This window comes from Aythya ferina (assembly GCF_964211825.1).
Source record: "Aythya ferina genome assembly, contig: HAP1_SCAFFOLD_29, whole genome shotgun sequence".
Lineage (NCBI taxonomy): Eukaryota > Metazoa > Chordata > Aves > Anseriformes > Anatidae > Aythya > Aythya ferina.
The window spans coordinates 4,078,111-4,148,449 of NW_028181463.1; the positions used below are offsets into that span (position 1 = coordinate 4,078,111).

The following is a 70,339-nucleotide window of genomic DNA, read 5'->3' on the forward strand; positions in this document are numbered from 1 at the left end:
TGCTGGTGAGGACACGTTTGTGGCAGCAGCCGGAGTGGGCAGCAGCTGTGCGCAGGCCAGGGGAGGCCAGGAAGTGCATGGCAAGAGTGTTCCTGCCAACAGAGCCAAGGCCGGGGCCGAGGCCAAGGGCAGAGACAGGCCCAGGGCAGGGGGCTGCAAGGGCCATGCTGAGCTCCCTGCCCCTGCAGCAGCCGCCCTGGCCTTCAGCAGACGTGCTGACAGGCTGCAGGGAGGGGACGAATGCCCTGGGCCCCCTTCCTGCTCTGCCCAGGCCAGCAAGGGCCCAGAGCGGCCTCCTCTCCCCTGCCCCTGCAGCTCTGGGCTCCCTTCGTGCAGCCCTGGCTCTGCAGCACCAAGCCCTGCTGGGAGCCCTCCCCTGCATGCTGCCACCGCTCCCTGACGCTGCTGTTGCCCTCTGCCGGGCACTGCCCAGCCCAGCCCAGCCCCTGCCCACCTCTCCCCAGCTCCCTACCCTTACCTGCTCACCCTTTTGGCCCTTTCAACTGAAGGCCTCTGAGACCTTCGCACTGTGACCCAGCTGTGTGCCCTGACATTGCAGAGCTCCCATCAGTAAATCCATCCTTTGACTTAGCTTTACTGTGAAGATCCACTCACTGCCCACCCAACAAAAGGCACACAGTGTCCCAGGATAACCCTTAGGATATTCTGGTGGCTCCCAATACATCCTTGATGCCACCAGTCCTGTCAAGTTTCAAACCCAGGAAGCTGCTTCTTGACTGGTCATGTTCTCCAGGGGCACTGGGCATCCACCAGTGATGACTCAGTCCAGCCCTGACTCCCTCACCCAAAACCTGGTTCCCCCATGCCCCTGTGTCCAGGTGGAACCCCAGTACAAGACCACGCCCTTCAGTCTGGTACTCCCTGATTATCTTCTGCAATCCAGTTTGGGAGCCCTGAGCACTGAGCAACTTCCTTTTACTATCAAGATACTACAACAAAGGCCAGGTGTCATTTAGGGATAAACACATTCAGAGATAGCCTCTGGCTCATGCAGAGAACTGGTTATCTGGAAAAGAGGAATGAAAGCACACATTTAACAGCAAGCAGAATTTTAAAGAATGCTCTACCCAAAGGTCAGAAATTGTCTGAGATTAACTTGAATAAAACTAGAAAAGTGAGATACCAATTTATTGCTAAATAAATATAATCAGTTTCTTCAGTGTGGCTTTCAGCTCCTGGTTCCTCATGCTGTAGATGAGGGGGTTCAGTGCTGGAGGCAGCACCGAGTACAGAAATGACACCACCAGGTCCAGGGATGGAGAGGAAATGGAGGGCGGCTTTAGGTAGGCAAACATGACAGTGCTGATAAACAGGGAGATCACAGCCAGGTGAGGGAGGCACGTGGAAAAGGCTTTGTGCCGGCCCTGCTCAGAGGGCATCCTCAGCACTGCCCTGAAGATCTGCACATAGGACAACACAATGAAAACAAAACAACCAAAGACTAAAGAAAGAGTAAACACAAGTGTCCCAGCTTCCCTGCGGTAGGCATCTGAGCAGGAGAGCTTGAGGATGTGGGGGATTTCACAGAAGAACTGGTCCACAGCATTGTCATGGCAGAGGGGCAGGGAAAATGTAGTGGCCGTGTGCAGGACAGCATTGAGAAAGCCACTGCCCCAGGCAGCTGCTGCCATCTGGGCACAAGCTCTGCTGCCCACAAGGCTCCTGTAGTGCAGGGGCTTGCAGATGGCAATGTAGCGGTCGTAGGCCATGATGGTGAGAAGGGAATACTCTGATGACATCAAAAATACAAAGAGAAAGACCTGTGCAGCACATCCTTGATAGGAGATGGCCCTGGTGTCCCAGAGGGCATTGGCCATGGCTTTGGGCAGAGTGGTGGAGATGCAGCCCAGGTCAAGGAGGGCGAGGTTTAGGAGGAAGAAGTACATGGGGGTGTGGAGGTGGTGGTTGCAGGCTATGGCGCTGAGGATGAGGCCGTTGCCCAGGAGGGCAGCCAGGTAGATGCCCAGGAAGAGCGCGAAGTGCAGGAGCTGCAGCTCGCGCGTGTCTGCGAATGCCAGCAGGAGGAACTCGCTCACTGAGCTGATGTTGGGCATTTGCTTTGGACATGGAGACTGCAAAATGAGAAACAAATATACATATATAGAGTCTTATGATTAAAGTCTTTGACTAAAATTCAGTAAATTCCCAGTGAAAGCCTTACATTCCCTGTTTCCAAGAGCACCTTTGTCTATCTCCCTGTCTGGAGCCCTGCTTTGTGTTTGCTGAGTGTCCTGTACACAGCAGCCACCTCTGCCCATCAGCCCCCAGTGGGACACATGCTCCACTGCACTGACAAATGTCATTGCTGTGGGGGCAAAGCTCAGCCAGAGGGCACATCCAGGAGGGCTGCTCTGTCCATCCCCTGGTGCCCAGCTGCTGGCTGCTTGCAGCACTCAGCTGGGGGATGGATGCACACAGAGGTTGTGTTGAAAAACCACATCCCCTTGTCTGCAGGTCCTAAAGAAGAGCTCAGAAAAACCCTGGTGCAGTGTGTAAGCAGAGTGAAAAGAAGGGATATTCTCACGTTCATCACTAACCTGTTTGTGTCTCAGTTCAATGCAATAGGAAGCTCAGTCACCAGTGCAAATCCAGCTACCCCATTAACATAGAGCCTGCCCCACAATCAGAGCAGGAAGAGGCAGGCAGAGAGTGCAGAAAGTGCCTTCTCTTTTCAGGCAGCCCCTGCATTGCCCTTCCTTTGCCCAAGCCCCTGGGCTCCCAGGCAGGCTGAGTGCAGGGACCCTGCTCTGCACCACAGCCCTGGGCAGCCCTTCCTGCACCCCTGGCTTCTCCTTCCTCCAGGACCTGCAGCTGCATTGCCCTCCAGCCAGAGACTTACCGGGTTCAGGGCTGGGAAGTGTTCTCCCCCAGTGAGCTCTGTGCATCCTGCCACTTCTGCCTGCCTTTAAGCACTCTGTCTCTGCAGGCAGTGCCCCCAGCCCTGCTGCGCTGTGCAGAGGAGCTGCTCCTGGGCACAGCTGTCTCTCTGCACCACGGCCCTCTTGCCACGAGCTCTCTCTGTCCCATGAGCCTGGCCCAGCTCAGCAGCACAGCACTAGCCCAAGGCACTGCAATCACCCCTCTGGGGGCTTTGCTGATGAGCCCACGAACCTCAGGCACTCAGAGACAATTGAAGACATCTCTCCAGAAGTCCAAGTCAGAGGCAACTTTCCTGCAGTGTGCCCCTGAGGGTCAGCACTGACACAGCCTCCCTTGGAGCTCGTTAGAGCAGAACCCTGGAGGCAGTGAGGACAAGGAGACAAAGGCTATGTGAAGGTGACACTGATGTGTAGGAAACACGGATGTGTTTCACCAAGCAGAAGGGTCAGGCCTTGTCCCTTGGCCCATAGGAAATGAGATCCTTTCCCTTGACAGGTTGCTCAGGGCTCTTTGTTGGGCAGTAGGAGATGGGGATGTGCATGGTCAAGTGAGGAGAATGGTACGACCCCTGCCTTCTACATGGGTTGGCGAGGAGTTAATTAGGCTCCGTTGCTTTGATTGTTAGCAGTCTCCTTATAAGGTTCAGTGGCAGAGACAACAGACATAGCCATGAACACAAATATCTCATAAGGCAGCTCTGTAGGAAGCTGGCCTGGTTCCTGGTGAGCAGGCACCACTGCTCGTATGGCATCCCTCGTGGTGCCTAAGACCCTCCTCAACCTGCGCACTGCTCACTCAGCAGGGTCCCAGTCTGCCCCCATGTGTGGGGTTCCTCTTCCTCTGCTGCATGACTGGGCTCTTCTTCTTGTAAATGTCAAGAGGTTTCTCAAGGCAAAATCCTTCAGTTTCTAAAGATTCCCCCACACTGATGCTCTATTCTGTCAGCCATTCATGGCTGCAAGCAGACAGTTCAACCTTTGTGTCATTTTGCTATCTCTGAGAAGACAGCAGCATCAGGAGCTGCAGGAAAGTTTGGATAATACAGGAGTAACCAATTGAATGGAATTGCAGCACAGAGTCACAGAAGGTAGGGGATGGAAGGCTGCCAGGTTCCACCTCTTCTGTGCTTCCTTCTCATGCATGCCGCCAGTTTGTCTGAAGCAGTGTCCAAAATGTTTGGGGCTCTGCAGGTGAAAATTGGAAGGGCCAAAGACAAGGTGGAGCTCAATCTGTATATAACTCTCAAAGACAAACACTGCTGAAAGAAATACTTTAAAAAAGGAGGATTAAGGAGAATCATCATCCTTTATTGGATGTGGGGGAAATCTGGTAAGGATCTCGAGATAAGGTAAAGGCTGAGGTACTTAATTCATTCTTTACCTCTGACTCTACCAGCAAGACCAGTTGTTGCTCTGGACATTTCTTCCTCCTCATGGACAGTGCCAACATTCCAGGGCACGCTTCGTGGGTTTTTCTCCTCCCCTTCTCTTTCCTACTACCAAAGTAAACTCCATCAGGGTGGAAACCAATCCCGAAGTAGGCATCCCAACCCAGCAGGCTCCTTGTGGCCTCTCAGCCAACCAGACACAAGTCACCTCAGCAGCAGCTTCCAAGCCAGGGGCCTGCTGCTGGCCTTGCAGCTTCTTGGCTAGACATAGCCAAGCCTTGTGCCTGCTGCTGCCCACTCATGGACTCAAGCAGAAGGGACAGGACAACCCATGTTGGGGCCTTCTTTCTGCCTGGGTCCTCCTGGCTCTGGAGGCAGAGGGGATCCCCCAGTCAGCATGCCATGCAGCTGCCTTGTGCTGGCCTAGCAGGGCCACTGGCAGGTGTGAGCCCAAAAGTGCAGATCCCAGGGAGAAGCCAAGGCTGACCTGCCACCTCCAGACACAAGTGACCTCACAGTCCCTTTGCGTGACACGTTCCTGGTGCTGCCCTATCAAGTGCAGAGACAGAAGTGACCTCACATTCACTGCCACAGTCACATTCCTCCTGTTGTGGCTGGAGATGCTGAGGCAGAGCTGAGCTCATCAAAGCATTCCCAGTTATTTCCTCCTTGTGTCCCACAAACTGATCAGATCCATGGCCCCTCACATTCAGCTTTGAATGCCATTTGACTACACAGCAACCTCAGTTCCTGCCTTGCCCCAAGGTGCCAAGCGTCTTAAGGTAAGGTTTAGGAGGGGTGTTGAAGCTGAGAAGGTTAATGCACAAGTACAGGGACTTTCAATGTTATTTGTGCATGTATGGTATTAGGGACTACGGCTCACCTATCTGAATTAAAGATTAAGGAATAATTAGTTTTTTGTGTTACCGAGTGTTTGGTATTCTGTTTAAGGTGTGACATCTGTGGTTAGGGTATTGTCAAGTTTTGTGGTCTAGGGTTTGTTTAGCTCTGTTAAGAAGAATGAAGTGATCTTTAATGTCCCTTTGAACCAAAACCATTCTATGATTCTGTGATCCCATGTTTCTATGATTATCTGTGACACTGCTACTGTTGTCCATACAAAGCCCATAAAGGCTCTCCTCAGAGATTTTAACCAAGATTTTTGGTTAGTCCAGCTGGCATCCTCTTACAAGTAGTGTCCCCCAGGGGTCAGTACTAGGACCTATCTTGTTTAAGGTCTTTATTGATGACCTAGATCAGTAAGTCTACAGATGACACCCAGTTGGGAGATAGTATTGATCTGCCTGAAGATCAGGGTCGCGCACTTTGGCCACAATAACTTCATGCAACGCTATAGGCTTAGGGCAGAGTGGCTAGAAGACTGTGAAAAGGAAAAGGATCTGGGAGTGTTGATGAACGCTCGGCTGAACATGAGCCAGCCGTATGCCCAGGTGGCCAAATAGGCCAAGGGCATCCTGGCTTGTATTAGAAATAGTGCAGCCAGCAGGAGCAGGGAGGTGATCATCCCCCTGTATTCGGCTCTAGTGAGGCCACACCTCGAGCACTGTGTTCAGTTTTGGACCCTTGTTACAAGAAGGATATCGAGGCCCTGGAACATATCCAGAGAAGGGCAACCAAACTGTTGAGGGTTCTGGAGCACAGGTGTTATGAGGAGTGGCTGAGGGAACTGGGATTGTTTAGTGTGCAGAAGGGGAGGCTCAGGGGAGACTTTATTGCACTCTACAACTTCCTGAAGAGAGGTTGTGATGTAAAGCGGGGATCAGCCTCTTCTCTCAGATAACTAATGATAGGACTTGAGGAAATGGCCACAAGTTGTGCCTGGGGATGTTTAGATTAGGTATCACGAAAAACTTCTTCTCTCAAAGAGTAGTCGGGAACTGGAATGGTCTGCTCAGGGAGGTGGTGGACTCACTGACCATCACAGTGTTCAAGAAGAACCAGGACAAGGTGCTAGGAGCTATGGCTCAGTAGCTTAGTGGGTAGTATTAGTGATAGGAAGGTTGGACTAAATGATCTTGTAGGTCCTTTCCAAATTTGTGTTTTTATGATTTCTATGACTCTATCATAGGACAAGGGGGATGGCTTTAATCTTCAAGAGGGTAGATTTAGATTCGATAGTCAGAAGAAATTCTTGACTTAAAGGTGAGGCACTGGCACTTGTGCAGTGGGTCGAGAGGTCACCCAGAGGGAGTTTGGATGAGCCCATGCCCTTGTGTTTGAAGGAACAACTGGTGAGAGTGGAGAGGCAGCAGTGAAATCATGGGAACACCAGAGTGAGAGCAAGGTGGGGAAGAGAAGTGTCTGTCTGCAGCCTTCAGGGAAGTGTGGGACAGCATAGGAAAGTGTGCAGAGGAGAAGAAAGAGGGCTCTGACAAGAATGGAAGGCTGCAGCAGCACTGACATCTTTGTCCCCTTGGCCATGGCTTATGAGAAGACGTGTTATACTCATGGCATTTGGACCATGAATTCTGCTTTCAATCCTGTGCAAACACCAGGAGGTGTCATATCACTGCCCTTCACATGATATTGTGGGCATCACCCCCTACCCCACAGACCCCAGGAAGAATGAGACGTGGGGATGCTGGGGGTGAAGGATCTCCCCTCCCAGTGGCTGCGGTCAGGCCTTGGCCCTTCTGATTCACCAAAATAAACAATGATTTTCTCAGCACAGTACCTTTGTCTCTCTGTAATCATGGCTTCCAGTTACCTGCCCTAACAATTCCCACAGGAGGCTTTGTGAGTAACTGAATAAAATAGCCAACAGAGTACTGCGTATTCTAATACTACAGAATAGTGTAGCCAACAGAGGTGAGACAGGTACTCTGATATAATGACAGCCATCAGAAAGCTGATCCCAGTTAGCCCAGTTAGATGACTGCTATGGAGAGGTCAGGAGTAGCCTGGCCAGGAGAAATGTGAGATTTGCGGGAGGGAAGAGGAAGGGAAGAGGAGCTCGGAAGCTTACCTTTGTAGAGGTAAGAGGGTTCATGTAATGTTGATGCTGCTGTAACACTGACTTCAGTCTTGTAACGCCTTTAAACAATAACAATAATCCCTCAACCTAAACGTTAGTCCAACATGCTGACAGGAATCCACTATTGGAAAGCAGAATTCAAAATATCACCTCAAGAAAAACTCAGCCCGTAGCCCCTTTTTCTTACATTTCCTCTCTTGCTCACCCTTATCCCTGCCCTTAACACTAACATTAAATGCTCTATTTATCCCTAGACTTCTTCCCAGACCTAAACAAAACCCTAAGCCATAATGCTTGCCCATACACTAACCAGAGACCTGACACCACAAACAGAACACCAAACCTTCCAACTAAAACTTTGTTTACTCTCTAAACCAGAAAGGTAAACCCCAGTCTGTAGGGGACAACAGAGAGGTGAGCTCTACCTCAGGATCTCCTGCCCCAGCAGCAGGAATGTGACTGTGGCAGGGACTCTGAGGTCACTTCTGTCTCTGCACTTGATAGGGCAGCAGCAGGAACCTGTCACGGAAAGGGACTGTGAGGTCACTTGTGTCTGGAGGTGGCAGGTCACCCTTGACATAAACCTGGGAGCTGCACTTTTGGGCTGACATCTGGCAGTGGCCCTGCTAGGCCAGCAGAAGGCACCTGCTTGGCATGCTGACTGGGGGATCCCCTCTGCCTCCAGACCCAGGAGGACCCAGGCAGAAAGGAGGCCCCAACATGGGTTGTCCTGTCCCTTCTGCTTGAGTCCATGACTGGGCAGCAGCAGGCACAAGGCTTGGCTGTGTCTAGCCAAGAAGCTGCAAGGCCAGCAGCAGGCCCCTGGCTTGGAAGCTGCTGCTGAGGTGACTTGTGTGTGCTTGGCTGAGAGGCCGCAAGGAGCCTGCTGGGTTGGGATGCCTACTTCAGGAGTGGTTTCCACTCTGATGGAGCTTCCTTTGGCTGTAGGAAAGAGCAGAAGAAAAAACTTCCACATAGTGCACCTTGGAAGTTAAGCATTGGCCACAAGGAGGAAGAAATGTCCCTCAAAGGGTTTTGCTGTGGTGCCAGAGGTCACCCTCTGATTAGACTGTTGCTTTGTGTTTCAGGGAACATCTGGTGAGGGCTGACGAGACATGGGTGAAAGCAAGGGATGAAAGCAAGGTGGTGAACAGAGATGGATGTCTCCAGACTTCACGGAAATAGGTCAGACTATGGCACATGATAGGAAAGCCTGTAGAGGGGAAGGCAGAGGGTGCTGGTAGAAATGGCAGGCCCAACAGCCCTGAAATTTCTGTCCTCTTGGCTAGAGTTTATGAGGAAATATATTTTATTCATTGTGATGAGGCCTCATTGATTCCTTTCAACCCTGTGCAGCAGCTCAGAGGTGTCATACCACTGTTCTTCTCATGACATCACACTGCCCACCACATCCCACAGAACCCCAGGAAAAGCCTTGAGCCAGATGTGGGGGTGCAGGATCTCCTCTCACAGTTCTAGGGGTCAGGCATTTGCTCTTCTTCACAAAAACCAACCAAGATTTTTCTCAGCACAGTGCTTTGCCTGTCTGTAACCATGGCCTCCAATTATCTGCCCTAGCAAGGCCCTGGGGAGGCTTTGTTAGTAACAGCCCTCAGTGGGGCCCATTAATACTCCAAGTCACTTCAGCTTTTCCTTCTGACTATTTTTTCTAGCAGTTGCATCATTCACCTCTCAGTACCTGAGCTTCATAGACTGAGCACCTAAATACACCATGGAACTCATTAAAATGAAGAAACTCCTAACATCTCTTTGATAGTTGTCTTCAAGCCTTCACGCCTTGTGAAGAGCTTGCAAGATGTAATTAAGGAAGAAGATTTCAAAGAACAACCAATAAAAATATTTTCAGTTTTCAAAGGCTGAATTTTGCTGCATTTCAGTTTTGAGCCTCATTCTCCTGTTGCTATTCATCCAGGGTGACTTCTTTAGAGACCTTCATCGGGATGTTAGAAATGGCTCATTTTTCAAAATAGGATTAAATAAAAAAAATAGGATTTATTAAAAGAATAGAGGTAAGCAAACAGCGCTGGGTGCACTGAGAGTCTCCGCTCCACCAGGACGCACACCAGCCACATCAAGCAGCTGATTTTTATGCTCCTAGACTAATACATATTCATTACTACTTCTAAAAAAATAGGTTATTACAATTAGCTTTCGGGGTCCAGTCCCTCCTACTGGAGCATGCGCATCAGTCTCCGGTGGTCCCTCTTGGGTTCTCTAGGGGTCTTTCATGCTGAAGGCTCGTAGTCTTCCTCTCCAAGTTTTTTTTCTCGTCCTTCCCCTTTGTACTTCCTTGGCACTGTGTCAAGTTTATACAGCATCCCCTACAGGTCTTGTCTCCTAGCTGTCCTTCAGCTTCTTTTTTTCTTCTTCTTAATCTCTTGGCCACCTGGCCAGATATCAGAGGCCTACATAGTATCCCATAACAGTCACCAGTTGTTATCAGTTGTTCTGAAACCCCCAGACATCAAAGACTTCATACAAACAGAAATAGCTTTCTTATTGACACTTCACCAGTAATTAAAACATTCTTCCCCAGCCATTCACAGACACATCTATAGCAGTGTTAAGTTAATCTCGAAGAAGACAGGAAAAAAAAAGCTGTAACTGTTAGAAATAGAAGTCCGGAATAACAAAAGCAAACAGGTTCATAAATTTAAGAAGTGATAAATTGACTAGAATGAGGGGGAGACTGGGACACACTGCATCTGTGGTTCAAGAATTAAATTACCAGTGCAGGGCCCAGAGGCAGACAGGACTGTTCTATATGGATACAAATTGTTAAAACATTCTTAACATCTGGAATCGTGTCCTGAATGTTATGGGGCTGTGCAGGTCAAAATTAGAAGGGCCAAAGCCCAGCTGGACCTCAATCCATCTATTATTGTCAAAGACAATAAAATAAATAAATAAATAATATTACTACTTTAAATGAAGGAGGATTAGGGAGAATCATAATCCTTTATTGGGTTCTGGGGGGAAAACCTGGTTAAAAGGGATGAGTTAAAGGCTTAGACACTTAATGCCTTCTTTGCCTCTTTACTAGCAGCAAGACCAGTTGTTCCCCTGGACATTTCTTCCTCCTCATGGCCAGTGCCAACATTCCAATGCACACTTTGTGGCATTTTTTTCTCTGCTGCTCTTTCCTACTACCAAAGGAAGCTCCATCAGGGTGGAAACCACTCCTGAAGTAGGCATCCCAACCCAGAAGGCTCCTTGCGGCCTCTCAGCCAACCAGACACAAGTCACCTCAGCAGCAGCTTCCAAGCCAGGGGCCTGCTGCTGGCCTTGCAGCTTCTTGTGGAGACACAGCCAAGCCTTGTGCCTGCTGCTGCCCACTCATGGACTCAAGCAGAAGGGACAGGACAACCCATGTTGGGGCCTTCTTTCTGTCTGGGTCCTCCTGGCTCTGGAGGCAGAGGGGATCCCCCAGTCAGCATGCCAAGCAGGTGCTTTGTGCTGGCCTAGCAGGGCCACTGCCAGATGTCAGCCCAAAAGTGCAGCTCCCAGGGAGAAGTCAAGGGTGACCTGACACCTCCAGACACAAAGTGACCTCACAGTCCCTTTGCGTGACACATTCCTGCTGCTGCCATATCAAGTGCAGAGACAGAAGTGACCTCACAGTCCCTGCCACAGTCACATTGCTCCTGCTGGGGCAGGAGATCCTGAGGCAGAGCTGAACTTTCTCTCACCCCCTAGGTACCTGTTTTTCTCTTTCTGGGTCAGAGAATAAGCAAAGTTTTAATGGGAGTATGTGTTATCCTGCTAGTGGTGTCAGGTCTTTGGTTAAGACATAGACAAGGTCTGTGGTTTTAGGTCTGCCAAGGAATCTAGGGTTAAATAGAGCATTTTAATGTTAGTGTTAAGGGAAGGCATTGGGTTTAGTAAGAGAAAAAAATTAATAATAATAAAAAAAAAGATTCCTTTCAGAGTACTGTAGTAGCATTTAGGTTTAGGGATTGAAATTACTGTTTCAAGTAAGGAAAGGGACATATGTGACTTTTTTAAGTCAGTGTTACTGCAGCATCCACACTACGTAAACCCTCTTCCTTCTATGAAATCATAAGTTGCTGCTGGCCAAGCTCTTCTTCCCACAGAATCACAGAATCATAGAATTGTCTAGGTTGGAAGAGACCTCAAGATCATCGAGTCCAACCTCTGACCTAACACTAACAAGTCCTCCACTAAACCATATCACTAAGTTCAACATCTAAATATCTTTTAAAGATCTCCAGGGATGGTGACTCCACTACTTCCTTGGGCAGCCCATTCCAATGCGTAACAACCCTCTCAGTAAAGAAGTTCTTCCTAATATCCAACCAAAACCACCCCTGGTGCAAATCTAGCCTGTTCCCCCTCGTTCTGTCACCAGGCACGTGGGAGAATAGACCAACCCCCACCTCACTACAGCCTCCTTTGAGGTACCTGTAGAGAGCAAAATGGACACCCCTGAGCCTCCTTTTCTCCAGGCTGAACAAGCCCAGCTCCCTCAGCCGCAACTTGTAGGACTCCAGACCCCTCACCAGCTTTGTGTTTTCTCTGGACTTGCTGGAGCACCTCAATGTCATTCTTGTTGCGAGGGGCCCAAAACTGAACACAGTACTCGAGGTGCGGCCTCACCAGAGACGAGTACAGGGGGACAATCACTTCCCTAACCCTGCTGGCCACACTGTTTCTGATACAAGCCAGGATGCCGTTGGCCTTCATAGCCACCTGAGCACACTGCTGGCCCATATTCAGCCGACTATCAACCATCACTCCCAGGTCCTTCTCTGCCTAGCAGCTCTCCAACCATTCCTCTCGCAGCCTGTAGCTCTGCTTGGGGTTATTGTGCCCCAGGTGCAGGACCCTGCACTTGGCCTTGTTGAACTTCATACAGTTGGCCTCAGCCCATCGGTGCAGCCTATCCAGATCCTCCTGCAGAGCTTTCCTACCCTCGAGCAGATCGACACATGCACCTACCCTGGTGTCATCTGCAAATTTAGTGAGGGTGCACTCGATCCCCTCATCCAGATCATTGATAAAGATATTAAAGAGGACTGGCCTTAGTACTGAGTACTCATGCTAAATCCAAAACACAGCTTCATATCAGCTACTAGGAGGAAAATTATCTGGATCCTAGCCAACTCCAGGACACCCACAGACTAAGGGCATGATATCCCTCTGCGTATATCAACAGAGAAAAGGTGCTGGTGATTAATTGGAAAGTACTGGAGCTGAGCATGGTGCAGATGGTATGGAATATAGGGTGGATATTGTCCATGTGTTGTCTGGGATAGACTTAATTTCCTTCTTATTAGATGATACAGTGTTGTATTTTGTATATAGGACACAGTTCCAGATAAAGTAACAGTATGCATGAGAAGGAAGAACAGAAAAGTGGAATCTGGCAGCCTTCTATCCCCCACCCTTCACTGATTCTGTGCTGTAATTCCATTCAACTAGTTCCTGCTGTATAATCCAAACTGTCCTGCAAACTCCTGCTACTGTTATCTTGTGAGAAACAGCATAGTCAGGGTGAGCCGTCTGCCTGCAGACATTAACAGCTGACAGAATGGAGCTTCTGTGCAGGGGAACCTTGAGAAACTGCAGGATTTTGCCTACACAAACCTCCTGACATTTACACGGAGAAGAGCCCAATCCTGAACCAGAGGAAGAGGAACCCCATACATGGAGGCAGATTGGGACTCTGCTGAGTGAGCAGTGCCCAGGAGGAGGAGGGCCTGGGCACCACGAGGGATGCCATATGAGCAGTGGTGCCTGCTCAGCAGGAATCAGGCCAGCTTCCTACAGAGCTCCCTTCTGAGGAGCAGGAACACCAAGAAGATCTGAGTTATCAGACTCAGCTCAGATCAAATGTGACACTACCCACAGAAGGGTCTGCATCTGGCAGTGGAAGATTAGGAAGTCCGGGAGTCTCTCAGACAGCCTGCTGTGGAGAGGAGTAATGGCTGTGGCAAGGCTGTAAGACCCATCAGGACTCAGGTCTTTCTGTCCATGGCTATGGCTGTTGTCTCTGCCACTGAGGCCTAGGAGGAGACGGCTGATCGTTAAAGCACCAGGGCCTCATTGCCTTCTCGCCCCCACCCATGAAGCAGGCAGGACACGTGCCATTCTCCTGCACTTGGCCATGCACATCCCCATCTCCTACTGCACCACAAAGAGCCCTGAGCAAGGTGTGAATGGAAAGGATCTCCCTTCCCAGAGGACAGGGGTCAAGGCCTGGCCCTTCTGCTTGGTGACACACATCCACTTTTCCTACACATCAGTGTCACCTTCACATTGCCTTTGTCTCCTTGTCCTCACTGCCTCCAGGGTTCTGCTCTAATGAGCTCCACGGGAGGCTATGTCAGTGCTGGCCCTCAGGGGAACACTGCAGGAAACTTGCCTCTGACTTGCACTTCTGGAGAGATGTCTTCAATTGTCTCTGAGTGCCTGAGGTTCGTGGGCTCATCAGCAAAGCCCCCAGAGGGGTGATTGCAGTGCCTTGGGCGGGTGCTGTGCTGCTGAGATGGGCCAGGCTCGTGGGACAAAGAAAACACATTTGAGATAGTCCCACAAAGCACAGAGACAGCTGTGCCCAGGAGCAGCTCCTCTGCACAACGCAGCAGGGCTGGGGGCTCTGACTGCAGCTGGCATGGGGAGAGCAGAGAAGGAGAGAGGGCTTGGAGGCAGTTGGCAGGGGAAGGATGCTGAGAGCTGCCTGCAGGAGAAACCTGCACAGCCCTTGACAAGGTGAGTGTCTGGCTGCAGGGCCATGCAGCTGCAGGTCCTGGAAGGGTCTCGTGCTGGGTCTTGTTTCTGGGAGGGCAGTGGGCAGTGCAGTAGGCTTTGAGCGTCCTGTTGGGTTGCAGTGCGAGGTGAGGAAATCCAGCAGAAGCCCTTTGGAGTGTCATAACCTAGCTACCCTTAGTAAGCCAAGAGTGTGATGGCCAAGCCTCTATCAGACACTGCAGGGGATGCAGATTGGATATTGGGACACCCCAGATTGCGAATATCCAGCTCTGTCTGTGGGGCATCCTCCTGGGCTGCGTGCTGCTCTCCAGAAGGATGCAGGGCGGCTGGAGTGAAGCCTCGGCACCTCTGGCTAGGAGGGAAGAGCTGAGAACTTGCTTACAACCCACTGACAAGGTGAGGCTTCTGTCCAGCTGCACTGGGACTGGGACTTCTCTGCTCTCAACTGTCTTCAGTTTCTTCTCAGGGAAACACCTGTGTGGGATGTTCCGGAATGACACAGAGGGGTTACACAGGGCAGCTGAGAACGGCAGTGTTCAGCAGTGGCATCTGAAGCTCTGTTCTGCATTGAGATGCATTGTTTGAAACAACACTGCAAATTCCATTGACCTGATCAGTGAACTGAACTAGAGTTTCCCCCATGTTCCTGCTTCAAGGATGTGCTGCACAGGTACTCCTGTTTCCCTCCTTGGTTGGAGCAGAGTTTTTTCTTCTCACCGTCATGGCCTACGACCGCTACGTTGCTATCTGCAAGCCCCTGCACTACGGGAGCGTCCTGGGCAGCAGAGCTTGAGCCCAGATGGCAGCAGCTGCCTGGGGCAGTGGCTTTCTCAATGCTGTCCTGCACACATCCAACACATTTTCCCTGCCCTTCTGCCAAGGCAATGTTGTGAACCAGTTCTTCTGTGAAATCCCCCACATCCTCAAGCTCTCCTGCTCAGATGCCTACCTCAGGGAAGTTGGGACTCTTGTGTTTAGTTTTTCTTTAGCATTTGGTTGTTTTGCTTTCATTGTGTTGTCCTATGTGCAGATCTTCAGGGCAGTGCTGAGGATACCCTCTTCTCAGGGCCGGCACAAAGTCTTTTCCACGTGCCTCCCTCACCTGGTCATGGTCGTCCTGATGGTCAGCATTGGCATGTTTGCCTACCTGAAGCCCCCCTCCATCTCTTCCCCATCTCTGGACCTGGTGTTGGCATTTCTGTACTCAGTGGTACCTCCAGCAGTGAACCCCCTCATCTACAGCATGAGGAATAAGGAGCTCAAGGAGGCACTGAGGATGTTATTGTAATATTCAGTATTTCAATGAGGAACTGATCTTCTGCATGTGACTCCCTGAAGTATACCTGGACAAGGCAGAAACACCTTTGTTCACATATTTCAAAAACTGTTCATTCTTTTCAATATTATTTCCATATGCTAAATATTTCTTTATATTTTTATTTTATAAATTTAATATATTTTTCTTCTTCTGTGTCCTTTTACCTTTTCTTCTAAGCCAAAGACTTCATGTAGAGGTGCTGCTAAGCTCTTTGTAACTAACTAAAAAAAGGAACCAGCAGGTAGGCAGTTTCTGTGGATCTCAATTCTCATCCACTCTTCTCAGGTACAGCAGTGGTTGTGGGATGAAGATCCCTGCTGCAACGTGGTGGAAAACCCTGGTGTTGTTTGGGGCTGCCCTTTTCTGCCCTGGCAGGCACTCCTTGCCTGCAGCCTTTGAGTCAGGGTTGCCACTTTCTTTGACCCACGAACACTGACAGCAGCAGGACATGGGCGTTTTGGTGCTGGTCTCACTTCTCTTCCACACTGCTGTCTTGTAGCACCACTGAATCAGAACTGGCCTTCCAGCCAGTGCCCCTATGAGTACGGCTTTCAAAAGTGAGGTGGAGGAAGCACTGAGGAAGCAGCCTGATCTGATGTGAAAGTTCTCCCTGCTCAGAGCAGATCTTGGCACTGGAAACCTCCAGAGCTCCCTTCTGACTCTAATCCTGAAGGAAAGAAGGGCAGGACAGGGAGATAGGGGGAGGAAATAGTGCGGTGGGTTGAGGTATTGCTGACATATGTAATCCTTGCTCCACATTGTCCTCAGGGTTACATCATGAATGAGTTCATCCCCAAAAGATCCTCTGCCCCATGAGCACCCGGTGTCCAGCTGGTTTGGAGATATTGCAGAGACGTTCTTCTGATGCTTGTGTAACCAGATTGGTGATGGCAGGAAAAGACTGTTCCTTCACCAGTGATCAACTTTCTTCTTCATGTTAGGCCACAACTGAACATCCCTCACAATTCTTAGAGTGTTTGCTTTATGTCAGTGATGAACTGCATTAGGTCTCCTTGATTAGTCTGAGGCACAATGCAAAACTTTTTCCCTTCTGCCACTCCAGCACAAAACCTCTGAATATTTTTTTCCACATTGACCTGATGGGGCATTTCACATTTTTTACTTTCATATCCCTGATGGAAGGGGATGATTCCCAAACTAGGATACGCAGATGGGTTCTGCTTCAGCCGTTTGAACTGTCCTCTTCCTGAGTATTTCAGTTTGAGTTTTGCCAAAACTCCTGCACTGTAATGCATCCCTTGTCTGGCATCGCCCTGTCCCCTGTACTGTGGGATGACTGTGCTGTGGTGGGACGTGTTTCCAGTGGTTCGTCTACCAGACACCGTAAAGAATACTATAAGCAGGACTAGAGGGGTTCTGCTTCCAGCCAGGGGGAGGCGGGGAAGAAAGGAACAATCGGGTTTACTGGACTGGGTATAGTTACTGGCCTGGTACATCACACCCACAAATGTATCAGGCTCTACTGATACATCAGTACTCACCGGTGCACAGAGTACCCTAATGCCATCAAGCTAGAAAGAGGTAGAACCCACCTGTATTTCTGGAGTGACAGGGGGAACCCAATACATAACTGTACTGGAGGCTGAGGTGAGTCTAACTGGGAAGGAATGGCAAAAGCACCCCATTGGGACTGGCCCAGAGGCTATGTGCATCCTTTGTATAGACTGCTTCAGGAGAGGGAATTCAGAGTTCCAAGAGGGCACCACCGGTGGGGCTTTGGCAGAGCTGCCTTGGAAACAAAGGACATGAAACTGTTGTCTACCTTGCTTGGCCTCCCACAGAACCCTTCTGTTGTGGGTTTGCTGAGGGTTGAAAAACAGCAGGTGCCAATGGCTACCATGGTGACACACCTGAGGCAGCGTCACGCTAACCGAGACTCCCTGATTGCCATCCATGAGCTGGGTCATCGACTGGAGAGCCAAGGTGTAGATGTAGAGCTTGGGAGCGTGCATATGTGATGGACTTGTCAGCACTAAGGTAAAGTTGCCTGACCTGGGTGACACGTCCCAGAGTAGTGTCAGGCATAACAGAATTCTTTTCGCCTTCTGCATCTACAGCACAGAAAGTATGACTTTGCCCTACTCTATTGACTGGCAGGTATTTTCACATTACTCAATTTAGGTTTCCGTGTCTGGAAGGGGACAATTTCCCAAAAGAGGCCAATCTCATGGGTACAGCTACAGCCAACGAAGATATATTTTCTTTAGTTTGCATCTTGAGTTTTCCACTGAAGACCCAAGAGAGAGCATAGATGTCCAGTTGTCTGCAAAGATTCTAGCAGAATTTCTCAGGTTCCAATGGCCATTTCAATTTTTTGTTATTTTATTTTATTTTATTTTATTTTATTTTATTTTATTTTATTTTATTATTTTATTTCATTTTTTTCCCTAGGAACTCGTGACTTCTCTTAGAAAGGGTTTCATGTGCTAGGCTGGGCTGCAGTTACAGGGACAAAGACTACTGCTGGCAGCAGATGTCAGACCTCTAGACTCTACTTTTCCTCCCGATGAAGGTTTCCAAAGAAGACACCATAGAAAAATAGCAGAAGAAGAAAGATGTTCAAAACTGAAATGTAGCAAAATTCAGGATTTATAAACAGAAAATATTTTCATTAGTTGCTTTTTGAAATCTTCTTCCTTAACTACATCATGCAAGCTCTGCAATTAGCTGCACAAGCCGTGAAGACTTTCTAAAACTATGGAAGAGATGTTAGGAGTTTCTGCATTTTAATGAGGTCCATAGTGTATTTTGGCACTGATGCTATGGAGCTCAGGTACTATAGAAGAGAGTGATGTAACCGCTTGAGCAAGTAAAATCAGGAGGAAAAGTTGAAGCGACTTGGAGTATGAATGGGCCCGACTGAGGGCTGTTACTAAGAAAGCCTCCTCAGGGATATGTTAGGGTAGATAATTAGAGGCCATGATTGCAGACAGGCAAAGTCCTGTGCTGAGAAAACTCTTGGTTGATTTTAGTGAAGCAGAAGAGCCAAGGCCTGACCCCAGCCACTGGGAGAGGAGATCCTGCATCCCCATGTCTGCCTCAAGGCTGTTCCTGGGATCTGTGGGATGTGGTGGGCAGTGGGATGCCATGAGAAGAACAGTGGTATGACACCTCTGAGCTGCTGCTCAGAGTTGAAAGAAATCAATGAAGCCTCATTAGAATTAATATAACATATCTCCCAACAAACTCTAGCCAAGGGGACAAAAACCTCAGGGCTCTTGGGGCCTTCCCTTTTTACCAGCACCCTCTGCCTTCTCCTCTGCAGGCTTTCCTACGCTGTCCCACACTTTGCCCTATTTCCTTCAAGTCTACAGACACCCATCTCTGTCCACAACCTTGCTCTCATCCTTTGTTTCACCCACGTCTCGCCAACTCTCACCAGGTACTCCTTGAAAGACAAAGCCCAGGTCTGATCAGACACAAGCCACCTCAGCAGCAGCTTCCAAGCCAGGGGCCTGCTGCTGGCCTTGCAGCTTCTTGGCTACACATAGTCAAGCCTTGTGCCTTCTGCTGCGCAGTCATGGACTCAAGCAGGAGGGACAGGACAACCCATCTGGGGGCCTTCTTTCTGTCTGGGTCCTCCTGGGTCTGGAGGCAGAGGGGATCCCCCAGTCAGCATGCCAAGCAGGTGCCTTCTGCTGGCCTAGCAGGACCACTGCCAGATGTCAGCCCAAAAGTGCAGCTCCCAGGAAGAAGTCAATGCTGACCTGCCACCTCCAGACAGAAATGACCTCCCAGTCCCTTTCTGTGACACGTTCCTGCTGCTGCCCTATCAAGTGCAGAGACAGAATTAACCTCACAGTCACTGCCACAGTCACATTGCTCCTGCTGGGGCAGGAGATGCTGAGGCAGAGCTGAGCCCTTCAGAGCACTCCCATCCATCTCCTCTTTGTGGCCCACAAGCTGATCAGACCCATGACCCCTCACATCCATCTTTGCATGCCATGTGACTGCAGAGTAACCTCACAGTTCTTGGCCTGCACTAAGGGCCACACCCAGTATGGTGCCTAAAGGTAAGGGTTAGGAGAGGGGCTGAAGGTGAGGAAGTCAATGCACAGGAACAGGGGAATCAGCTGTTAGGTGCTCATGCATCAGGGGACTAGGGCTCACCTTTCTGGGTTTGAATTTAAAGAAAGATTTTTTGGGAGGGATTGGTGTTCTGCTTTGCGTATCAGGTCTGTGGTTAAAGTGCGGACAAGCTTAGTGATTTAGGGTTTGTTTAGTTTTTCCAATAATTCTAGGCCTAAAAAGAGCATTTAAATCTATCGTTAAGGGTAGGGATCAAGGTAAGCAAGAGAGTAAGGGTAAGGGAAAGAGGCTATGGACTGAGTTTTGGCTTCAGTGCACAATTAGATGTCAGGCATAGGAGTAGTTGATTCCTGTTTGGGTGTGGAGTAACATTTAAATGTAGGAATTAAGTTTGCTCTTTGAAGCTGGGGAATAGCCTCATATAAGTGTTTTAAGTCACGGTTACAGCAGCTTCCGCATAGCCTGAACCAACTTACCTTTTACAAAATCTTTAGTTTCTGCTGGATAGTCCTATTCCCTCCTCCTAATCTCACATTTCTCCTGACCAGGGCTTCTCCTGACCACACTATATCAGTCATATTCTTAGGGACAACTTTCTGGTGGCTTTCATGATCTCAGAGTATCTGTCACAGCTCTGTTGGGTACTCTATTCCTGAGAAACGTGGCACTTAATACATGATGGAAAAGGACATAAAAGTCCATCAGAGCACCATGAACATGTGCCCAGCAGCTCGGCACCATCACAAAAGTGCGCTTCCTGCCTACAACTTTTCTTTCCAGAATGGCTCCTATGGCTCCAGGGTAACTTTTCCCAGGCACTCACTTCTCCTGGTCACACCACTCTTGCCCGCAGGCCCCATGTGTCTCTCCAACCCTCCCCTCTGCCCCTGCAGTAGTGGCACCTCACTGCAGCAGGTTGGTGCATCTCCAGGCTCAGGGGTGTTTCCTGAGGGCCTGCCCCATGTGGGGAGTGGTGGGGAGGAAGAGAGCAAGGTCATCTCCTGGGGCATGGCTGAGCACAGCCCAGCCATCCTCCACCACGGGCAGGTCCCTGCCCCCAGGCTGAGGCACACATGCAAGGTACACATTTCTCCATCATCCCAGCTTCACGCAGGGACCTTCAGCCCTGTCCCAGTCACAAGATTTGGCTACTTCTCCACCCACAGACATATCCTGCTTTCCATTTGGGGACTCAGGCAGGACTTTAAGGATCTGCTAAAGCCATGGATTTCCTTGGTTCTCACAGCCTTATCACAAGTCTTTCTCCTGGCCCTCCCCACTGCCCAGCACTGCCTCTCAGGTGGCACTCAGTGACCCTTCAGAAGGGCCTTTGGGCTTCCTCAATTCTCCTGGTGCTTATTAGCACCTTCCTGGCTCCTTCCCGAGCTTAGAGGGAGTCTTCTTGTCCATCAGGGGCCCTGTACTGGCTGTGGCTGGGACGGAGTTACTCTCTGCAAAGCAGCCCCTTGTGGTACTGTGTTTTGGTTGTGTGACCAGTGATGGTCACCCACAGTTGTGGTTGCTGTTTTTGAGCATTTCTTGCACAGCATCAGGGCCTTCTGTGGCTCACAATTTGTGAGTTTTATTTGGTTTTGCTATTCTGTCCCCAGTTCCTCTAGAAGAAGGGAAAGCAGGTGGCCGATAGGTGTTTATCTGCTGGATGCATGGAGCAAGAAGGTGCCAATGGTGCCAGGAGATGGAGGTCCGTGAAGCTGCAGGAGCCCTGCTCTCTTGCCTGGCAGATCCCCAGCACACAGTGCCTGTGCTCCGCAGGGCCAGCCCCGCTCCCCAGGCCAGCACAAGAGGCCTGGCCCAGCCACAGAGCAGCCTGCCCCGAGCAGGGGCCTGCACAAAGAGCTTTCCCTTTGCCCTTTCCCCATCAGTGCAGGCCCAGCAATGCTGCCCTGCTCTTCCCCAGGGCCATCCCTGCTCCCAGGGAGCCTTGCCCAGGGCAGTGTGTCTGTGCTGGCCTGGCTGGCCATTGCTGCTTCCCTCCCTGTGCTCCCTGCAGGGCCCCAAGATGGTGGTGCTTCTGTGAGAGGCAGCGGCTGTGGTGCCCTGGGATCCCTGGGGGTCTCCCCCCCTGCCCATGCTGCTCAGGGTGGGCAGCACACCTACGTCCATGGGGATCTCTGTTTCTGGGCCCATTTCCATCTGTCCTGATGGCTCAGCAGCACAGGGCAGTGCTGGGCAGGGCCATGGGGTGTCTCTGAGGGTACAAAGGGCAGGCGAGTGCTGCACCAGACCTGGTCCATGAGGCCTCAAGAAGGTTATCCTCAATTACTCTACACTCTTAGAGGTCTCTGCCACTGGCTCTTCACCACCTCTGATGGCATTGCAGAGACCTCCTTTAGCCCATGGACTCCTCAGATTCCCCTTTTCCTTCTTTGCATGGTCACACATTTTATGAGGTTCTAATCACTACCCACTGAGCACATTGTCCCTGCAGATCCCCTGACATCTCCTGGAAGCTCCAGATTCCTCTCCAGGCTGGAATCTGCTGCCTGCCCCGCTGCAGGGGGTGCAGTCCCATGCAGATAAGTTTAAGATCAGTTGTTATCTCCTTAGGCAAGTTCTGTCATAATGGAAGCTCTTGGTCCTGCCCTTGGTTCCTCAGGGACCACCCTGGAACTTTCAGCCTGTGTCCTTCACTCCATGAAGAACCCCCAGAGCAGGGAACAGCCCCTTGGTGTCTAGGCTCCTGGGTTTGCCTTCAGCAGCCGCTTTTGTTACTGTGGTGCTAGCAGGGAGGCAGCTGTGACCCAGGGCTGCACAGTGCCTGCTGCTGCCTGCAGCCACAGGGATGCCACTGTAGAGACAACAGGACTGTCACCAAGGTACATGAGATATCAGGGCTTACCCAGAAAAAAGGAAGCACAATGTGGAAGCCAAAAGAGAGCAGCCACATCCTGCTGCTGGCCATGGTCATGGCTCCAGGGAAGCAGCAGCCCCGACCCGAAGGCAGCAGAGAGGCAGAGCCCAGCGGGCAGTGAGGGGCAGCCCCGAGGGCCACCGGGGCTGCTCCTGCATGTGGCAGCTGGGCTCTTGGCCCTGAGCCCCTCCTGAATGGTGGCGGTGCTGAGACCAGCTGCAGAGGAGATGGGAAGAGAGAGGACCTGAGCGCAATGAACTTCTTATGACTTCCTTAATGGGTGTATTTATACAGGAAACTGCCATGTTTCCTGTAAATGAGTAACAAAATGATTAACAAGTAGGAGGATAAGAAATATATTATTTATATCAGAAACAATATCTTCTGAATATAATAAGAGACCAATATGAAGAAAAAGAAAAATCAAAAGCCTTAGGCCCCAAACCAGGCCTAAACTGAAGTCCTCAAAGCTTGCCCTTATTCTAAACCCTGAGCAGGATCCTTAGACACAACACCAAACAATTCCTTGAAGCCCTTGCCATTCCTTTAACCCTGGCATGTGACCTCTAATTCCTAAACATTAACCTGAACACCTAACTCCCAAAGCCCTCCACCATGCACACAGCACATCTCAGCCTCAACCCCACTCCTACCCCTACCTTATATGGTTTATATGCTTGGGGTAGGGCACGACTGTGAGGTCCTGCAGAAGTCCAATGGCATTGGAAGAGGCATGTGAGGTGACAGGTATGTGATCAGATCTCAGGCCACAAGGAGGAGCTAGACAGGAATGATGTGATGGGATCAGGTGTGCCTCAGGATCTGTTGGGCCTGCAGGAGGCACATGGCTGTGAAGGAGGCTGGGAGGTCACTTCTGTCTCTGGAGGTGACAGACCTGCAGGAGGAATGTGGCGCAGATAGAGACCGTAAAGGCCAGAAGCATGCAGTTGGCCTTCTGGGCTACAAGCACAGAATGTACTGTCTCACTGTTGATCTCACAGTCTGTCATAAATAAAGATATTAAACAGCACCAGTCCCAGGACAGACCCCTGAGGTACAACACTTGTCACCAGCCTCCATAGGACATAGAGCCATTGAGCACCACGCTCTGGGTGTGACCGTCAAGCTAACTCCTTATCCACTGAATGGTGCACCCATCAAATGCGTCTCTCTCCAATTTAGAGACTAGGATGTCATGTGGGACAGTGTCAATGGTCTTACTGAAGTCCAAGTAGATGACATAGGTTGGTCTTCTGTTGTTGTCTGATGTGATCACTCCATTGTAGAAAGCCATCACATTGGTCAGGCATGATTTACTCTTTGGTGAAGCCATGCTGGCTGTGTGAGATCACCTCTTTGTCTTGCATGTGCCTTGACATCGATTCCAGGAGGATCTTCTCCATGATCTTGCCAGCCACAGGGGTGAGGCTCACCATTCGGTAGTCCCATGAGTTCTCATTTCTACCCTTTTTAAAAATGGGAGTGATGTTTTCCTTTTTCCAGCCAGCAGGGAGTTCACCTAACTGCAAGAACTCTTCAAATATGATGGAGAAAGGCTTGACAACTACATCAGGCAGTTCCCTCAGGACCCTGGGTTGCATGTCATCAAGCGCCATAGACTTGCACGTGTTTAGTTCCTTCAGGTGGACTCAAACCTGCTCTTCACTTACAGCGGGTGGGACTTGGCCCCTCAGCTTCCATCTCTGGGTTCAGAGAAATGAAAAACTTGGGAAGCCCGACTGGCAGGGAAGACTGCGGCAAAGACGCTGTTGAGTACCTCAGCCTTCTCCATGTCTGTCATTACCAGTTCACCCTTCTCATCTGTCAGATGGGGTACACTCTCCTTGGCCTCTCATATCTGAGCAATGTATCTATGGAATCTCTTCCTGTTATTCTTTGCATCCCTTGCCAAGCTCAGTTCCATTCATGCATTGCTTTCCTTTTCCCATCCCTCCACATCCAAAAGAGAAACATGCTTGAGGGCTTGGGAAAAGTAACCCTGAATCGACAGAAGCCATTTGAGAAAAAAAAAAACATGTAGGTCGGAAGCATGACTTTGTGTAGGTGCAGAGCTGATGGGCACATTGTGCAGGATGCTCCTAAAGATCTTTGTGTCCTTTTCCCTCCTGACTACAATGCCACTTCCTTCTCAGGAATGAAGGAGCCAACAGAGGTGAGACAGATACACTGAGATGGTAAATGTCATCAGAAAGCTGATCTCAAGAAGATATGGGGAGGTCAGAAGCAGCCTGGACAAGAGGCATATGAGATTATGGGGTGGTAAGAGGAGCATGGCCAGCAGAAATTAATGATTTCATAGAGGTAAAAGCATTCCTGCAATGCCGATATTGCAGTAACAGTGACATAAAAAAGTCACATATGGCCCTTACCTAACTGGAAACAGTGATTTTAATCCCTGAACCTAAATGCTACTACAACACTCTGAAAGAACCAATTTTCTCTCTTGATAACCGTAATCCCTTCCCTTAACACTAACATGAAAATGCTCTATTTAACCCTAGACTCCTTGGCAGATGTAAAACACCCGTAAACCACAGAGCTTCTCCATACCATAACCACAGACCTGACAGCACAAGCAGAACACCAAACACTCCCACTAAAATTTTGCTTAATGTCTAACCCAGAAAGTGAAAAAGAAATACCGAGGGGGCTAGAGATAGTTCAGCTCTACCTCAGGATCTCATGGCCAACAGGAGCAATGTGACTGTGGCAGTGACTGTGAGGTCACTTCTGTCTCTGCACTTGATAGGGCAGCAGCAGGAACGTGTCACAGAAAGGGACTGGGAGGTCACTTGTGTCTGGAGGTGGCAGGTCAGCCTTGACTTCTCCCTGGGAGCTGCACTTTTGGGCTGACAGCTGGCAGTGGCCCTGCTAGGCCAGCACAAGGCACCTGCTTGGCATGCTGACTGGGGGATCCCCTCTGCCTCCAGACCCAGGAGGACCCAGGCAGAAAGAAGGCCAAAACATGGGTAGTCCTGTCCCTTCTGCTTGAGTCCATGAGTGGACAGCAGCAGGCACAAGGCTTGGCTGTGTGTAGCCAAGAAGCTGCAAGGCCAGCAGCAGGTCAATGGCTTGGGAGCTGCTTCTGAGGTGACTTGTGTCTGGTTGGCTGAGAGGCTGCAAGGAACATATTGGGCTGGGATGCCTACTTCAGGAGTGCTTTCCACCCTGGTGGAGCTTTCTTTGGTAGTAGGAAAGAGCAGGAGAGAAAAAACTGCCACAAAGTGTGCATTGGAACGATGGCACTGGCCATGAAGAGGAAGAAATATCCAAGGGAACAGCAGGTCTTGCTGCTAGTAACAGAGGCAAAAAAGGCATTAAGTGTCTCAGCCTTTACCTCATCCCTTGTCACCAGGTTTTCCCCCCAAAATCCAATAAAGCATTATGATTCTCCCTAATCCTCCTTCATTTAAAGTATTTATTTAAATTTTTATCTTTTATTTGTTTGTTTGTTTCTTTTGTCTTTTACAGTAATAGATGGATTGAGCTCCAGCTGGGCTTTGGCCCTTCTAATTTTCACCTGCACAGCCCCATAACATTCAGGACACAGCTCTAGACAAACTGACAGCATGCATGAGAAGGAAGTACAGAAGAGGTGGAACATGGCAGCCTTCCATCCCCTACTCTCCTGTGATTCTATGGTGCAATTCCATTTAGCTGGTTACTCCTGAATTATCCAAATTTCTGTGCAACTCTTGCTGCTGCTGCTGTCTGGTCAGAGAGAACACAATCACAGGAAGGTTGAACTGTCTGTCTGCAGCCATGAATGGCTGACAGAATGAAGCATCAGTGACATGGAACATTGAGAAATTGAAGGATTTTGCCTATAGAAATCTCTTGTTGTTTACAAGGAGATGAGCCTTGTCCTTCATCAAAAGAGGAATAACCCCAGGCGTCATGGCAGACTGGGATGCTGCTGAGTGAGCAGTGCACAGGAGGAGGAGGGCCTGGGCACCACGAGAGATGCCATACAGCAGTGGTGCCTGCTCACCAGGAACCAGGCCAGCTTCCTTCAGAGCTGCCTTATGAGGAACATGGCCACCAAGAAGATCTGAGTTATCACACTCACCTCAGATCTGCTGTGACACCACACGGACAAGGGTCTGTAGCCAGCAGTGAATGATGTGCAGGTATGGGAGTCCTTTTAAAAGCCAGGTTTAGACAGGATAGAGGGCTGTGGAAAGGCTGAAAGTCCCAACAGGACCCAGGTCTTTGTGTCCATGGCTATGGCTGTTGTCTCTGCCACTGAGGCCTATGAAGAGACAGCTGATCATTAAAGCACCAGGGCCTCATTGCCTCCTCACCCCCACCCATAAAGCAAGCAGGGGTCGTACCATTCTCCTGCACTTGGCCATGCACATCCCCATCTCCTACTGCCCCACAAAGAGCCCTGAGCAACCTGTAAAGGAAAGGATCTCCCTTCAAAGGACTTGGGGTCAAGGCCTGGCCCTTGTGCTTGGTGACACACATCCAGTTTTCCTACACATCAGTAGGAAATGGGTTTTCTAACTGAAACCAGGACACAGTGTCACTTTCACATTGCCTTTGTCTCCTTGTCCTCACTGCCTCCAGGGTTCTGCTCTAACGAGCTCCAAGAGAGGCTGTGTCAGTGCTGGCCCTCAGGGGGACACTGCAGGAAACTTGCCTCTGACTTGGACTTCTGGAGAGCTGTCTTCAATTGTCTCTGAGTGTCTGAGGTTCATGGGCTCATTAGCAAAGCCCCCAGAGGGGTGATTGCAGTGCCTTGGGCTGGTGCTGTGCTGCTGAGCTGGGCCGGGCTCGTGGGACAGAAAGAGCTGCTGGCAAGAGGGCCGTGGTGCAGAGAGACAGCTGTGCCCAGGAGCAGCTCCTCTGCACAGCGCAGCAGGGCTGGGGGCACTGCCTGCAGAGACAGAGTGCTTAAAGGCAGGCAGAAGTGGCAGGATGCACAGAGCTCACTGGGGGAGAACACTTCCCAGCCCTGCACCCGGTAAGTCTCTGTCTGGAGGGCAACGCAGCTCCAATTCCTGGAGGAAGGAGATGCTGGGGTGCAGGCAGTGCTACCCAGGGCTGTGGTGCAGAGCAGGGTCCCTGCTGTGCCCCAGGGGCTGTGTGCCAGGGCAGGGCCTCTTCTGTTTGCCACACTCAGCACTCAGCCTGCCCAGGGAGCCCAGGGGCTTGGGCAGAGGAAGGGCAGGACAGGGGATGCCTGCAAAGAGAAGGCACTTTCTGCACTCTCTGCCTGTCTCTTCCTGCTTTGATTGTGGGGCAGGCTCTCTGTTAACAGAGTGGTTGGATTTGCACAGGTGACTTAGCTTCCTATTGCCTTGAACCGAGACATAGGTTAGTGATGAACCTGAGAATATCCCTTCCCTTCTCTGCTTACAGACTGCACCAGGACTTTTCGGAGCTGTTCTTTAGGACCTGAAGACAGGGAGATGTCCCCGGAGCTGTCCCCATCCCCAGGAGGTTTCTGCAGGGCAGAGCTGGGCACACAGCAGGTGGGATGGGGGCTGTGAGCATGGACGGGAGGAGACGTAGGGACAGCAAAAGAGCTGCTGGCAGAACAGCTGCAGGCAGCAGGGACATGGGCAGGCAGTGAGAGGGAGCTGCTCCCTCCCTGCCATCCCCTGCAGTGCAGGCGCCTTCCTCGCAGCAGCCCCTGGTCTCCTCTCTTCCCCTCACAGCTTCTGTCACGGCATGTATAACCTGGGGGGCTGAGAATATGGGGTGTCTGAACCCTAAATCTCTGCGTCAGTAGACACATTTGCTGCAGACCCCCTCTACCTTCCTCTGCGGAAGAAGGCACAGAATCAGAGAATCATAAAATATCCTGAGTTGGAAGGGACCCACAGGGATCATCGAGTCCAACTCCTGGCTCCACACAGGTCTTGCCCCCAGGCTCCTACCATATGACCAGGAGCACATTCCAAATGCTTCTTAAACTCCAGAGCTCTTGTCCCTCTGCTGTCTGTGCAGGGTAGATGGCACAGGGCTGTGAGGACAGGCTCTACCTCACCAACACCACAGCCTCTGCACTGGGTTGGGTCCGCCCTGCCTGCCCATGCCTGCTTCTCTCCCTTGCCCAGAGTGCCAGCTGGTGGTGCCTGATTCTGACAGGGAGTGCTGTGCACGAAGGGTGAAGCAGGAGGAGATGCTCCCTGTTTTCTCCAGCCAGACACGCATGATCCACCTGCTGGTTTTGTCTCCTGGGTATTGAACAGGGAAGATGCACACAGAGTCACACAGCCAAACACCCCGCAGTCAGCAGAGGGAGCCACTGCCCAGGAACCTTCCCTCTTGGAACCTCGAATGGAGCAGAGTAGGCTCATTGGGAGCTGCTGGGCAGAGGAGGCTGCAGTGTACAGGACATTCAGCAAGCACAGAGCAGGGCTCCAGACAGGGAGACAGACAAAGGTCCTCTTGAAACAGGTAATTTAAGGCTTTCACTGTGAATTAACTGAATTATGCTAACAGACATTACTCGTGACACTCTATTTATATTTTTTTCTCATTTGGCAGTGTCCATGTCCAAAGTCAGCAAATGCCCAACATCAGCTCAGTGAGCGAGTTCCTCCTGCTGGCATTCGCAGACACGCGCGAGCTGCAGCTCCTGCACTTCGCGCTCTTCCTGGGCATCTACCTGGCTGCCCTCCTGGGCAACGGCCTCATCCTCAGCGCCGTAGCCTGCCACCACCACCTCCACACCCCCATGTACTTCTTCCTCCTCAACCTCGCCCTCCTCGACCTGGGCTGCATCTCCACCACTCTGCCCAAAGCCATGGCCAATGCCCTCTGGGACACCAGGGCAATCTCCTATCAAGGGTGTGCTGCTCAGGTCTTCTTTTCGGTCTTCTTGTTTTGTTCAGAGTACTATCTCCTCACTGTCATGGCCTATGACCGCTACGTAGCCATCTGCAAGCCCCTGCACTACGGGAGCCTCGTGGGCAGCAGAGCTTGTGCCCAGATGGCAGCAGCTGCCTGGGGCAGTGGCTTTCTCAATGCTGTCCTGCACACGGCCAACACATTTTCCCTGCCCCTCTGCCACAGCAATGTTGTGGACCAGTTCTTCTGTGAAATCCCCCACATCCTCAAGCTCTCCTGTTCAGATGCCTACCTCAGGGAAGTCGGGGCACTTGCATTTAATGTTTCTTTAGGCTTTGGTTGTTTTGTTTTCATTGTGTTGTCCTATGTGCAGATCTTCAGGGCAGTGCTGAGGATGCCCTCTGAGCAGGGACGACACAAAGCCTTTTCCACGTGCCTCCCTCACCTGGTCGTGGTCTCCCTGTTTGTCAGCACTGTCATGTTTGCCTACCTGAAGCCGCCCTCCATCTCCTCTCCATCCTTGGACATGGTGATGGCAGTTCTGTACTCGGTGCTGCCTCCAGCACTGAACCCCCTCATCTACAGCATGAGGAACCAGGAGCTGAAAGCCACACTGAAAAAACTGATTCTATTTACTTAGCAATAAATTGGCTATCTCACTTTTCTGGTTTTACTAACGTTAATCTCAGGCAGTTTGTGAGCTTTGTGAATGGAGCCAAGTCCAGTTGGAGGCCAGTCACTAGTGGCGTCCCCCAGGGCTCGGTACTGGGGCCAGTCCTCTTTAATATCTTCATCGATGATCTGGACGAGGGCATCGAGTGCACCCTCAGTAAGTTCGCAGATGACACCAAGTTAGGTGCGTGTGTCGATCTGCTCGAGGGTAGGAAAGCTCTGCAGGAGGATCTGGATAGGCTGCACCGATGGGCTGAGGTCAACTGCATGAAGTTTAACAAGGCCAAGTGCCGTGTCCTGCACCTGGGGCGCAATAACCCCAAGCAGAGCTACAGGCTGGGAGAGGAATGGTTGAAGAGCTGCCAGGCAGAGAAGGACCTGGGAGTGATGGTGGATAGTCGGCTGAATATGAGCCAGCAGTGTGCTCAGGTGGCCAAGAAGGCCAACGGCATCCTGGCTTGTATCAGGAACAGTGTGACCAGCAGGGCTAGGGAGGTGATCGTCCCCCTGTACTCAGCTCTGGTGAGGCCGCACCTTGAGTACTGTGTTCAGTTTTGGGCCCCTCGCTACAAGAAGGACATCGAGGTGCTCGAGAGAGTCCAGAGAAGGGCAACGAAGCTGGTGAGGGGCCTGGAGAACAAGTCCTATGAGGAGCGACTGAGGGAGCTGGGCTTGTTCAGCCTGGAGAAGAGGAGGCTCAGGGGCGACCTTATCGCTCTCTATGGGTACCTCAAGGGAGGCTGTAGCGAGGTGGGGGTTGGTTTGTTCTCCCACGTGCCTGGTGACAGGACGAGGGGGAATGGGCTTAAGTTGCGCCAGGGGAGTTTTAGGTTAGATGTTAGGAAGAACTTCTTCACTGAAAGGGTTGTGAGGCACTGGAACAGGCTGCCCAGGGAAGTGGTGGAGTCACCATCCCTGGAAGTCTTCAAAAGACGCTTAGATGTAGAGCTTAGGGATATGGTTTAGTGGAGGGCTGTTAGCATTAGGTTGGAGGTTGGACTCGATGACCTTGAGGTCTCTTCCAACCTAGAAAATTCTGTGATTCTGTGATTCTGATTGAGTCCATGACTGGCCAGCAGGAGGCACAAGGCTTGGCTGTGTCTAGCCAAGAAGCTGCAAGGCCAGCAGCAGGCCCATGGCTTGGAAGCTGCTGCTGAGGTGACTTGTGTCTGGTTGGCTGAGAGGCCGCAAGGAGCCTGCTGGGTTGGGATGCCTACTTCAAGAGTGGTTTCCTACCAGATGGAGCTTTCTGCGGTAGCAAAGAAGAGCAGTAGAGAAAAAAATGCCACAAAGTGTTCCAGGAAGGCTGGCACTGGTCACAAGGAGGGAGAAATGTCCCTCAAAGGGTCATGCTGTGGTGCCAGAGGTCACCCTCTGATCAGACCCTGGCTTTGTGTTTCAAGGAACAGCTGGGGAGGGCTGATGAGACATGGGTGAAAGCAAGGCATGAAAGCAAGATGCTGAACTGAGATGGGTGTCTGCAGACTTCAAGAAAATAGGGCAATGTGTGGGACAGCAATGGAAAGCCTGCAGAGGATAAGGCAGAGGGTGCTGGTAAAGAGGGAAGGCCCAACAGCTGTGAAGGTTTTTCCCCTTGGCAGTAGCTTAGGAGGAGATATGTTGTACTCACTGCAATGGGGCCTCATTGATTCCTTGCAACCCTGTGCAGCAGCTCAGAGGTGTCATACCACTGTTCTTCTCATGGCATCACACTGCCCACCACAGCCCACAGACCCCAGGAAAAGCCTTGAGCCAGATGTGGGGGTGCAGGATCTCCCCTTCCAGTGGCTGGGGTCAGGCCTTGGCTCTTCTGCTTCACTAAAACCAACAAAGACATTTCTCAGCACAGTGCTTTGCCTGTCTGCAAGCATGGCCTCCGATTATCTGCCCTAACAAGGCCCTGGGGAGGCTTTGTTAGTAACAGCCCTCAGTGGGGCCCATTAATACCCCAAGTCACTTCAGCTTTTCCTTCTGACTTTACTTTCTCTAGCAGTTGCATCGTTCTCCTCTCAGTACCTGAGCTTCATAGACTCAGCACCACAATACACCATGGAACTCATTAAAATGCAGAAATTCCAAACATCTCCTCCATAGTTTTCTTCAAACCTTCACGCCTTTTGCAGCTAACTGCAGAGCTTGCATAACATAGTTCAGGGAAAAGATTTCACAAAGCAAATAATAAATATATTTTCTTGTTTCAAAGGCTGAATTTTGTTGCATTTCCATTTGAAGCATCATTCTCCTATTGCTACTGATCCAGGGTCACTTCTTTGGAGACCTCCATAGGGAGGAAAAGCAGAGTCTCGTGGTCTGACACTTCCACTGCAAGTAGTGGTCTTTGTCCCTGTAACTGCAGCACAGTTCAGCACATGAAACCCTTTCTAAAACAAGTCACATTTTTTGGGGGGCGGGATAAAATATTATAAAATAAAATAAAATAATATAAAATAAATTAAAATAAAACAAAATAAAATAAAATATAAAATAAAATATAAAATAAAATAAAATAAAATAAAATAAAATAAAATAAAATAAAATAAAATAAAATAAAATAAAATAAAATAAAATAAAATAAAATAAAATAAAATTGAAATGACCATTGGAACCAGAGAAATTCAAATTAAATATTAGTAGGTACCTGGTCATCCATGGTCTCTCTTGGGTCTTCTGTAGAAAACTCAGGATGAAAAGTAAAGACATTTACTTTTTGTACCCTAGTCTGTTGTCCAGTCAATAGAGTAGGGCAGTCCTACTTCCTGTGCTGTAGATGCAGAAGGCAAAAAGAATTGCATTGTGCCTTACACTACCCAAGTACGTGTAACCCAGGACAAATCTTACAAGGAGCAGCTGAGGGAGCTGGGATTGTTCAGCCTGGAGAAGAGGAGGCTCAGGGGTGACCTTTTTGCTCTCTACAGCTACCTCAAAGGAGGCTGTAGCGAGGTGGGGGTTGGTCTGCTCTCTCACGTGCCCAGTGACCGGATGAGGGGGAAAGGGCTAAAGTCGTGCCAGGGGAGGTTTAGGTTGGAAATTAGGAAAAACTTCTTTTCTGAGAGGGTTGTTAGGCATTGGAATGGGCTGCCCAGGGAAGTGGTGGAGTCACCATCCCTGGAGGTCTTTAAAAGGTGTTTAGATGTAGTGCTTAGTGATATGGTTTAGTAGAGGACTGCTTAGTGTTAGGTCAGAGGTTGGACCAGGTGATCTTGGAGGTCTCTTCCAACCTAGATGATTCTGTGATTCTGTGATCGTCTAGTCAAACCTTATTCTATGGACAGGGACAATTTCCATTAGATTAGGTTGTCCAAAGTCACTTGCCAACTGGCCTTGAACAAGGGCTCACCTTTCTGGGTTTGAGTTTAAGCAACGGTTTGTTGGGAGGATTTGGTGTTCTGCATAGGGTGTCAGGTCTGTGGCTGGGGTATGGAGAAGCTTCGTGGTTTATGGTTTTCTTTAGGTCTACCAAGAAGTCGTCTAGGGTTAAATAAAGTGTTTCAATGCTATTGTTAATGGAAGGGATTAGGATGAGCAAGAGAGTAAAGGTAAGGAAAGGGGCTATGGGCTGAGTTCTGCTTGAAGGGATGCTCTGAGGTCAGGTATTACTGCAGTGGATTTCTGTCAAGGTGCTGGAGCAACATTCAGGTTTTGGGATTAGGGTTACCGGTCAAAAAAGTGTAAGGGTTTTACGTGACTGTTTTAAGCCAGTTTTAAAGCACCATCAATATTGCATGAAACCTCTTACCTCTACAAAATCGTTAATTTCTGCTTCCCAAGCTCCTCTTCCCTCCCCTAAATCTCACTTCCCTCTTGGCCAGGCTTCTCCTGTCATCCTCATATTGGTTATCTTATTGGGATCAGTTTTCTGATGGCTTTCATGATCTCAGAGTATCTGTCTCACTCTGCTGGCTATTCTGTTCCTGAGACAGAAGTGGTGTTGTAGTCGGTAGGGAAAAGGGCACAAAGTTCCGTAGGAGCATCCTGCACATGCCCATCCACTCCGCACCTCCACAAAAGTGTAAATCCTATGAAGAAGCGTTGGTTCCAGAATGACTCCTATGGATCCAGGGTAACATTTTGCAGGCCTTCGTGCAGGATTTACCTCCTCTCAGGCATCTTGGAGGTAGTAGCCACCCCTAAGGAGAAAACTAAAAACACCTATGAGGTATGAGTTTAGTCAAAATTTAAGATCTCTGACATGACAACCAGAGGTGCTGCTCTGCAGAGCGAGGGGGCTGTGGTGCCCGGGGCACGGGGGCACTCTGCAGGGCCATGCTGGGCAGGCTGGGAGGCAGACCCAGCTCATGGGGTCACTGCCATTGCCCCAGGGCTGCAAGAATCACTTGCTATGCTCCTTTGCTGAGTCTGTTGCGTGCCCTGGGGCTGCAGAGCTCACACCAGACTGAGCACTTGAGCTCTGCTTAGTCCACATGGGACAGGCTCACACTCTGCGGGCTCCATTCACTGCTGTCTCCTGGGCTCACGCTGGCCTGACAGAGTAGGCCAGTGAGTAATTTTTTGCAGGCCTGGGTCAATGGCAGTGATATTTCCTTGTTTCTCACAGCCTTCTCACATGTCTTTCTCATAGCCCTTCCCACTGCCAAGCACTGCCTCCCAGGTGGGAATAAGTCAACCTTCAGAAGGGCCTTTGGGCTTCCTCAGTCATCCTGCTGCTTATTAGGACCTTCCTGACTCCCCACAGAGCTCAGAGGGAGCCTTCTTGTCCTCTGTGTGGCCCTGCACTGGCTCTGTCTGGGACAGAGTTAGCCTCTGCAGAGCAGCCCCTGTGGTGCTGTGTTTTCAATATGTGACCGTACTGGGTATGGCTGGGATGGAGTTAACTTTTCCTGTAGAAACCCACCCAGTGCTGTGCTCTGCTTGAGTAGCTAGAACAGCACTGGTATCATGGTTCTGTTTTGTCTACTGTTGAGCAATGCTGTCACAGCATCAGGAATCCCTCTAATCCCCCCTCCTCAAAGAGCCAGCAGGCTGCAGGTGCGCAAGAGACAGGGAAGGGACATCAGCAGGGCAGCTGACCTAAACCAGCCACAGAGATATTCCATACCATATGTTGTCACACTCAGCAATAAAAGGTGGAAAATGGAAGGAGAAGGGAGAGGTGGGCTCCCATTATGAAAATGTCTGTCCTCCTGAAAATCAGCTGCATCTATTGAGGCCTTGTTTCAAGGAAGTGGTAAAGCATCACTGTCACAAATAGATTTTGCTATTTTTTTTTTTTTTATATATATATATATATATATATATTTAAATAGTTTCTTTGCTAGTTCCAAGGAGATGGGAATACACTGCAGCTGAGACCTATGAATTTCTGTTCGCTTCTTTATTGTCTATAGCTACACAGAAAGCCTGGCTTTAGATATACATGAGATGATTAGGAAAAATAAAGAGATAAATGAACAGGTAGGAGGCTAACAATGACATTAATTAAATCGACTCCACAACTTGAAGATCATATTTATCAAGAAAAATAAAACCAAATTACTTTCTTAACTGTTTCTGAGATAAACTCGGAATGTAAAGGAACATTACAGTTTCTTAAGAAATATGTATTCAAACAATTTCCTCAGTGCACCCTTGAGCTCCTGGTTCCTCATGCTGTAGATGAGGGGGTTCACTGCTGGAGGTAACATGGAGTACAGAAAAGATACTGCAAGATCCAGGGATGGGGAGGAGAATGAGGGGGGCTTCAGGTAGGCAAACATGATAGTGCTGACAAACAGGGAGACCACGGCCAGGTGAGGGAGACACATGGAAAAGGCTTTGTGCCTGCCCTGCTCAGAGGGCATCCTCAGCACTGCCCTGAAGATCTGCACATAGGACACCACAATAAAAAGAAAGCAACCAACAACTAAACAAGAGCTAAATGCAGTAAATCCAACTTCCCTGAGGTAGGCATCTGAGCAGGAGAGCTTGAGGATGTGGGGGATTTCACAGAAGAACTGGTCCAAAGCATTGCCATGGCAGAGGGACAGGGTAAATGTAGTGGCTGTGTGCAGGAGAGCATTGAGAAAGCCACTGCCCCAGGCAGCTGCTGCCATCTGGGCACAAGCTCTGCTGCCCACGAGGCTCCCGTAGTGCAGGGGCTTGCAGATGGCAACGTAGCGGTCATAGGCCATGACGGTAAGAAGGGAAAACTCTGCTGTGATAAAGAAGACAAAGAGAAAGACCTGTGCAGCACAGCCTTGATAGGAGATGGCCCTGGTGTCCCAGAGAGAATTGGCCATGGCTTTGGGCAGAGTGGTGGAGATGCAGCCCAGGTCCAGGAGGGCGAGGTTGAGGAGGAAGAAGTACATGGGGGTGTGGAGGCGGTGGTGGCAGGCTACGGCGCTGAGGATGAGGCCGTTGCCCAGGAGGGCAGCCAGGTAGATGCCCAGGAAGAGCGCGAAGTGCAGGAGCTGCAGCTCGCGCGTGTCTGCGAATGCCAGCAGGAGGAACTCTGTGATGGAGCTGATGTTGGGCATTTTCTGACATTGAACACTGTTGTCTGTAGAGAAGGAGAAGGCAGAAAAAGTTTAGAAGACAATTCTCTGAGGAAAACCTACTGCAAGCCTTAGACCACTCTCATCTGAAGCCTCTCTCTTGCAAAAAGAGCTTTCTGTAGCTCTATCGCTTGAGTCCCAGGTGATGTTGGGTGAGACTGGCACTGCAAGCATGCCTTACTGGGGACTTTAGAGGTGTCCTTCCTTCTGTGAAGCAGTCAGAAAGCAGGAACAAGGGGGAAACTCAAGTTCAGTCCACTTATGAGATCCATGAACTTTGCAGGGTTGTTGCAAAAAACACCTCCAACCACACTGTAGAGCGAGTCAGATTTTATTATGCTTAGTAAAACAATCACACTCTTGTGTTTCCAAAGAAGGAGAGACAGCTTAAAGCAAAGAAGCCCCAACCCCAGTGCAGATGGACAGAATCCTCACCTTATCTCCAGGTACATGAGCAGGATCTCAGCTTTTCCCTCTTCTCCAAGAGTGCAGAGGCCTCATTCCAGCTGCCCACAGACAGCCATCCAGCAGCACAGACATGGTTTTAGTACAGAGGGGTCTTCTCCTTGAGGTACCTGGATAACACAAGGATGCCACGAGAGAGCTGCATCCTGCGGGAAAGAAGCATGCAGCCTAGCACAATGCCCCATGGACAGAGCTGGATATTCAAAATCTGGGGTGTCCCAATACCCAATCTGCATCCCCTGCAGTGTCTGGAGGAGACTTGGACACCCAACTCTTGGCTAAAAAGGGCAGCTGGGTTATGACACTCCAAGGGGCTTCTGCCAGACTTTCTCACCTCACACTGCAACCCAGCAGGACTCTCAAAGCCTACTGCATTGCCCACTGCCCTCCCAGAAACAAGACCCAGCAGGAGGAGACCCTTCCAGGACCTACAGCTGCATGGCCCTGCAGCCAGGCACTTACCTTGTCAAGGGCTGTGCAGGTTTCTCCTGCAGGCAGCTCTCAGCATCCTCCCACTGCCAAGTGCCTTCAGCCCCTCTCTCATTCCCTCCTCTCTGTGTGCCAGCTGCGGTCAGAGCCCCCAGCCCTGCTGCGCTGTGTAGAGGAGCTGCTCCTGGGCACAGCTGTCTCTCTGCAACAGGAACACTTTTGAAATGAGTTTTCTCTGTCCCACGAGCCCAGCCCAGCTCAGCAGCACAGCATCAGCCCAAGGCACTGCAATGATCATCCTGGGGGCTTTGCTGATGAGCCCACAAACCTCAGGCACTCAGAGACAATTGAAGACATCTCTCCAGAAGTCCAAGTCAGAGGCAAGTTTCCTGCAGTGTCCCCCTGAGGGCCAGCACTGACACAGCCTCCCTTGGAGCTCGTTAGAGCAGAACCCTGGAGGCAGTGAGGACAAGGAGACAAAGGCAATGTGAAGGTGACACTGATGTGGAGGAAAAGTGGATGTGTGTCACCAAGCTCAAGGGCCAGGACTTGACATCCATCCCATTTTAAGGGGGATCCTTTCCCTTGACAGGTTGCTCAGGGCTCTTTGTGGGGCAGTAGGAGATGGGGATGTGCATGGCCAAGTGCAGGAGAATGGTACGACCCCTGCCTGCTTCATGGGTGGGGGCGAAGAGGCAATGAGGCCCTGGTGCTTTACCAATCAGCTGTCTCCTCATAGGCGTCAGTAGCAGAGACAACAGCCATAGCCATGGGCACAAAGACCTGGGTCCTGCTGGGACTTTGAGCCTTGCCATAGCCCTTGCTCCTCTCCAAACCAGGATGGCCTAGAGAATCCCAGACCTGTACCTCTTCACTGGTTAGTTGAAGACACTTGTCCTTGTGGTGTCATACCGGATCTGATATGAGCATGATAACTCAGATCTTTTTGGTGGCCGTGCTCCTCATGAGGCAGCTTTGTAGAAAGCTGGTCTGCTTCCTCGTGAGGAGGCACCTCTGCTCATATGGCATCCCTTGTGGTGCCCAGGCCCTCCTCGTCCTGTGTACTCTGCAGTGTCCCAGTCTGCTCTGATATGTGGCGTTACTCTCCCTCTCGTTCAGGACTGGGCTCTTCTCCTTGTAAATGTCTAGAGGTTTCTTTAGACAAAATCCTGTAGTTTCTCAAGCTCCCACCACACTGATGCTCTGTTCTGTCAGATGTTCCTGTCCGCAGGCAGACAGTTCAGCCTTCATGTGATTGTGCTGTCTCTGACAAGACAGCAGTATTGGGAGGTACAGGGGACACTGAATCACAGAGAATTGTCTGGGTTGGAGGAGACCTCAAGATAATCGAGTCCAACCTCTGACCTAACACTAACAAGTCCTCCACTAAACCAATGTTTGGATAATACAGGAGTAACTGGCTAAATGGAATTGCAGCACAGTCACAGAAAGGTAGTGGGTGGAAGTCTTCCAGATTCTACTTTTTCTGTTCTTCATTCTCATGCATGCTGTCAGTTTCTCAGGAGCTGTGTCCTAAATGTTATGGGGCTGTGCAGGACAAAGTTAGAAAGGCCAAAGCCCAGCTGGAGCTTAATCAATCCATTCCTGTCAAAGACAATAAACACTGCTTATATAAATACTTTAAATTAAAGAGGATTAAGAATCGTCATAAATTACTGGATGTGGGGGGAAACCTGGTGCCAAGAGATGAGGTAAAGGCTGAGGTACTTAATGCCTTCTTTGCCTCTGTTACTAGCAGCAAGACCAGTTGTTCCCGTGGTCACTTCTTCCTCCTCATGGCCAGTGCCCAACTTTTAGGGTTGTTTGTGTCTTTTTTTTTTTTTTTTCTCTCCTGCTCTTTCCTACTGCCAAAGCAGGCTCCATCAGGGTAGAAACCACTCCTGAAGTAGGCATCCCAACCCAGCAGGCTCCTTGCGGCCTCTCAGCCAACCAGACACAAGTCACCTCAGCAGCACCTTCCAAGGCATGGACTTGCTGCTGGCCTTTCAGCTTCTTGGCTACACACAGCCAAGCCTTGTGCCTGCTGCTGCCCAGTCATGGACTCAAGCAGAAGGGACAGGACAACCCATCTTGGGGTCTTCTTTCTGCCTGGGTCCTCCTGGCTCTGGAGGCAGAGGGGATCCCCCAGTCAGCATGCCAGGCAGGTGCCTTCTGCTGGCCTAGCAGGGCCACTGCCAGATGTCAGCCCAAAAGTGCAGCTCCCAGGGAGAAGTCAAGGCTGACCTGCCACCTCCAGACACAAGTGACCTCACAGACCCTTTCTGGGACACGTTCCTGCTGCTGCCCTATCAAGTGCAGAGACAGAAGTGACCTCACAGTCACTGCCACAGTCACATTCCTCCTGCTGGGCCATGAGATCCTCAGGCATAGCTGACTGCTTTCTATTTCCCAAGGGACTAAGGCTCAACTTTCTGGGTTAGAGAGTAAACAAATGTTTACTGGGAAGGTTTGGTGTTCTTCTGTGTTTAGGGTATGGGCAGGCTCTGTAGTTTAGGTCATTTTTAGGTCTGCCTAGAAGCCTAGGGTTAAATAGAGTATTTTAATGCTAATATTAAGGAAAGGGATTAGGGTGATTAAAAGAGTAAATGTAATGGAAGGGGGCTATGGGGTGAGTTTTGCTTCAAGGGATACTTTGTGTTCAAGCTTTGGAGAAATGAATTCCTGTCAGAGTGTTGGAACAGCATTTAGATTTCGGGATTAAAACTACTGGTTAAAATAGTGTAAGGGCCATACATGACTGTACAAGTCAGTGTTGCTTCATAATCTACATTACATGATTCCTCTTACCTCTACAAAATCATTAATTGGCCATGCTCCTCTTGCCACCTGAAAATGTCACATCTCTCATGTCCAGGTTGCTCCTGACCTCCCCATATCTTACTGGGATCAGCTTTCTGATGACATCCATGACATAGGCAGTATATGTCTCACCTCTGTGGGCTACTCTGTTCTTCAGAGAGAAGTGGCATTGTAGTCAGGAGGGAAAAGGGCCTAAAGGAGCATCCTGCCTAGTATGCCCATCAGCTCTGCCTCTCTACAAAATTGCGCATCCTACCTACTAGTTTTGTTTCCAGAATAGCTTCCATGGATCTCGAGTTCTTTTTCCAGGCCCTCACAAATACTTCATTTTTGGATGTGTAGAGATGGAATAAGGAAAGCAATGCGCGGATAGACCTGAGCTTAGCAAGGGATGCAAAGAATAACAGGAAGAGATTCTAGAGATACATAGCTCAGAAAAGAAAGGCCAAGGAGAGTGTACCCCCTCTGATGGATGAGAAGGGTAAACTGGTAATGAGAGGCATGGAGAAGCCTGAGGGCCTCAACAACATTTTGGCTCAGTCTTCCCTGCCAATCAGGCTTCCCAAGTCTTTACTTTTCCTGAAGCCATGGGTGGAGGCTGGGAGGCAAAGTCCCACCTGCTCTTAGTGAAAAGCAGGTTTGAGACCACCTGAAGAAACTAAACAAGTACAAGTCTATGGGGCTTGATGACTTGCATCCCAGGGTCCTGAGGGAACTGGCTGATGTAGTTGCCAAGCCTCTCTCCATCATATTTGAAGATTCCTGAAGGTTGGGTGAAGTCCCTGGTGACCTGAAAAAGGAAAACATCACTCCCATTTTTAAAAAAGGATAGAAAGGAGGACCCAGGGAACTACCGAATGGTGAGCCTCACCTCTGTGCCTGGCAAGATCATGAAAAAGATCCTCCTGGAATCGGTGTCAAGGCACATGCAAGACAAAGAGGTGATCTCAGACAGCCAGCATGGCTTCTCCAGGGGGTAAATCTGGTAGCTTTCTACAATGGAGTGACTACAGCAGACAACAATGGAAGACAGACCACCTAATTGGATTTCTGTAATACATTTGACACTATCCCACATGACATCCTGATCTCCAAATTGGAGAGATACGCATTTGATGGGTGCACCATTCAGTGGATAAGGAGTTGGCCTGAAGGTCACACCGAGAGAGAAGTGGTCAATGGATCTATGTCCAAGTGGAGGCTGGTGATGAGTGGTGTACCTCAGGGGTCTGTCCTGGGACAGGTATTGTTTAATATCTTTATCAATGACATAGACAGTGGGGTCAAGTGCACCCTCAGCAAGTGTGCAGATGACACCAAGCTGAGTGGTGTAGTTAATGCAACAGAGGAAGGGATGCCACCCAAGTGGTTCTTGGAAAGCTTGAAATTTGGCCCCATGTGAACCTAAGCAGGTTCTATAAGTCCAAGTGCAAAGTGCTGCACCTGGGCCGGGGAAATCCCATACAGGAGGATAGACTGGGATAAGAAGTGATTGACAGTAGCCCTGCAGAGAAGGACTTGGGGATTCTGCTGAACGAAAAGCTCGACATGAGCCAGCAGTGTGCCCTTGTAGCCCAGAAGGCCAACTGTATCCTGGGCTGCATCAGCAGAGGAGTGGCCAGCAGGTGGAGGCAGGTGATTCACCCCTTCTACTCTGTCCTTGTGAGGCTCCACTTGGAGTCCTGCATCCAGGACTGGGGCCGCCAGCACACGAAGGGTGTGGGTCTCTTAGAATGGGTCTAGAGGAGGGCCACGAAGATGATCAAGGGGCTGGAACACCTCTCCTATGAAGAAAGGCTGAGAGAGCTGGGGCTGTTCAGCCTGGAGAAGAAAAGGTTCCCGGGTGACCTCATCACAGCCTTTCAGTACTTAAAGGGGGCTTATAAAAAAAATGGAGAGTGACTCTTGAAGGGGAGAGTGACTCTGAAGTTGCGAAATCTTCAGCACTTGTTCTCGTGGGGGACTTCAACTTCCCTGACATATCCTGGAAGCACAACACAGCCCTGAGAAAGCAGTCTGGGAGGTTTCTGGAGAGAGTGGAAGATAGCTTCCTGACGCAGCTGGTTAGTGAGCCTACCAGGGGTGGTGCCCCGCTAGACCTTCTCTTCACAAACAGAGAAGGACTGGTGGAGGGTGTGATTGTCGGGGGCTGTCTTGGGCAGAGTGACCACGAAATGGTGGAGTTCACTATTCTTGGCAAGGCCAGGAAGGGGACCAGTAAAACCGCTGTATTGGACTTTCGGAGGGCTGACTTTGAGCTGCTCAGGACACTGGTTGGTGGAGTCCCTTGGGAGGCGGTTCTGAAGGGCAGAGGGGTCCAGGAAGGCTGGGCGCTCTTCAAGAGGGAAATCTTAATGGCGCAGGAACGGTCTGTCCCCACGTGCCCAAAGACAAGCTGGCGGTGAAGAAGACCAGCCTGGCTCAACAGAGAATTGTGGCTTGATCTTAGGAGAAAAAAGAGGGTTTATAATCTTTGGAAAAGTGGGCAGGCCACTAGGGAGGACTATAAGGATGTTGCGAGGCTGTGCAGGGACAAAATTAGGAAGGCCAAAGCCCATCTGGAGCTCAATCTGGATACTGCCCTTAAAGATAACAAAAAACGTTTTTATAAATACATCAACACAAAAAGGAGGACTAAGGAGAATCTCCATCCTTTACTGGATGCGGGGGGAAACTTAGTTACAAGAGATGAGGAAAAGGTGGAGGTGCTCAATGCCTTCTTTGCCTCAGTCTTTAGCAGCAATACCGGTTGTTCTCTGGATACCCAGTACCCTGAGCTGGTGGAAGGGGATGGGGAGCAGGATGTGGCCCTCACTATCCATGAAGAACTGGTTGGTGACCTGCTACGGCACTTGGATGTGCACAAGTCGATGGGGCCAGATGGGATCCACCCAAGGGTACTGAGAGAACTGGCAGAGGAGCTGGCCGAGCCGCTTTCCATCATTTATCAGCAGTCCTGGCGATCAGGGGAGGTCCCAGTTGACTGGCGGCTAGAAAACGTGACACCCATCTACAAGAAGGGCCGGAGGACTGACCTGGGAAACTATAAGCCTGTTAGTTTGACCTCAGTGCCAGGGAAGCTCATGGAGCAGATTATCTTGAGAGTCATCAGGCGGCTCTTGCAGGGGAAGCAGTTGATCAGGCCCAGTCAACATGGGTTTATGAAAGGCAGGTCCTGCTTGACAAACCTGATCTCCTTCTATGACAAAGTGACGTGCTGGGTGGATGAAGGAAAGGCTGTGGATGTGGTCTATCTTGACTTCAGCAAGGCTTTTGACACCGTCTCCCACAGCATTCTCCTCAAGAAACTGGCTGCTCTTGGCTTGGACTGGCGCACGCTTCGTTGGGTTAGAAACTGGCTGGATAGCCGGGCCCAAAGAGTCGTGGTGAATGGAGTCAAGTCCAGTTGGAGGCCAGTCACTAGTGGCGTCCCCCAGGGCTCGGTACTGGGGCCAGTCCTCTTTAATATCTTCATCGATGATCTGGACGAGGGCATTGAGTGCACCCTCAGTAAGTTTGCAGATGACACCAAGTTAGGTGCGTGTGTCGATCTGCTCGAGGGCAGAAAAGCTCTGCAGGGGGATCTGGATAGGCTGCACCGATGGTCTGAGGTCAACTGCATGAAGTTGAACAAGGCCAAGTGCCGTGTCCTGCACCTGGGGCGCAATAACCCCTAGCAGAGCTACAGGCTGGGAGATGAGTGGTTGGAGAGCTGCCAGGCAGAGAAGGGCCTGGGAGTATTGGTTGATAGTCGGCTGAATATGAGGCAGCAGTGTGCTCAGGTGGCCAAGAAGACCAACGGCATCCTGGCTTGCATAAGAAACAGTGTGACCAGCAGGGCTAAGGAGGTGATCGTCCCCCTGTACTCAGCTCTGGTGAGGCCGCACCTCGAGTACTGTGTTCAGTTTTGGGCCCCTCGCTACAAGAAGGACATGGAGGTGCTTGAGCGGGTGCAGAGAAGGGCGACAAAGCTGGTGAGGGGCCTGAAGAACAAGTCCTATGAGGAGCGGCTGAGGGAGCTGGGCTTGTTCAGCCTGGAGAAGAGGAGGCTCAGGGGTGACCTTATCGCTCTCTACAGATACCTTAAAGGAGGCTGTAGTGAGGTGGGGGTTGGTCTATTCTACCACGTGCCTGGTGACAGGACGAGGGGGAATGGGCTTAAGTTGAGCCAGGGGAGTTTTAGGTTAGATGTTAGGAAGAACTTCCTTACAGAAAGGGTTGTTAGACACTGGAACAGGCTGCCCAGGGAACTGGTGGAGTCACCATCCCTGGAAGTCTTCAAAAGACGTTTAGATGTAGAGCTTAGGGAAATGATTTAGTGGGGACTGGTAGCGCTAGGTCAGAGGTTGGACTCGATGATCTTGAGGTCTCTTCCAACCTAGAAATTCTGTGATTCTGTGATTCTGTGATTCTGAGTTCAGCTTTAAAAAGTCCCAGGGTGTTCTGTGAGGGATCATGAGCTGCATCAAGAGCTCTCTTTATGGTGGCACTTCCTGAAGTAGACAACTGGATTGATCTCGATGGGACTGCACCTCCTGCAGTGAGGCTGATGGCCGATGCAGGCCTGCAGAGGAATCTGGATCTGCCTGGAGATGTCAGGGGATCTGCAGGAACAATGTGCTCAGTGGGTAGCAATTAGGACCTCGTAAAATGAGTGACCATCCAAGGAATAATTTTTACGTGTATTTTTTAAAGGGAAAAGTGAATCTGAGGAGTCTTTGTTCCAAACAGGTCTCTGCAATGCTGGGGGAGGAAGTGAAGAGACAGCAGGTGAAGGCCCATAAGACTGCAAAGGAACAGTGGAGACCCTCTTATAGGCTCCTGGGCCAGGTCTGGTGCAGCACTCACCTGCCCTTTGTGCCCTTAGAGATACCCCATGGTCCTGCCCAGCACTGACCTGTGCTGTTGAGCCATCAGGGCAGATGGAAAGGGGCTCAGCAGCAGAGATCCCCATGGACGTAGGTCTGGTGCCCAGCCTGAACAGCATGGGCAGGGGGGAGACCCCCGGGGATCCCAGGGCACCACAGCTCCTGGCTCTCACAGCAGCACCGACAGCTTGGGGCCCTGTGGGGAGCACAGGGCAGGAAGCAGCAATGGCTGACCAGGCCAGCATGGACACACTGCCCTGGGCAAGGCTCTCTGGGAGCAGGGATGGCCCTGGGGAAGAGCAGGGCAGCATTGCTGGGCCTGCACTGATGGGGAAAGGGCAAAGGGAAAGCTCTTTGTGCAGGCCCCTGCTCAGGGCAGGCAGCCCTGTAGCTGGGCCAGGCCTCTTGTGCTGGCCTGGGGAGCGGGGCTGGCCCTGCGGGGCACAGGCACTGTGTGCTGGGGATCTGCCAGGCAAGAGAGCAGGGCTCCTGCAGCTTCACGGACCTCCATCTCCTTGCAGCATAGCCAGCATCCTCCTTCCTCACCTGAACTAGCAACTAAACATGCATGAGCTGCCTGCTTCCTCCTCCTCTAGAGGGAGAGGAGGAAACACATCTGGAGGGAGAGGGGAAAGAACATAAAAACTCACAGAGAGATAGACACATGAGGAAGGGAAAGGAAAAGAAAAATGAAAGAAAAAGAAATTCCAACCCCAAACATAAGGAATATTTAGTAACTCATCAATACCCACAAGCAGACTGCTGTGCTGCCAGTCTCTGAGAAACTGATACCTTGTCTTAAAAAGAAGACACCAATATTTACTTCTGAGCACCATGTTGTGTCCCATGTGGACTGTCTAGAGCTCAAGTGCTCAGTCTGGTGTGAGCAGGCAGAGGAGAGCTCTGCAGCCCCAGGGCACCGGGCACCACAGCCCCCTCACTCTGCAGACCAGCTGGGGTTTGGGCTGGAGCTGGGGCTGGGGCTGAGAGGGTGCTTCCCCTCAGTGTCTGCTAGGCCAGCTTCAGGCTCATGGCTTCTAGATACGAATGTGATCCCCACTGTGCACTAGGAGCTGAGAGACCACCAACAGGCATGGGGCTGGAACATTGCCTGCAAGGTCCCTCCTACCCTAGCACCTCCCAGGACTGGCACGGAACTGGCTCCTGTGTCTCAGAGAGCCTGGGAGCCCAGCAGGTGTGCCATGGGCTTGGAGGATCACAACCAGATCATTTTTACCTGGGCAGGTCCTGGCCCAAAAAGGGGGTGTTTTCTAGGTGTGGCATTATAAGATCAGTGGTGTATCAGAAGCACTAAGTCCAGCAGGAAGCGAATGGCTGTTAAATGGCCTGTGAGGTGAGCTCTTTCTGAAGTAGCTGACAGGTCACCCTTGACTCCTGGCTGGGATCTGTGCCTTTAGGCTCACATCTGCCAGTGTCCATGGTAGGGCAGCAGAAGGCACTTGCTGTGCATGTAGTTTCTGAGATTGGTTCTTTCTAAGTACATGGTAGGCCCCATAGAGGAAGAGGTCTTGGATAGGGGTTGTCATGTCAGAGGTGTCAGCTTTTGCCTGAAGTCATCCTTTAGCAATGCTTTCAGTTTTCTACACAGAGGGGGCCACTGCCTCCAAGACGCTTGGGGCAAACTGAACCATGCATGAGGGTTTGGAAAAAGATAGCCTGGGTGCACAGAAGCCATTCCGTACCTAAAAGTTGGAGGCAGGAAACAAAATTTTGAGGTCGTACAAGAGCTGCTGGGCACATTGTGCAGGGTTCACCTACAGCCTTTGTGTTCTTTTCCATCCTGACTTAGAGGTCATGTCAGTTTCAAAAAAGGTGTAGCCAACAGATGTGAGGCAGATACTCTGAGATCATGAAAGCCATCAGAAAGCTGCCCCTAAGAAGATGACTGATATGGCAAAGTCAGGAAAAGCCTGGCCAGGAGAGATGTGAGATTTGAGGGAGGAAAGAGGAGCTTGGCCAGCAGAAATTAATGATTTCTGTGAGGTTCGAACATTCAGGCAATGTTGATTTTGCTGTAACACTGACTTAAAATAGTCATGTAAAGCCCTTGCACTATTTTAATCACTGACATTAATCCCCAAACCTAAATGCTACTCCACACCCTGACAGGAATCCACTGTTCTTATGCCTGACCTCAAAGTATCCCTTCAAGCCAAAACACAGCCTATAGACGCTTCCCTTTATCTTGAGTCTCTTGCTCATCCTGATCTGATCAGCTTGTGGGCCACAAGGAGGAGATGGGTGGGGATGCTCTGAGGAGCTCAGCTCTGCCTCAGGATCTCCTGTCCCAGCAGCAGGAATGTGACTGTTGCAGGGACTGTGAGGTCACTTCTGTCTCTGCACTTGATAGGGCAGCAGCAGGAACGTGTCACAGAAAGGAACTGGGAGGTCACTTGTGTCTGTATGTGGCAGGTCACCTTGCCTTCTCCCTGGGATCTGCACTTTTGGGCTGACATCTGGCAGTGGCCCTGCTAGGCCAGCACAAGGCACCTGCTTGGCATGCTGACTGTTGGCATTGCTTCCTTGCAACACTGTGCAGGTGTGTGGAGGTGTCAAAATGAAGTTCTTCTAGTAGCATCACAATACCCACCACATCCCACAGACCCCAAGACTAGCCCTGAGCCAGACACGGGTGTGCAGGATCTCCTCTCCCAGTGGCTGTGGTCAGGCCTTGGCCCTTCAGCTTCATTAAAACCAACCAAGATTTTTCTCAGCATAGTGCTTTGCCTGTCTGTAACCATGGCCTCCAATTATCTGCCCTAACATGTCCCTGGGGAGGCTTTGTTAGTAACAGCCCTTAGTGGGGCCCATCAATACTCCAAGTCACTTCAAGTTTTCCTTCTGACTTTAGCTTCTCAAGTGGTTACATCACTCTCCTCTCAGTACCTCAGCTGAGTACAGGGGGACAATCACTTCCTTAGCCCTGCTGGCCACACTGCTTCTTATACAAGCCAGGATGCTGTTGGTCTTCTTGGCCACCTGAGCACACTGCTGGCTCATATTCAGCCGACTATCAACCAGTACTCCCACGTCCTTCTCTGCCAGGCAGCTCTCCAACTACTCATCTCCCAGCCTGTAGCTCTGTTTGGGGTTGTTGAGCCCCAGGTGAAGAACCCGGCACTAGAACCCCAGAAAACAGAAGAGCAGGGAGCAACCTCTTGGCTGTATTCCGGGCAGCAGCTTTGGAGAGATGCCCAGGCTTCTGGGTTTGCCCTGAGGAAGACCCTCCTGTTACTGTTGTGCTTGCAGAGAGGCAACTGTGACCCAGGGTTGCACAGTGCCTGCTGCTGCCTGCAGCCACAGGGATGCCACTGCAGAGAGAACAGGACTGTCACCAAGGCATATGAGATATGATAGCTTATCCGAATAAAAGAGCACAGGAGAACACACTGGAAGCCAGAAGAGAGAAGCAGTGACAAGGCCACGTCCTGCTGCTGGCCATGGCCCTGGCTCCAGAGAAGCAGCAGCCCCTACCCAAACTCCATGTAGCAGCTGAGCTCTTAGCCCTGAGACCCTCCTGTGTACTGCGGCTCCTCCCCCAGCTCCTGAGTGTATGGGAAGAGATGGCAGCTGATAACAGTGTAGTTCTGATGTTTTGTTTTATTTACTTTTTTATTGTGTTTCTCTACATAACCTGCTTCTTTCAGTAATTAGATGACTGGGTATGATGACTGAGTAGATGACTGTAAATGAAAAAATAAAAATAAGAAAATCAGGTAGCAGGTTAACGATAACATAATTTAAATCAGAACAAATAATATGTAGAAAATATTTATAGAGTAGTAACAAAAATTTTCCTCACAGTTCCTGAAATAATCAGGGAACTCACAGACATTGATTGCAAAGAAACACGTATCCAAAGAGTTTCCTTACTGCAACCTTGAACTCCTGGTTCCTCATGCTGTAGATGAGGGGGTTCAGTGCTGGAGGCACCACGGAGTACAGAAATGACACCACCAGGTCCAGGGATGGAGAGGAAATGGAGGGGGGCTTCAGGTAGGCAAACACGGCAGTGCTGACAAACAGGGAGACCACGGCCAGGTGAGGGAGGCACGTGGAAAAGGCTTTGTGCCGGCCCTGAGAAGACGGCATCCTCAGCACTGCCCTGAGGATCTGCACATAGGATAACATGATGAAAACAAAGCAACAAAATGTTAAAGAAACGCTAAAAACTAGTGCCTCAACTTCCCTGAGGTAGGCATCTGAGCAGGAGAGCTTGAGGATCTGGGGGATCTCACAGAAGAACTGGTCCACAGCATTGCCTTGGCAGAGGGGCAGGGAAAATGTAGCGGCCATGTGTAGGACAGCATTGAGAAAGCCACTGCCCCAGACAGCTGCTGCCATCTGGGCACAAGCTCTGCTGCCCAGGAGGCTCCCGTAGTGCAGGGGCTTGCAGATGGCAACGTAGCGGTCGTAGGCCATGACAGTGAGTAGATAGTACTCTGAACCAAAGAAGAAGGCAAAAAAGAGAACTTGAGCAGCACAGCCTTGATAGGAGATGGTCCTGGTGTCCCAGAGGGCATTGGCCATGGCTTTGGGCAGAGTGGTGGAGATGCAGCCCAGGTCGAGGAGGGCGAGGTTGAGGAGGAAGAAGTACATGGGGGTGTGGAGGCGGTGGTCACAGGCTACAGCACCGAGGATGAGGCCGTTGCCCAGGAGGGCAGCCAGGTAGATGCCCAGGAAGAGCGCAAAGTGCAGAAGCTGCAGCTCGCGTGTGTCTGCGAATGCCAGCAGGAGGAACTCACTCACAGAGCTGATGTTGGGCATTTCCTGCTTCTGGTCATGAGGTCCTGCACAAGGAACAGAAAAACACTGAGAGTTTATCAGAGTTATCTTAACAGAGTTGTCTTACAAAAAAAAAATAAAAAAATAATAATTCTTTTATGACTTAATTTCACATTTCAGAGGAAACTCATTCCATTTTGCATTTAATCCATCCCAAATAATTCTCCACTTCAATTCAGACTTTTGACAGGTCCTTTTCATGAGTTCTGGCTGGTGCTGCTAGAGGGTGTCACTGAGAGCATGGGACTTGCTGTGGGCAATGCGGGAGTCAGTCCTGCGCTAAGCTACTGGTAAAGATCATATAGTGATTTTTGTCTCTTTTGTGCTAGCAGCCCCACTGTACTCAAAGTAATACCTTGTGTGTCATCAACGTGGTGATGGCTTCAGTGCAGTGTCCTTGGAGAGCACATCAAGTCTGTGTGTTAGTCCTAGTGTCAACTGCCGTGTGCTGGTGTCTCTTTGACCTACTGGACAATTGCACTCCTATGTTTGCCTGAAACAAACCAGGATACCGCTGAGAGCAGAGGAATCCAGGCTCAAAGTGCCCATCTCCACACCCCTCACCCTGTCCCCTTACTGCCCTTCCCCCAAGCACACCGAGGGCTCACCCCATGGGCATGTGAAACCCCCATCCCCAGCCAGCCTGCAAACAAGACCAGCAGCAGCACGGCCAGCTGGAGAAGCCAGGAGGAATGCCAGCGTGCTGCTGCCAGGGGAGGCAAGGCCAGGGAGGGACAGACGGACACTCAGCAGACCCTCCTGTGCTGCAGCTCTGCCTGCAGAAGAGGCAGCTCCTGCTCATTGCAAATGCTGTTTGCTCTGCTTTGGCCTGCAAACACCTCTCAAAGACAGAGGATATCAGGGGGGTTCTAGCTCCAAAAAATCAGCGAGGATAAAACCTGGGAGTACCACAATATGATGTTGGTGCAGTCCGTGAGATGAGGTTTGGGAAGGTACTTTACAAATTTCATCACTGACATATCAATTTCTCCTATGCTCCAGGATTCTCAGTCTCCTGTACAACCCTGAAAATTCATTACCATGAAACCTTCGTCCACTCCACTGCAGAAATATGAATACACTGACTGAAAAAACCTCTTGCTTTTCAGGTAGTCCCTACCCTGGTCTTTCTCTTGAAAAAAACAATTTTAAATGTCATTCTCTAATGCATTTTCTACTCCTCACTGGAGAAACAGAGACCCACCCTGCCAGATGCTATCAGCCACTGGATGTGCCAGCTGTAGAAGACCCCTCTGCCAACCCCACCTGCAGTGCCCTGCTGCCAGAGCCTCACGGTGTCAAGAGCCTGCAGATGTGTCCTGCCACACGCTGCCCTCTGTTGTTGCGCTCCTCAGTGCCTCCAAGCCCTCTCTCCTTCTCTCCTCTCTGCATGCCAGCTGCGGTCAGAGCCCCCAGCCCTGCTGCGCTGTGCAGAGGAACTGCTCCTTGGCACATCTGTCTCTCTTCAGCGCTTGCCAGGAGCTGCCCTTGGGCCCAGGAGCCCGGCCCAGCTCAGCAGCACAGCACCCAACCATGGCATCGCTTGTTCTGTGCCCTTGGGCTCCCTCGAGGTATCCCCAAGGCCTCAGGGCTGACAGCTCCCCAAGGCAGCAGGGTCTCTGCTGGGGTGTGGTGGTTGAAGCAGACTGAAGGCATCACCGACTGCTTCTCTCTGTAGATGTCAGAGTGATTTTTTAAAGTGTGATTTGTGCTGTTGGACTGTGGTTGTCAAATATGAGTACAAATGTTTCCCTCCCTTAAGCCCTATTCTGTTCCCACTGCATGGCAGGACACCTCAGCCATGACTGACAGGGATCATTTCACCCCTCTGAATGTGTCCTAACAAGAGAGGGGGGAACTGAATGCTCTAAAAGGTTTTCCATGAAGGGAATTGGACACTAAGACACCATTTGTTGAGTTTTCCCAGTAACACACATGGAAGATCCTCTACTGATACACAAATCTCTTCTTCCTCTCTCACATGACCAGCATGGAGACTGGGACGTGGAACAGCCTCAACACTGTGCTGGTGCCTGCCACCAAACACCTGCAGATGCCATGCTTCCTGCTGGGGACCATGTCCTACGGTCAGCCCTGGGCTGTATGCCATCCCCGTTCTCTGCAAGGCTCGAGAAGTGGAAGGTCTGACTCCAGAAGGCAGCTGTACCTGAACCAGGGGAATTTCTCTCATGTACACTAATTCCTTCTCCTCCTCCCAGCTACTGTTCTGTGGCCCCAGTGTCATAGAAACCTCTTGTACAGTTTTGCCCCATTGCTGGAGCTGTCCTGAAGTGCCACGGTGATACTCATGGTCTTTGATTTCATAATCTACATTTTGGATCCAGTCTTCCCTCTCATGCAGTTTTCATGTGTGTTTGTGTCCTGTGTTGGCAGGCCCAAAGCCTTATCCATCTGCTCTTCTGTCCACACAAGTGTCACTGTTTTCTATGATACTGTCATCACTGTCTGTGTGAAGCCCATGACAGCCCTCATCAGAGATTTTAATGAAACCCTTTGCCAAGCAAACATGAGAGAGGTGCTGGTGGAACTGCAGATGTTGTTATAAGACCTCTCTCAAAGACCATGGAAAAGCCAGATATAGGAGAGACGTTGCTCAGGATTTGGAAAAGGCAGAGGTAAAAAGCATCTTCTACAAGAAGGGTAAAGAGAAGGATGATTAAGACTAACTAAGGATTGATGAAAATGCCAGCCTTTTAAGCCTAGCTCTCTAACCAAACCTAAATTAAAAACCTCAAAACTTGTCCTTATCCCAGACCTTGAGAAGGCACCTTGAACAGAACGTTAGTCCCTCACTTGAAGCCTTTGCCATTCCCTTAACCCTGGAGGGTGACCTCTACTTCCTAAACATTAACCTGATCATCTAACCCTCAAAGCCCTCCACCATGCACACAGCACATCTCAACCCCACTCCTACACCTCACTTCAGCTGCTTTTCCCCTTGGGGCTGGGTAGGGACTGTGAGGTCCTGCAGCAGTCCCATGGCATTGAAAGAGGCATGTGAGGTGACAGGTATGTGATCAGATCAGAGGTCACAAGGAGGAGCTGGCTGGGAATGCTGGGATGAAGTCAGGTGTGCCTCCAGATGCGTTGGGCCTGCAGGAGGCACATGGCTGTGAAGGAGGCTGGGAGGTCACTTCTGTCTCTGGAGCTGACGGACCTGCAGGAGGAATGGGGTACAGTTAGGGACCATAAAGGCCAGAAGCATGCACAAGGCATTGAAGATGATGGTGAGGCACCTTCTGTTCTGGTCAGGTGATAGACCACAAGAGGGCTGATGGGATGGGAGTCATGCTTGAGGCATAGCTCGTGAGACCATAGAATCAGAGAATGGCTCCTGTTGGAAGGGACCTTAGAGGCATCTAGTTCCAAGCCCTGGTCCATGGACGCCATAAGCAGGGATGCCCCCCATGAGATCAGGTAGCCCAGGGCCTCATCTCACATGCTCATGATCAGTTCCAAGGATGGGGCATCCCTAAGGTCTCTCAGCAACCTGTTCCAGTGCTTCAACAGCCTCTGGGTGAAGAGTTTCCTCCTAATCTCTAGTCTAAATCTCTAGTCTTTTACTTTAAAAACATTTCCCTCTTGTCCTGTCATACGACTGAGCAAAGAGTCACTCTCCATCTTTTCTAGAAGTCTCCTTTGAGTGCTGAAAGGCCACAAAGAGGTCACCCTGGAGCCTTCTCTTCTGCAGAATGATCAGCCACCAAGTATGATGGAGAGAGGTTTGGCAACTACATCAGCCAGTTCCCTCAGGACCCTGGGATGCAAGTCATCAGGCCCCATAGACATGTACCTGTTTAGTGTCATCAGGTGGTCTTGGACCTGCTCTTCACTCCCACCAGGTGCACCCCCAGCCTCCATCTACAGGTTCAGGGAAATGAAAGACTTGGGAAGCCTGACTGGCAGGGAAGATTGAGGGAAAGACGTTGTGGAGTCCCTCAGCCTTCTCCATGTCTGTCATTACCCGTGCACCCTTCTCATCCATCAGAGGGCGTACACTCTCCTTGGCCATTCTTTTCTGAGCAGTGTATCTGTAGAATACCTTCCTATTTTTCCTTGCATCCCTTGAGAAGGTCAGTTCCATCCATGCCTTAACTTTCCTTATTCCATCTCTGCATATCCAAAACAGAACCATGCATGAGAAAAAAAAAAAAAAAAAAAAAAAAAAAAAAAAAAAAAAAACTGATTCCATAAATGCCATTTGGGAAACAAAACTTGTAGGTAGGAAGCGCATTTTTGTGGAGGTGCAGAACTGATGGGCACATTATGCAGGATGCTCCTAAGGATCTTTGTGTCCTTTTCTCTTCTAACTACCATGCCACTACTGTCTCAAGAATAGAGGAACCAACAGAGGTGAGACAGATACTCTGCAATTGTGAATGTCATCAGAAAGCTGATCCCAACAAGATATGGGGAGGTCATGAGCAGCCTGGACAATAGAGATGAGATATTTCAGGCTGGGAAGAAGAGCATGACCAGCAGAAACTTATGATTTCATGGAGGTAAGAGGGTTTATGTAATGTGGATGCTGTGGTAACACTGACTTAAAACAGTCACAAACGGCCCTTACCTTACATGAGCCAGTAATTTTAATGCCTAAACCTAAATGCTACTACAGTACTCAGAAAGGAATCTTATTCTTTTTTTTTTTTTTTTTTTTTTTTTTCTCTCTTGCTAAACCTAATGCCTTCCCTTAACAGTAACATGAAAACTCTCTGTTTAACCCTAGACTCCTTGGCAGACCTAAAAAAAAACCCTAACCTGTAGAGCTTATCCATACCTTAACCACAGACATGACACCACAAGCAGAACAACACACACTCCCACTAAAACTTTGCTTAGTCTCTAACCCAAAAAGAGAAAATCAGGTACCTAGATAGTGAGAGAGAGGTCAGCTCTGCCTCAGTATTTCATTGCTCAGCAGGAGGAATGTGATGGTGGCAGGGACTGTGAGGTCACTTCTGTCTCTGCACTTGATAGGGCAACAACACGAACATCTCACAGAGACTGTGAGGTCACTTGTGTCTGGAGGTGGCAGGTCAGCCTTGACTTCTCCCTGGGAGCTGCACTTTTGGGCTGACAGCTGGCAGTGGCCCTGCTAGGCCAGCAGAAGGCATCTGCTTGGCATGCTGACTGGGGGATCCCCTCTGCCTCCAGACCCAGGAGGACCCAGACAGAAAGAAGGCTCCCATATGGGTTGTCCTGTCCCTTCTGCTTGAGTCCATGACTACACAGCAGCAGGCACAAGGCTTGGCTGTGTGTAGCCAAGAAGCTGCAAGGCCAGCAGCAGGCCCCTGGCTTGGAAGCTGCTGCTGAGGTGACTTGTGTCTGCTTGGCTGAGAGGCTGCAAGGAGCCTGCTTGGTTGGGATGCCTACTTCAGGAGTGGTTTCCTCCCTGATGGAGCTTCCTTTGCTAGTAGGAAAGAGCAGGAAAGAAAAGACTGCTACAAAGTGCACCTTAGAAGTATTGCTGTGGCCATGTTGTGGAAGAAATATGCAGGGGAAGAACTGGTCTTGCTGCTAGAGTCTGAGGCAAAGAAGGCATTAAGTACCTCAGCCTTTACCTTATCTCGAGATCATTACCAGATTTCCCCCATGTCCAATGAAGGATGATGATTCTCATTAATCCTCTTTTATTTAAAGTATTTCTATAAGCAGTCTTTATTGTCTTTGACAGTCATAGACAGATGGAGTTCCAGCTGGGCTTTGGCCTTTGAACTTTGACCTGCACAGCCTCATAACATTCAGGACACAGCTCCAGACAAACTGACAGCATGCATGAGAATGAAGAACAGAAAAAGTAGACTCTGGCAGCCTTCCACCCACTGTTTTTCTGTGACTCTGTGATACAGTTCCATTCAACTGGTTACTCCTGTATTATCCAAACGTTCATAATGCTCATAATGCTACTATCTTGTCAGAGATAGCACAGTCACACAAAGGTTGAAGCATCTGCCTGCAGACATGAACAGCTGACAGAAAGGAGCATGAGTGTGGGGGAATGTTGAGAAACTGCAGGATTTTGCCTAAAGTATCTTCTTGATGTTTACAAGGAGAAGGACCCAGTCCTGCACCAGAGGAAGAGTAACCCCATGCATTAGGGCAGACTGGGACCCTGCTGAGTGAGCAGTGGCAAGGTGGAGGAGGGCTTGGGCACCACGAGGGATGCCATACGAGCAGTGGTGCCTGCTCACCAGGAACCAGACCAGCTTCCTACAGAGCTGCCTTACAAGGAGCATGGCCACCAAGAAGATCAGAGTTATCAGACTCAGCTCAGGTCTGCTGTGATACCAGACGGACAAGTGCCTACAACTAGCTGGTAAAGAGGTGAAGGTCTGGGATTCTTTAGGCCATAATGGTTTGGATACGAGCAAGGGCTATGGCAAGGTTCAAAGTCCCAACAGGACCCAGGTCTTTGTGCCCATGGCTATGGCTGTTGTCTCTGCCACTGAGGCCTATGAGGAGACAGCTGATCGTTAAAGCACCAGGGCCTCATTGCCTCCTCGCCCCCACCCATGAAGCAGGCAGGGGTCGTACCATCCTCCTGCACTTGGCAATGCACATCCCCATCTCCCACTGCCCCATGAAGAGCCCTGAGCAAGGTGTGAAGGGAAAGGATCCCCCTTAAAATGGAATGGATGTCAAGTCCTGGCCCTTGTGCTTGGTGACAAACATCCACTTTTCCTATACATCAGTGTCACCTTCACATTGCCTTTGTCTCCTTGTCCTCACTGTTCTGCTCTAATGAGCTCCAAGGGAGGCTGTGTGAGTGCTGGCCCTCAGGGGGACACTGCAGGAAACTTGCCTCTGACTTGGACTCCTGGAGAGATGTCATCAATTGTCTCTGAGTGCCTGAGGTTTGTGGGCTCATCAGCAAAGCCCCCAGAGGGGTGATTGCGGTGCCTTGGTCTGGTGCTGTGCTGCTGAGCTTGGCCAGGCTCGTGGGACAGAGAAAACACATTTCAGAAAGTCCCATGAAGCAGAGAGACAGCTGTGGCCAGGAGCAGCTCCTCTGCACAGCACAGCAGGGCTGGGGGCTCTGACCGCATCTGGCATGGGGAGAGCAGAGAAGGAGAGAGGGCTTGGAGGCAGTTGGCAGTGGGAGGATGCTGAGAGCTGCCTGCAGGAGAAACCTGCACAGCCCTTGACAAGGTAAGTGCCTGGCTGCAGGGCCATGCAGCTGCAGGTCCTGGAAGGGTCTCGTGCTGGGTCTTGTTTCTGGGAGGGCAGTGGGCAATGCAGTAGGCTTTGAGAGTCCTGCTGGGTTGCCCTGCGATGTGAGGAAGTCTGGTAGAAGCCCCTTGGAGTGTCATAACCTAGCTACCCTTAGTCAGCCAAGAGTGTGATGGCCAAGCCTCTATCAGACACTGCAGGGGATGCAGATTGGATATTGGGACACCCCAGATTGCAAATATCCAGCTCTGTCTGTGGGGAATCCTCCTGGGCTGCGTGCTGCTCTCCAGAAGGATGCAGGGCAGCTGGAATGAAGCCTCGGCACCTCTGGCTAGGAGGGAAGAGCTGAGAACTTGCTCACAACCCATAGACAATGTGAGGGTTCTGTCCAGCTGCATTGGGACTGGGACTTCTCTGCTCTCAACTGTCTTCAGTTTCTTCTCAGGGAAACACCTGTGTGGGATGGTCCTGAAGGTCACAGATGGGTTACACAGGGCAGCTGAGAACGGCAGTGTTCAGCAGTGGCATCTGAAGCTCTGTTCTGCATTGAGATGCATTGTTTGAAACAGCACTGCAAATTCCATTGACCTGATCAGTGAACTGAACTAGAGTTTCCCTCATGTTCCTGCTTCCCCCTGCTGCACAGCAGGAAGAAGTCCTGTGCAGCCCACAGCAGCCCCTGCTCCCAGTGCCACTCTCAGCCAGCACCAGCTGCAGCTCAAGCAAGAGAGATGCAGAAAGGTTCAGCTGCATAGACAGGGGTTGGGCTGGGAGGTGCTCCTAAACTTGCAATAGGTTTTCCTCAGAGAAGCCTCTTCTAACTTTGTTCTCCCTTCTCGTCTTCAGCAGACAGCTGTATCCAGAGTCAGAAAATGCCCAATGTCAGCTCTGTGAGTGAGTTCCTCCTGCTGGCATTTACAGACACACGTGAGCTGCAGCTCCTGCACTTTGCGCTCTTCCTGGGCATCTACCTGGCTGCCCTCCTGGGCAACGGCCTCATCCTCAGCGCCGTAGCCTGCGACCACCGCCTCCACACCCCCATGTACTTCTTCCTCCTCAACCTCGCCCTCCTCGACCTGGGCTGCATCTCCACCACTCTGCCCAAAGCCATGGCCATATCCCTCTGGGACACCAGGGCCATCTCCTATCAAGGATGTGCTGCACAGGTCTTTCTCTTTGTCTTCTTGATTGTATCAGAATTCTATCTTCTCACTGTCATGGCCTATGATCGCTACGTTGCTATCTGCAAGCCCCTGCACTACGGGAGCCTCGTGGGCAGCAGAGCTTGTGCCCAGATGGCAGCAGCTGCCTGGGGCAGTGGCTTTCTCAATGCTGCCCTGCACACGGCCAACATATTTTCCCTGCCCTTCTGCCAAGGCAATGTTGTGGACCAGTTCTTCTGTGAAATCCCCCAGATCCTCAAGCTCTCCTGCTCAGATGCCTACCTCAGGAAAGTTGGGCCACTTCTGTTTAGTTTTTCTTTAGCATTTGGTTGTTTTGCTTTCATTGTGTTTTCCTATGTGCAGATCTTCAGGGCAGTGCTGAGGATACCCTCTGAGCAGGGCCGGCACAAAGCCTTTTCCACGTGCCTCCCTCACCTGGTCGTGGTCGCCCTGATGGTCAGCACTGGCATGTTTGCCTACCTGAAGCCCCCCTCCATCTCTTCCCCATCTCTGGACCTGGTGTTGGCATTTCTGTACTCAGTGGTACCTCCAGCACTGAACCCCCTCATCTACAGCATGAGGAATAAGGAGCTCAAGGAGGCACTGAGGATGTTATTGCAATATTCAGTATTTCAATGAGGAACCGATCTTCTGCATGTGACTCCCTGAAGTATACCTGGACAAAGCAGAAACACCTTTGTTCACATATTTCAAAAACTGTTCATTCTTTTCAATATTATTTCCATATGCTAAATATTTCTTTATACTTTTATTTTATAAATTTAATATATTTTTCTTCTTCTGTGTCCTTTTACCTTTTCTTCTAAGCCAAAGACTTCATGTAGAGGTGCTGCTAAGCTCTTTGTAACTAACTAAATAAAGGAACCAGCAGGTAGGCAGTTTCTGTGGATCTCATTTCTAATACACTCTTCTCAGGTACAGCAGTGGTTGTGGGATGAAGATCCCTGCTGCAACGTGGTGGAAAACCCTGGTGTTGTTTGGGGCTGCCCTTTTCTGCCCTGGCAGGCACTCCTTGCCTGCAGCCTTTGAGTAAGGGTTGCCACTTTCTTGGACCCACAAACACTGACAGCAGCAGGACATGGTCGTTTTGGTGCTGGTCTCACTTCTCTTCCGCACTGCTGTCTTGTAGCACCACTGAATGAGAACTGGCCTTCCAGCTAACACCCCTAGGAGTACGGCTTTCAAAAGTGAGGAGGAGGAAGCATTGAGGAAGCAGCCTGATCTGATGTGAAAGTTCTCCCTGCTCAGAGCAGATCTTAGCACTGGAAACTTCCAGAGCCCCCTTCTGACTCTAATTCTGAAGGAAAGAAGGGCAGGACAGGGAGATAGGGGGAGGAAATACTGTGGTGGGTTGAGGTATTGCTGACATATGTAGTCCTTGCTCCACATTGTCCTCAGGGTTACATCATGAATGAGTTCATCCCCAAAAGATCCTCTGCACCATGAGCACCCGGTGTCCAGCTGGTTTGGAAATACTGCAGAGACGTTCTTCTGATGGTTGTGTAACCAGATTGGTGATGGCAGGAAAAGACTGTTCCTTCACCAGTGATCAACTTTCTTCTTCATGTTAGGCCACAACTGAACATCCCTCACAATTCTTAGAGTGTTTGCTTTATCTCAGGGATGAACTGCATTAGGTCTCCTTGATTAGTCTGAGGCACAATGCAATACTTTTTCCCTTCTGCCACTCCAGCACAAAACCTCTGAGTATTTTTTCCACATTGACCTGATGGGGCATTTCACATTTCTTACTTTCATATCCCTGATGGAAGGGGATGATTCCCAAACTAGGATACGCAGATGGGTTCTGCTTCAGCCATTTCAACTGTCATGGTCTTGAGTATTTCAGCTTGAGTTTTGCCACAACTCCTGCTCTGTAATGCATCCCTTGTCTGGCATCGCCCTGTCCCCTGTACTGTGGGATGACTGTGCTGTGGTGGGACGTGTTTCCAGTGGTTCGTCTACCAGACACCGTAAAGAATACTATAAGCAGGACTAGAGGGGTTCTGCTTCCAGCCAGGGGGAGGCGGGGAAGAAAGGAACAATCACGTTTACTGGACTGGGTATAGTTAATGGCCTGGTACATCAGACCCACAAATGTATCAGGCTCTACTGATACATCAGTACTCACCGGTGCACAGAGTACCCTAATGCCATCAAGCTAGAAAGAGGTAGAACCCACCTGTATTTCTGGAGTGACAGGGGGAACCCAATACATAACTGTACTGGAGGCTGAGGTGAGTCTAACTGGGAAGGAATGGCAAAAGCACCCCACTGGGACTGGCCCAGAGGCTATGTGCATCCTCGGCATAAACTGCTTCAGGAGAGGGAATTCAGAGTTCCAAGAGGGCACCACCGGTGGGGCTTTGGCAGAGCTGCCTTAGAGACAAAGGACATGAAACAGTTGTCTACCTTGCTTGGCCTTCCACAGAATCCTTCTGTTGGGGGTTTGCTGAGGGTTGAAGAACAGCAGGTGCCAATGGCTACCATGGTGGCGCACCTGAGGCAGCATCATGCTAACCGAGACTCCCTGATTGCCATCCATGAGCTGGGTCATCGACTGGAGAGCCAAGGTGTAGATGCAGAGCTTGGGAGTGTGGTATAGTGATGGACTTGTCAGCACTAAGGTAAAGTTGCCTGACCTGGGTTACACATCCCAGAGTAGTGTCAGGCATAACAGAATTCTTTTCGCCTTCTGCATCTACAGCACAGAAAGTATGACTTTGCCCTACTCTATTGACTGGCAGCTATTTTCACATTACTCAATTTAGGTTTCTGTGTCTGGAAGGGGAAAATTTTCCCAAAGAGGCCAATATCATGGGTACAGCTACAGCCAATAAAAATATATTTTCTTTAGTTTTCACCCTGAGTTTTCCACAGACGATCCAAGAGAGTCCATGGATGTCCAGGTGTCTACTGAGATTCAGGCTGAATTTCTCAGGACTCAATGGTCATTTCAATCTTTTTAATTTATTTTATTTTATTTTATTTTATTTTATTTTATTTTATTTTATTTTATTTATTTTATTTTCATTATTTTTCCCAAGGAACCTTTGACTTATCTTAGAAAGGGTTTCACATGCTAGGCTGGGCTGCACTTACAGGGACAAAGACAACTGCTGGCAGAGGAGGTGTCAGACCTCCAGACTCTCCTCTTCCTCCCAATGGAGTTCTCCAAAGAAGTCACCCTGGATGAATAGCAATAGTAGAATGATTCTCAAAACTGAAACGCAGTAAAATTCACCCTTTAAAAACAGAAGATATTTTTATTAGGTGCTTTTTTAAATCTTCTACCTTAAGTATGCCATGCAAGTTCTGCAATTAGGTGCAAAAGCTGTGAAGACTTGAAGAAAACTATGGAGGAGATTTTAGGAGTTTCTGCATTTTAATGAGTTCCATGGTGTATTTTGGTGCTGAGTCTATGAAGCTCAGGTACTGAGAGGAGAATGATGCAACTGCTAGAGAAAGTAAAGTCAGGAGGAAAAGCTGAAGTGACTTGGAGTATTAATGGGCCCCACTGAGGGCTGTTACTAACAAAGCCTCCCCAGGGCCCTGTTAGGGCAGATAATTGGAGGCCATGGTTACAGACAGGCAAAGCACTGTGCTGAGAAAAGTCTTGGTTGGTTTTGGTGATGCAGATGGGCCAATGGTTGGCCCCAGGCACTGCAACAGGAGATCATGCACCCCACGTCTGCCTCAAGGCTCTTGCTGGGGTCTGTGGGATGTGGTGGGCAGTGTGATGCCATGAGAACAACACTGGTGTTACACCTCCAAGGTGCTGCACAGGGTTGAAAGGAATCGATGAGGCCTCATCACAATGAATAAAATATATTTCCTCATAAACTCTAGCCAAGAGGACAGAAATTTCAGGGCTGTTGGGCCTGCCATTTCTACCAGCACCCTCTGCCTTCCCCTCTGCAGGCTTTCCTATCATGTGCCACAGTCTGACCTATTTCCTTGAAGTCTGCAGACACCAATCTCAGTTCACCATCTTGCTTTCATGCCTTCCTTTCACTGATGTCTCGTGAGCCCTCATCTTGAAAGACAAAGTGACGGTCTAATCAGAGCGTGACCTCTGGCACCACAGCAATATACTTTCAGGGACATTTCTTCCTCCTCGTGGCCAATGCTTAACTTCCAAGGTGCACTCTGTGGAAGTTTTTTCTTCTGTTCTTTCCTACTGCCAAAGAAAGCTCCATAAGGGTGGAAACCCCTCCTGAAGTAGGCATCCCAACCCAGCAGGCTCCTTGTGGCCTCTCAGCCAACCAGACACAAGTCACCTCAGCAGCAGCTTCCAAGCCAGGGGCCTGCTGCTGGCCTTGCAGCTTCTTGTGGAGACACAGCCAAGCCTTGTGCCTCCTGCTGCCCACTCATGGACTCAAGCAGAAGGGACAGGACAACCCATCTGGGGGCCTTCTTTCTGCCTGGGTCCTCCTGGGTCTAGAGGCAGAGGGGATCCCCCAGTCAGCATGCCAAGCAGGTGCCTTCTGCTGGCCTTTCAGGGCCACTGCCAGCTGTCAGCCCAAAAGTGCAGATCCCAGGGAGAAGTCAAGGGTGACCTGCCACCTCCAGACACAAGTGACCTCACAGTCCCTTTCCGTGACACATTCCTGCTGCTGCCCTATCAAGTGCAGAGACAGAAGTGACCTCGCAGTCACTGCCACAGTCACATTCCTGCTGCTGGGCCATGAGATCCTGAGGTAGAGATGAGCTTTCTCTAGCCCCTTCGGTATCTCTTTTTCACTTTCTGGTTTAGAGATTATGCAAAGTTTTAGTGGGATTGTTTCGTGTTCTGTTTGTTGTGTCAGGTCTGTGGTTAAGGTATGGACAAGCTCTGTGGTTTACAAGTGTTTTTTGTCTACGAAGGAATCTAGGGTTAAATAAGGCATTTTAATGTATTTGTTAAGTGAAAGGATTATGGTTATCAAGAGAGAAAATTGATTCCTTTCAGTTTGTTGTAGTAGCATTTAGGTTTATTTAGCATTAAAATTACTGGCTCAAGTAAGGTAAGGGCCATATGTGACTGTTTTAAGTCAGTTTTACTGCTCTACCAGCATTGCATGAATGCTCTTACCTCTATGAAATCATTAATTTCTGCTGTCATGCTCCTCTTCCCACCCCAAAATCTCACATCGCTATTGTTCAGGCTGCTCCTGACCTTCCCATATCTTACTGGGATCAGCTTTCTGATGACATTTACCATCTCAGTGTATCTGTCTCACCTCTGTTGGCTGCTCCATTCCTGAGAAGGAAGTGGCATTGTAGTCAGGAGGGAAAAGGACACAAAGGTCTGTAGGCGCATGCTGCACAATGTGCCCATCAGCTCTGCACCTACGCAAAATCACACTTCCTACCTTCAAGGTTTGTTTCCCAAATGGCTTCTGTGGATCCAGGGTTACTTTTCCCAGGCCCTCTCACATGTTTCAGTTTTGGATGTGCAGGGATGGGATAAGGAAAGCCAAGGCATGGATGGAACTCAGCTTATCGGGGGATGAAAAGCATAACAGGAAGAGATCCTATAGGTACTTTGCTCAGAAAAGAAAGGCCAAGGAGATTGTACCCCCTCTGATGGATGAGAAGGGTGAACTGGTAATGACAGACATGGAGAAGGCAGAGGGACTCAACAACTTCTTTGCCTCAGTCTTCCCTGCCAGTCAGGCTTCCCAAGTCTTTCATTCTCTGAACCCATAGGTAGAGGCTGGGGGTGCAAATTCCCACCTGTTGTAAGTGAAGAGAAGATTTGATGCCACCTGAAGAAGCTCAAGAAGTACAAGTCTATGGGGCTTGATGACTTGCCTTCCAGGGAGTGGAATGCTGTGGCTGAGGCTGTGGATATTCCATCCCTGGGGGTGTTCAAGGCCACGTTAGATGAGGCCCTGAGCAACCTGATCTAGGGGGTGGTGTCCCTGCCTGTGGGGGGTTGGAACTAGATGATCGTCGAGGTGCTTTCCAACTCAACCGTTGTATGATTCTCCGATTCTGTGCTTCAGAGGCTAAGTAATAATAACAGTAATAATATTAATCATCATCATCATCATCATCATCATCATCATCATCATCATCATCACAACAACAGTAGCATGGTATTGGGCTTCAGAATACTCAGTGATCCTTTGTGATATGGTTTAGTGGAGGACGTGTTAGTGGTAGGTCAGAGGTTGGACTAGGTGATCTTGGAGGTCTCTTCCAGCCTAGATGATTCTGGGATTCTGTGATCCAGTTCATCCATGAGACAAAACCCTGCAAGCAGCACGAAGGACACTGAAATGTGGCCTAACATGAAGGAGGCTCCAGAACGTTGGTGTAGAAACAGTATTTTTGTGCCATGATGAATGTGGTATATGCTGCAGGAAAAGGCCTCCATCTGAAGTAAAAGGCCTAGGCCAGCAGCAGTGTGGCACAGGCTTGAGATTTGGGTGTATGTGAAACTTGTGGAACCACAGGATCCAAGCCCTCTCTCCTTCTCTCCTCTCCCCATGCCAGCTGCGGTCATAGCCCCCAGCCTTGCTGCACTGTGCAGAGGAGCTGCTCCTGGGCACAGCTGTCTCTCTGCACCACGGCCCTCTTTCCAGCAGCTCTCTCTGTCCCACGAGCCCGGCCCAGCTCAGCAGCACAGCACCAGCCCAAGGCACTGCAATCACCCCTCTGGGGGCTTTGCTGATGAGCCCACAAACCTCAGGCACTCAGAGACAGTTGAAGACATCTCTCCAGAAGTCCAAGTCAGAGGCAAGTTTCCTGCAGTGTCCTCCTGAGGGCCAGTACTGACACAGCCTCCCTTGGAGCTCATTAAAGCAGAACAGTGGAAGCAGTGAGGACAAGGAGACAAAAGCTGTGTGAAGGTGACACTAATGTGTGGACAAACCGGATGTTTGTCACCAATCACAAGGGCCTGGCCTTGAGTCCCAACTCAAGGAAGGGAGATCACACAAGTGACCTCCCAGCCCCTTTCCATAACATGATCATGTTGCTGCCCTGTCACTTCCACGGTCACATTCCTCCTGCTGGGTCAGGACATCCTGAGGTAGGGCTGACCTCTCTCTAGTCCTTTAGGGACTAGGGCTCACCAGTCTAAGTTAGAGGATAAACACAGGCTTAATGGGAATCTCTGGTGTTCTTCTGTGGCCATCAGGTTTGTCATAAGGTTATGGGCAAGCCCTGTGTTTTAAGTTTTTTTTAGGCCTGCCAACAACTTCTCTAGAGCTAAATAGTGCATTTTAATGCTAGTGTTTAGGGAAGGAATTAGGGTAAGCAGGAGAGAAAAGGTAAGGAAAAGGGTCTATAGGCTGCGTTTTTCTTCAGTGGATACTTTAAGTTCAGGCATTAGAGTAGTGGATTCCTCTCAGAGTATTGGAGGAGCATTTAGCTTTAAAGATGAAAATTATTGGTTCAAATAAGGAAAGGGCAATACATTACTGTTTTAAATCAGTGTTACTGTAACACCTACATTAAATGACCCCTCTTACCTCTACAGAATCATTAATCACACTTCCTACCTTCAAGGTTTGTTTCCCAAATGGCTTCTGTGGATCCAGGGTTACTTTTCCCAGGCCCTCTCACATGTTTCAGTTTTGGATGTGCAGGGATGGGATAAGGAAAGCCAAGGCACGGATGGAACTCAGCTTGGCAAGTGATGCAAGGAATAATAGGAAGAGATTCTATAGATACATGGCTCATAAAAGAAAGGCCAAGGAGAGTGCATCCCCTTCTGATGGATGAGAAGGGTGAACTGGTAATGACAGACATGGAGAAGGCAGAGGGACTCAACAATATCTTTGCCTCAGTCTTCTCTGCCAGTCAGGCTTCCCAAGTCTTTCATTCTCTGAACCAATAGATGGAGGCTGGGGGTGCAAAGTCTCACCCACTCTAAGTGAAGAGCAGGTTTGAGAACACCTGATGAAACTCAACAAGTACAAGTCTATGAGGACTGATGACTTGCATCCCAGGGTCCTGAGGGAACTGGCTGATGTAGTTGCCAAGTCTCTCTCCATCATATTTGAAGAGTCCTGTCAGTCGGGTGAAATCCCTGATGACTGGAAAAAGGAAAACATCGCTCCCATTTTTAAAAAGGGTAGAAATGAGAACCCATGGAACTACCGAATGGTGAGCCTCAGCTCTGTGCCTCAAAAGATCGTGGAAAAGATCCTCCTGGAATCGACGTCAAGGCACATGCAAGACAAAGAGGTCATCTCAGACACCCAGCATGGCTTCACCAAAGGATAAATGGTGCCTGACCAATCTGGTGGCTTTCTGCAATGGAGTGACCACATCAGACAACAAGGGAAGACCGACCGATACCATTGACTTGGACTTCTGTAAGACCATTGACGCTGTCCCACATGACATCCTAGTCTCCAAATTGGAGAGATACGCATTTGATGGGTGAACCATTCAATGGGTAAGGAGTTGGCTTGAAGGTCACACCCAGAGAGTGGTGCTCAATGGCTCTATGTCCAAGTGGAGGCTGGTGATGAGTGGCATCTGTCACGAGTCTGTCTTGGGACTGGTACAGTTTAATATCTTTATCAATGACATAGTGGGATTGAGTGCACCCTCAGCAAGTGTGCAGATGACACCAAGCTGAGTGGTGTAGTTGATGCAACAGAGGAAGGGGTGCCAACCAAAGAGCGCTGTACAAGATTGAAATTTGGGTCCCTGTGAATCTAAGGAGGTTCAACAAGTCCAAGGGCAAGATGCTGCACCTGGGCTCGGGAAATCCCAGATATGAGGAAAGGCTGGGAGAAGAACTCATTGAGAGGATCCCTGCAGGGAGGTACTTGGGGGTTCTGCTGGACAAAAAGCTCGACATGAGCCAGCAGTGTGTGCTTGTAGCCCAGGAGGCCAACTGCATTCTAGGCTGCATCAAGAGAGGAGTGGCCAGCAGGTGGAGGCAGGTGATTCACCCCTTCTACTCTGCCTTTGTGAGGCTCATCTTGGAGTCCTGCATCCAGGACTGGGGCCGCCAGCACAAGAAGGGTGTGGGTCTGTTAGAATGGGTCCAGAGGAGGGCCATGAAGATGATCAAGGGGCTGGAACACCTCTCCTATGAAGAAAGGTTGAGAGAGCTGGGGCTCTTCAGCCTGAAGAAGAAAAGGTTCCCGGGTGACCTTATCACAGCCTTTCAGTACTTAAATGGGGCTTATAAAAAGATGGAGAGTGACTCCTTGCTCAAGGACATCACAGTCACTGCCCTGCCCCAAGGGGACAAACAGCTGAAGTTAGGGATAGGAGTGGGTTTGAAGATGAGATGTGTTGTGTGTGTGGTGGAGGGTTAGGTGGTCAATTTAACATTTAGGGATTAGAGGTCAACTTCTAGGGCTAATGCAATGGAAGGGCTTTGAGGGAGGGATTGGTGTTCTGCTCAAGATGCCTGCTCAAGGTGTAGGATAAGGGCAAGCCTTGTGGGTTAGAGTTTTGTTTAGTTCTTGGGTGAGGGCTAGGGTTAACGCTGGCATTCTAGTTCATGATTAGGCTTAATCATCATTCTGCTTGACCTTTAAGTACAAGATGTGTTTGACATCTGCCTTTTCCAAGTCCCGAGGAACCTCTTTGGTCAACCTGTCCTTTCCAAGGCCTCTCAGATAGATCTTATGACAACGTCTGGAGCAGTTCCACCAGCACATCTCTCACCCTTCCCACTCAACTGCTAAGCAAGCTGAGGATTGAGCAGGGGGATGATGAAGGTTTGGGAAAGGGTTTGGTTAAAACCTCTGAGCACAGCCTTTATGGGCTTCACACAGACAGTGAGGGTGGTGTCACAGAAAACAGTGACACTCATGAGGACTATAGAGCAGGTGGACAAGACCTTGGGCCTGCCAACACAGGACGCACACACATGAAAACTGTATGGGAGGGAAGAGGAAGATTGGATCCAAAATGTAGATTATGAAATCAAAGAGCATGAGTATCACCGTGACACTGCAGGACAGCTCCAGCAATGGAACAAAACCACAGAAGGTGTCTATGACACTGGGGCCACAGAACTGTAGCTGGGAGGGGGAGAAAGAATTCCTGTACATGAGAGAAATTCCCCTGGTTCAGGTACAGCTGCCTTCTGGAGTCAGGCCTTCCACTTCCCGAGCCTTGCAGAGAACAGGGGTGGCATACAGCCCAGGGCTGACCGTAGGACATGGCCCCCAGCAGGAAGCACTGCGGTCATGCAGAAGGTGCAGGTGTCCTGGTTTCAGTTAGAACAGAATTAATTTTCTTCCTAGGAGCTGGTGGAATGCTGTGTTTTGGCTTAGGATGAGAAGAGTGCTGATAACACCCCGATGTTTTAATTGTTGCAGAGCAGTGCTTATACCAAGCCAAGGACATCTCAGCCTTTTGCTCTGTCCTGCCAACAGGCAGGCTGGGGGTGCAGTAAGAGCTGAGAGGGGACAGACCCAGGACAGGTGACCCAAACTAGCCAAAGGGGTATTCCATACCATCTGACGTCATGCTAAACAATAGATAGGGGTGGCTAGCCAGGGGGAGGGGGCCGGACTGCTCAGTTAGGCTGGGCATCGGTCAGCGGGTAGTGAGCAATTGCATTGTGCATCACTTGTTTGTACACATTATTATTATTTTCCTATTATCACCATTGTATTATTATTATTATTATTGTTATTATTACTTTTGTTATTATTATTTTCCTGTCTTATTAAACTGTCTTTATCTCAACTCACGGGCTTCACTTTCCATTTCTCTCCCCCGTCCCAGAGAGGGAGGGGGGAGGGGGAGCGAACGGCTGTGTGGTGTTTAGCTGCCGGCCAGGTTAAACCATGACAGCAAGTGAGAGTGCTGCCACCTCTGTGAGCAAAGGGGGTGCTGTCCCCAGCCAGGAAGCTGGCCAGCATCTGACGCAGAGTGCTGGAGCTGTGCAAGGAGGACAACTCTCCCCCAGAAACAAGGCCACGGGCATCTGCAGGTGTTTGGTATCAGGCACCAGCACAGTGATGAGGGTGTTCCACATCCCAGTCACCGTGCTGGTCAAGCAAGAGAGGAAGAAGAGATTTGTGTATGGGTAGAGGATCTCCCAGGTAGAAAACTGATGATCTGGTTCATCCACTGGAGAACCAAGGTGTAAATGTAGAGCTTGGGAGCGTGATATAGTGATGGACTTGTCAGCACTAAGGTAAAGTTACCTGACCTGGGTGACTCGTCCCAGAGTAGTGTCAGGCACAATGCAATTCTTTTTGCCTTCTGCATCTAAAGACCAGGAAGTAGTACTCTGCCTTTCTCTATTGACTGGGCAGGTCTTTTCACATTACTCAATTTAGGTTTTCCTGTCTGAAAGGGGCAATTTCCCAAAAGCAGCCAAGCTCATGGGTATAGCTACATCAACTTAAAGATATATTTTCTTTCGTTTTCATACTGAGTTTTCCACAGAAGACCCAAGAGATACCATGGATATCTAGGTGTCTACTGTGATTCAAACAGAATTTCTCAGGTTCCAAAAGTCACTTAAAATGTATTTTACTTTATTTCATTTTAGGTTTCATTTTTTTATTTTTTTATTTTAGGTTTCATTTCATTTTATTTTATTTTAGTTTTTTTATTTTATTTTATTTTATTTTATTTTATTTTATTTTATTTATTTTATTTTATTTTATTTTATTTTATTTTATTTTATTTTATTTTATTTTATTTTATTTTTTGATTTTGTTTTATTTTATTTTATTTGTTCTCAAGGAACCCGAGTTGTCTTAGAAAGCGTTTCATGTGTGGGCTGGGCTGCAGTTACATGGACAAAGACCACTGCTGGCAGGGAGGGTGTCTGACCTCCAGACTCTGCTTTTCCTCCCGAAGAAGGTCTCCAAAGAAGTTACCCTGGATGAACAGCAATAGGAGAATGATGCTCAAAACTGAAATGCAGCAAATTTCAGCCTTTAAAAACTGAAAATATTTTTTATTAGCTGCTTTTTGAAATTTTCTTCCTTAAGTACGCCATGCAAACTCTGTAATTAGCTATACAAGGCATGAAGGCTTGAAGAAACTATTGAAGAGATGTTAGGAGTTTCTGCATTTTAATGAGTTCCATGGTGTATTGTGGTGCTGAGTCTATGAAGCTCAGGTACTGAGAGGAGAGTGATGTAACCGCTTGAGCAAGTAAAGTCAGGAGGAAAAGCTGAAGTGACTTGGAGTATGAATGGGCCCCACTGAGGGCTGTTACTAACAAAGCCTCCCCAGGGCCTTGTTAGGGCAGATAATTGGAGGCCATGGTTACAGACAGGCAAAGCACTGTGCTGAGAAATGTCTTTGTTGGTTTTAGTGAAGCAGATGGGCCAAGGCCTGACCCCTGGAAATGTGAGAGGAGATTCTGCACCCCCA

General features: G+C 49.9%; 5 protein-coding genes across 5 annotated transcripts; 2 read left to right on the top strand and 3 right to left on the bottom strand.

Moving 5' to 3' along the window:
- Window positions 1-1,154: 1,154 nt before the first annotated feature.
- LOC311427916 (olfactory receptor 14C36-like) lies at window positions 1,155-2,075 on the bottom strand (the record flags this gene model as incomplete). The annotated part of the gene is made up of 1 exon (XM_084539499.1): window positions 1,155-2,075. One exon carries the CDS (start codon window positions 2,073-2,075, stop codon window positions 1,155-1,157), a length of 921 nt encoding a protein of 306 aa, XP_084395625.1.
- A 26,745-nt stretch (window positions 2,076-28,820) lies between these two features.
- Window positions 28,821-29,741, top strand: LOC311427917 (olfactory receptor 14C36-like; the record flags this gene model as incomplete). Its single annotated transcript, XM_084539500.1, has 1 exon — window positions 28,821-29,741. One exon carries the CDS (start codon window positions 28,821-28,823, stop codon window positions 29,739-29,741), a length of 921 nt encoding a protein of 306 aa, XP_084395626.1.
- A 5,569-nt stretch (window positions 29,742-35,310) lies between these two features.
- On the bottom strand, window positions 35,311-36,246 carry LOC311427918 (olfactory receptor 14C36-like; the record flags this gene model as incomplete). Its single annotated transcript, XM_084539501.1, has 1 exon — window positions 35,311-36,246. The coding sequence occupies one exon, from the start codon at window positions 36,244-36,246 to the stop codon at window positions 35,311-35,313; it is 936 nt and encodes a 311-aa protein (XP_084395627.1).
- Window positions 36,247-44,443: 8,197 nt separating this feature from the next.
- On the bottom strand, window positions 44,444-49,634 carry LOC311427919 (olfactory receptor 14A16-like; the record flags this gene model as incomplete). The annotated part of the gene is made up of 3 exons (XM_084539502.1): window positions 44,444-44,582; window positions 45,020-45,042; window positions 48,741-49,634. 3 exons carry the CDS (start codon window positions 49,632-49,634, stop codon window positions 44,444-44,446), a joined length of 1,056 nt encoding a protein of 351 aa, XP_084395628.1.
- An 8,084-nt stretch (window positions 49,635-57,718) lies between these two features.
- Window positions 57,719-58,648, top strand: LOC311427920 (olfactory receptor 14C36-like; the record flags this gene model as incomplete). The annotated part of the gene is made up of 1 exon (XM_084539503.1): window positions 57,719-58,648. The coding sequence occupies one exon, from the start codon at window positions 57,719-57,721 to the stop codon at window positions 58,646-58,648; it is 930 nt and encodes a 309-aa protein (XP_084395629.1).
- Window positions 58,649-70,339: the final 11,691 nt, after the last annotated feature.